The sequence below is a fragment of the Sprattus sprattus genome (genome assembly GCF_963457725.1).
Source record: "Sprattus sprattus genome assembly, chromosome: 5".
Classification (NCBI taxonomy): Eukaryota; Metazoa; Chordata; class Actinopteri; order Clupeiformes; family Clupeidae; genus Sprattus; species Sprattus sprattus.
Genome location: NC_137924.1, coordinates 30,288,367 through 30,345,572, shown reverse-complemented (window position 1 = coordinate 30,345,572; position 57,206 = coordinate 30,288,367). Strand labels below are relative to the sequence as shown.

The 57,206-nt window shown below is 43.2% G+C and overlaps 2 protein-coding genes across 2 annotated transcripts; one reads left to right on the top strand and one right to left on the bottom strand.

Annotated features, from left to right (window-relative positions):
* Window positions 1-522: 522 nt before the first annotated feature.
* Window positions 523-27,539, top strand: LOC308366120 (SWI/SNF-related matrix-associated actin-dependent regulator of chromatin subfamily A-like protein 1; the record flags this gene model as incomplete). The annotated part of the gene is made up of 18 exons (XM_080839756.1): window positions 523-655; window positions 1,031-1,344; window positions 1,466-1,634; window positions 2,006-2,056; window positions 2,530-2,790; window positions 3,247-3,297; window positions 4,021-4,213; window positions 8,829-8,979; window positions 14,347-14,508; window positions 16,156-16,221; window positions 18,656-18,796; window positions 19,246-19,464; window positions 19,926-19,996; window positions 20,740-20,842; window positions 21,448-21,630; window positions 24,460-24,560; window positions 26,798-26,894; window positions 27,406-27,539. 18 exons carry the CDS (start codon window positions 523-525, stop codon window positions 27,502-27,504), a joined length of 2,565 nt encoding a protein of 854 aa, XP_080695882.1. The 3' UTR covers window positions 27,505-27,539.
* A 931-nt stretch (window positions 27,540-28,470) lies between these two features.
* nme9 (NME/NM23 family member 9) lies at window positions 28,471-45,765 on the bottom strand (the record flags this gene model as incomplete). Its single annotated transcript, XM_080839755.1, has 18 exons — window positions 28,471-28,526; window positions 28,925-29,059; window positions 29,440-29,538; window positions 30,553-30,821; window positions 32,887-33,031; window positions 33,398-33,552; window positions 35,084-35,191; window positions 35,673-35,817; window positions 36,410-36,630; window positions 40,121-40,275; window positions 41,114-41,206; window positions 41,437-41,519; window positions 41,823-41,898; window positions 44,066-44,185; window positions 44,865-44,936; window positions 45,271-45,374; window positions 45,580-45,637; window positions 45,733-45,765. 18 exons carry the CDS (start codon window positions 45,763-45,765, stop codon window positions 28,471-28,473), a joined length of 2,127 nt encoding a protein of 708 aa, XP_080695881.1.
* Window positions 45,766-57,206: the final 11,441 nt, after the last annotated feature.

Here is a 57,206-nt window from a genome sequence, read left to right as displayed (position 1 = left end):
TAACTAAACCCGCGATAGTTCAACTACGGAGGTAAAAGTTGCCAAGAGTTAACGTTTGTTTAGTGCTTACCAGTGGACTGTATTTTTAAATGTAACGTTTCTTTCGCGAAACTGTTTTACATTCGTTTAAGAGCAGATGGGTAGTATAACGTCAGTCTGTAGCTATACGTTATCATGATAACTGGCTGATCTAATAAGCTTTTCTAGCTAGTGCTAGTCAGCTAAAATAAAAAATTACAATGTGTAGCTAACTAGATAGCTGGCTTACTACTAACTTTTGTGTACTGAAGCTGTTCACTAACGTACTGATTAATGTTGTCAAGGATATTGGCGTTGAAAATCTTCCTATCCGTCCGATCGGTTCTTGTTTACGTTGCACCACTGTAACATTAGCTAACGTTAGAAGTAATGCTTATCGTGCATGTCAGTTGATGGGAACACCATTGATATACGATACAGATACACCCATCTAAAGGGTTGAAAAAGACTTGGAACTTGGCGGCTCATAACTATTCTGTAACTATGTCTACTTTAACGCCTGAGCAACAGAGAAAAATAGAGGAAAACAGAAAGCGTGCCCTGGCACGGAGAGCCGAGAGACTAGCTCAAGGAAGTTGTCAACAGGATACTGGACCGAGCAACGTGAACGCTTACAGTAAACCAAATGCTGCACACTTTGGCCCTCGCCCCCCTCCTTCGGGCAGCAGTGTCTCAGTATCCACAACGGGACCGTCAATCTCTCTGTATAAAAGGCCAATAGAGAAGTGTCAACCCAGTGCGACTACTGCGAACAAACAGGTGGGGAATGCATTAAAGTGCCCTGCATAGAAACTGTTTCGACATGCTTTAATACTATACATTAGGGCCATCGTTTTGGTTGTTTACATTATTAGACTGATTATTGAAATCCGAGAATAAATGCATGAGGGTGTTTATTACCAGAACTCCACCTCTTGGAGTACTTGTCTTAAATTTGTGAAATAGTTTTTTCCCCCCTCAGGCTAAACTGATCGAGCCTCTTCCCCTTCAGACAAGCAGTTTAGGCTTCAAACCACCGGCACATTCAGTGAACACTGCGAGCTTCAATCCCCCACAGTCAACAAACACTTCGAGCTTCAAACCGCTGCATTCATTGAACACTCCAAGCTTCAATCCCCCTCAGTCGATGAATACTTCAAGCTTCAAAGCGCAACCACAGTCAACAAACACTTCAAGCTTCAAACTGCAACCACAGTCAACAAACACTTCGAGCTTCAAACCACCACAGTCAACGAACACTTCAAGCTTCAAACCGCAACCACAGTCAACGAACACACTGAGCTTCAAACCTTCACAGCCAGCCAAGTCAGGTGATGGCTCCTCAGGTGTACCTGTAGCTGGCTGCAAGACTGGTAGCTTTTACGGTTCAGGGCCTTGTCAGGTACCCCCTGCTGCGACTGCGACCATTACTTCTGCTGTTGCACAGAGACAGCCACCCAGACCCCCAGAGCCAGCCAGTGGACCGCCTGTGAAGAAGCCTGCTGTGTCAATGAGGGGGAGATGTGTGTCCCACACCGCAGAGCGCTTCAGGGTGGAGGTCGGATACCAGGCACAACTCATTGCTGTCTTCAAGAACATTCCCTCAAAAAACTATGGTAAATACACTTGCGTGTGTGATCATAGTCTTGTGGTAGTCAAAGTGAATACTATTCATTGTAAGAATTGTATGATAGTGTCGGAACATGACTGAATAACACTCTTTTCCTTTTTCTTTGCCACAGTCATGAAGCAATATTATCACAATATATACAATATGAATATTTAGCATGTACTGGCCTGAACCATACAGTGAACTTCAGCATCAGAGCAGTTGATCATTCTTGTAGCCTTCCAACAGGTTCAGAAAGCACATTGAAAACATTTGGTTGAATATTTGGTTGGTTGGTTGGTATTTTGGCAGAAAAGGTCAGTACCTCACACTTGATTTGATACCGTATAATCCTACTGTATCATTTCTTTTCCGCAGATCCCGCAACGAAGATGTGGAACTTCGGTCTGGAGGACTACGGCCAACTTAGTAAGGCCAGGTGTTCACTACAGTATCATATTCGTAAAAAGTAGTAGTTTGCACTCTTACTGGTTAGCCTCCATGACAGGCCAGTGATCTGGACCTGGACTCCTGTACCCCATTGGCTCTTATATGAAGCCTTTAGCACAGGAAAGCAAAAGGGTTACTTGGATCGGAGAGAGGTTTTCCATATCAGAAATATGCTGGATAATTTTTCTATGAAAAACATGAAAACATTCCTCCAAAAGTGATTTTTTTTGTTTTCTCTAAGATCGCAGGCCTGTTGTTGTTATGCTGTTATGTTAAGTAACATCAGAGTTTGAATGTTAAGCAAAGATACGACCCCTTTTTCACAATTTTATCCTTCACACAATCACTACAAAGTTGTGTGTTGTGTGTCACAAAGTTGAAGACTGAGTGAGCCAACCGTTTTAAAACAGCCTCATAGACTCTGACCAGTCCTTTCAATTCTCACGTCACAGTGGCGGAAGCTTCTGGCATCCCGTCTGTGGCCCTGAAACCGCTGGAGGGGATGGTGGGGCTGGATGTTACCGTGGCGACCAGCCGTGCCCGGGACTCAGCGGCGCTGTCCGCACTGATGAAGCTGTGCCAGGGCTGGCAGAAGCCCGGCGCCAGCGTGAACGCCCAGTGTGTGCTCACGAGCCGCTCCCGCTTCGAGGTGGACTCGCCCTACAACGCCAACGTCATCGCTGCCTTCAAACAGATGCCTTCCAAAAACTACGGTGAGAAGGGTTTGTGTGAAATGCAGTAAGTATTAGGGCATATGGTGGGATCAAAGGGCACTGGGACAAATACTAGTAAAGTTAATTAAAGTGTAACCAGTGGTATAAAGGTAAATTAATCATTCATTCGTAATAATTGGTAATTAATTACTACAATTAGCGCAAGTGCATTTGCTCGGTGTTATCTTGTTTTAAGTGATAAAGACATAAGTTATGATCGTGGCATTATCTTCTATATGTTCAAATGTAGTCTGCCTTTTGTTTGTTGAAATGTGGTTTGCTAATTTGGTTTCAAGTGGTTAATGTACTTCATAAAAGTTATATCTATCTTTCTCTCTCTTTCTCTCTATCTCTCTCTCTCTCTGTCATTTATATGTATACTATATTCAAGTCATTAAAATACTCAATCTGTCATTAGTCATTATTCTCACTGTGACACCTAATACTTTCTTTCAGACATGAAGACCAGGAAATGGAGTTTCCTGTTGGAGGATTATGGGAAACTCAGTGAGTAAGGCTGCTGGTCTCGCCTCATGCTTTGAGCCTCATGTTGTTATGTGTTTTATAAAAATGACTCTGGCATCTTTGGCTTTCAAGACCATTATCCTCCTTTCTTGCTCCCCGCTGCTGCGACTCCACAGTGAGCCTATACTGCTTAAATTAGCTTAGCAGACTCTATTATCCGCCGACTGTCACAGCGACTGAAGGCAGAGTAAAGACATTTCTTTAATCAGGACAATAAACAGCAGGTTTGTTTGGTGAAACAAAGACCTCACAACCACACGTTCTTTGAAACAGCTCAAAATATATGAAGCAAATTATCAACTCGGCGTGGAGCCATTTCTGCCAGCAAAGCACCTGTTTGTTCTCAGCCGTAAATATTGTGTTTCATTTATCAACTAGGTAGAATTGTTTTCACTCAGTAGATTTGTAAACTGTGAGGCAAACAAACTTCTCAACATGGGGCCATTTCTGTCAGGAGTGCACTTGTTCTTTCCCAACCAGTAACATTAATCTTTTTTTAATCTATTTATTTATGTACCCTCTGTGGTTATTTACTCTATATTCATTTGTTCATTTATTTATTGATTTGTTTTTTCATTCACCCAACTTCTATTGTTTATTTACCTTCTATTATTGTATTTATTTATGATTTACTTATTTACTTGTTTATTTATTTCATTATTGAATTACCCACTCACCCCCACTCTATTGTCTATGCTGTGGCAGTGGAGGTGCTGAATGCCATCTCCTCGGTGGAGGTGGAGCCCTTGCCCAGGGCAGTGGTGCAGGCCTTCTCCTCCCAGTTCGAGAAGAGCATGTCCCAGGGATCAGGGGTCGACGAGCTTCCGGATGCCGACCTGTCGGAGGTGGACGCCACCCTTGCCAGCAGCCTCATGCAGTTCCAGAGAGTGGGTGTCAAGTAAGTTCTGATCTGTGTTTTGATTGGCTGGCCTAGATGATAATAGGTTTTGGTCTGAGTTTTGTCTAGCCTAGAGGTCATGTTAAATGGACATGCTTGGATGAGTGGAGACAGTTAGTCATATGTTACTATAATGTCGATCATGATGGAATATCCATTGATAATGCGTAATGTAAATGGATAATGGGCCACGTTGGTTGCTTGTTACGTATTTCAATTTTTGTGTTTTATGTTCATAATATTTGAAGGGTGTTCAGGGTTTTCTCTATAAATATTATGTGAGTTATTATATCCCCAAAGTTTTTCTACACTAATGGGTTAATTGTGCAGCACGGTTTGCTTCTTTGCCTACATCTGGCATCATTTGGTTTTCCTGTGACTGGATAATCAGGAAGTGAGTGATAAACAAGTTTGCCGTGTGTGTGGAGCCACTGACAATCTCCCTCCAGCAGTGCCGCTGGTAAACACATTTATGTGCAGACTTAAGGGCTGTCCACACTGCCAACTTTAACTATTACAACAACAACTTTTACTATTACGATATGAGCGTCCACGCTGCCAACAAAAACTGTTACAACAACTAACTTTAATAATATGACTTCCCAGACTGATCAGCATCTCAGAAATATAATTCATGTTTTCATGTGATGCTTTTAAAATTCAATGGATTACGATTGGCTGTTAGTTTTTTATCCTTCACACAATTGCTCCAAGTGATAGCCAACGAGACTGCTCAATCATATCGCCGTAATAATCGTTTTTATTGTTGTTGTGTGTGGTGTGGATGTTGCCATTGTTATGAGCTAGAGCGATAGTTAAAACTATAGTGTTTACAGTTATTGTGTCTGGTATATCTGGTTTGAAGCAACAACAAAAAAGACCCATTTGTATACAAGAAGTATTCTACTGCTTTCACACAAAGACTTGCTTGTCACAGCAATAGGCTACAGATTCGTATTTTCAGGTTAGCTGACTTGTTGATAACCTACCTCATGGACATGAACTTGCCAACATCCCTTATACAGTGGGGAAAATAAGTATTTGAACCCCTTGAGATTTCACAAGTTTGGCCACTTGCAAAGAAATGTGTGATCTATAATTGTAATGGTAGGTGGATATTAACAGTGAGAAACAGAATATCAACAAAAAAATCCAGAAAAATGCATTTTATAACATTTATGACTTTATTTGCATTTGATGCAAAAAATAAGTATTTGAACCCCCAAAACTGACTGACAAAAATGACTTAGTACTTGGTGGAATAACCCTTATTGGCAAGCACAGACATCAGACGTTTCTTGTAGTTGGTCACCAGGTTTACAAACATCTCAGGAGGGATTTTGGTCCACTCCTCTTTCCAGATCCTCTCCAAATCTTTAAGGTTGTGCTTTCAATGGGAGGGAATGAGGGAATGAAGTTCAAGCCCAATATTCCACGTTACATGGCCCCATCCATAGTCCCCTTGATGCGGTGGAGTCGTCCTGTACCCTTGGCAGAGAAACAGCCCCAAAGTATAATGTTTCCACCTCCATGCTTGATTGTGGGTATGATGTACTCTTGGGGTCATATTCAGCATTCCCCCCCTGTCAAACACGGCAAGTCGAGTTGATGCCAAAGAGCTTGATTTTGGTATCATCTGACCACATTCTGTCTCCCAATCCTCCCTAGAATCATTCAAGTGTGCAATGGTAAACTTTAGATGGCCCTGTACATGCTCTTCCTTGAGCAGGGGGACCTTGCGAGTGCTGCAGTGCTTCAAAATTACGGCGTGGTGTGTTGCCAATGGTTTTCTTGGTGAGTCTGGTCCCACCTGTCTTGAGATCATTCACAAGCTCCCCCTGTGTAGTTCTGGGGTTATTCTGCACCTTTTGAATGATCACTGATTCCGCACGAGGGGATATCTTGCATGGAGCCCCAGACCTAGAGCGGGTGACAGTTGTTTGGTGTTGCTTCCATTTATGAATAATCGCACCAATAGTTATCTGCTTCTCACCAAGCTGCTTGCCGGTGGTTTTGTAGCCCATTCCAGCCTTGTGCAGGTCTACAATCTTATCTCTGACGTCCTTGGACAGCTCTTTGGTCTTGCCCATGGTGGTGAGGTTGAAGGTGTGAAGTATGATTCTTTGGACAGGTTTCTTTTATACAGGTCACCAGTTGAGATCAGGTATACCTTGTTAGACCTAATGAGGACTAATCTGTGTGCTTTTTGGGCACATAACTGGCCATTGGGAGCCAGAATTCTTGCTGTTTGCTTGGGGGTTCAAATACTTATTTTTTGCATCAAATGCAAATAAAGTCATAAATCTTATAAAATGCAGTTTTCTGGATTTTTTTGTTGATATTCTGTTACTCACTGTTAAAATACACCTACCATTAAAATTCTAGATCACACATTTCTTTGCAAGTGGCCAAACTTGCGAAGTCGGCAGGGGTTCAAATACTTATTTTCCCCACTGTAACGGACAGGCCGACTCTGAACCAGGTCGAAGCTTCTCTCCTTCTCTGTATCGCCTCCCTTTCTTCCTGTCCACTATGGAATCAGATCAATGCCATAAATATTTTGTAATCTGTAATATAGATTTTGTATCTGTGAAACCATCTACACTTTCAAAACCTATCTACAGATACGGATTTCAAATACGAAATGTATCTACACTTTCAAAAACTATCTACACTTACAAAAACTATCTTCACTTTCAAAATCTATCTGCAGATATGGATTTCAGTTACGGATTTCAGTTACGCATTACGGAGACGGATACGGATTTCAAGTACGAGTTACGGATTTCTGTTACGAATTACAGAATCTTTTTGGCACTGTCTTTACTTCCTTTCTAAAGAGCCAATCAGCGCTTTTGGCAGATTTTCTAAAGCGCCAATCAACACATTGTATCCTGTACTGACTAGCCAATCAGCGGCGCTAGCTTGCTGGTAACTGGGAAAGTTGAGTGAAACGGTGTATGCAGCAGTCATGGATCAGAGACCGAGAAATGGCACAAGTAAGAAGTCCTATATTTGGAGTTGTTAATAAAGTCATTGTAAAACGCACAATCATAGTCAGTGGTTTTCACTCCATACTTCGTTACACCTGTTTCAAAGATCCTTGTCGTTGTATGGAAGATATTAGGATCTGCTTTGGTAGCTAACGAAAGCCAACGTTAGCATTTTCGTGACCGATCTCCTATTCACATTTAATTAAGTTAACAATGAACAGTATTCATATGACCCATTATCACGATGAGAACATTTAGCAGACAGACTGCTATTGTCTTGTTCTCCAGACACATGCAAAGTGATGGTGGGGGTATACCGTTAAGTGCATATGCATCCTCAACAGCTGGATAATGACCAGCCTGATTTCAAAACCACCTTGTAATGTCATTTTCGTTTCTTTTCATGGCACTTTGGGGTAGGCTATTTGTAACCCTTTTCTGAAGTCCTTGAAAACGTTTTATTGTGTATTTTGTGTGGAAGCGAGTTTTCTAGCGTCTCAGTGGAGATATATGAGACCAATTTCTTAGTTACAATGCGTTCTGCAGCCAAGCGATCTCTGAATCGCCAGAGCCTAAGATTAACTAAATAGTACAGGTGTTCATCAGCCCTTTGGGCCAGACATAAGGCATGCTTGTTTAACTTCCCCCACGGTGTTCGTACACCGAATTGTATTCAAACCGTGCGGGGGAGACCCCAGATCTCTCCCTAGGCAGAGCGGTGGCAGATTTAGGTTATAACTATTGAATAATGAGCGGGCCAGCAGCAGTTGCCAGCAAGCTAGCGCTGATTGGCTAGTCAGTAGAGGATACAATGTGTTGATTGGCGCTTTAGAAAATCTGCCAAAAGCGCTGATTGGCTCTTTAGAAAGGCAGTAAAGACAGTGCCAAAAAGATTCTGTAATTCGTAACAGAAATCCGTATCCCTATCCGTAATGCGTAACTGAAATCCGTATATGCAAATAGATTTTGAAAGTGAAGATAGTTTTTGAAAGTGTAAATAGTTTTTGAAAGTGTAGATAGTTTTTGAAAGTGTAGATACATTTCGTATTTGAAATCTGTATCTGTAAATACATTTTGAAAGTGAAGATAGGTTTTGAAAGTGTAGATGGTTTCACAGATACTAAATCTATGTTACATATACAAAATCTATATTACAGATTACAAAATATTTATGGCATTGATCTGATTCCATAGTATGCATAGTCCTCACCATCCCTTTCCATCTCTCTATTGGGCTGGCATCAGATGAGCTCCCCCTCACATTTTGAGTTGCGTTCTGCTAAGGTTTTTTTCTGTTAACGGAGGAGTTTTCCTGCTTGCTTCGGGTGTTTCAAGACTTGGGCTCTGTAAAGAGACAGTGTCAATTGTTAATGGCGCTATATAAATTAATAAAATAGAATAGAATAGAAAATAATATAATTCAATTAAATTGAACCCCCAGGGGTTGAATCAAATTGAATAGAATACAATTGTGTGGAATTGAATAGAATGTAGCCAGGTCTGGGCTGGTTCCTATGCTGAGTTTTCTGTTGTGTATGTGCCCATGCACTCTGATTGGTGCCATGTAATTCTTTGAGCTGTTTGCTTTCTATGTCCGTGTGCCATATGGTGTTGCTTTGCAGTTATGCGGTGGCCAAAGATGGACGCCTGCTGCTGGCCGATGACATGGGCCTAGGGAAGACAGTGCAGGCCATCTGCATCGCTGCCTACTACAGGAAGGAGTGGCCGCTGCTGGTGGTGTCCCCATCCTCCGTGCGCTTCACATGGGCCGAGGTACAAAACCATCTCTGCATTTCTACTCTCAAGTCATATCTGTGTTTCTGCACTCAAATTATCTATGTGTTTCTGCACTCAAATCATCTCTGTGTGTCTTCTCTTAGACCGCTCACTAAGTGTGCTTCACATGGAGGTACCAGAGCCCGTCCGCGTTAGTATCAGGCATGAGAATCACTCACCTTTCAGCGAAATTCGCCGTTTTGAAAACAAAATAGGTGACCTACGTGAATCGTGTAGATTCGATGAGTTTTGTTTTTGTGGGGGGGGGGGGGGGGGTTGGACATATTTTTCATATTCAGATGACATGTACATTTGTACTGAACTAGTGCTGGCGGCGGCAAGGTCCTCAGTGTTGCCAGATTGTAAATTGCGTATCATGTCAAAGGCTCAAAATGATCGTATTTGGAGGATAATGAATTATATCTGTCAACACTGGGAAAGTTTGACCAATGACAGAGCTCGCGCAAGAAGGTGGAACGTAAGTGATACCCTTTCCAAAACGTGTAAAGACGTAATAACTCATTTGTGAAAGACCCAGAGAAACAATAATATCCGACAAGGCAAAATCCCGGACAATTTTGGAATCCCTGCTGGACGCATTTTTTTTTGTGTGACCGTAATGTTACCATATAAAACGTTAAAACATGTGTTCGGTAACTTAACGGGATGATTCATTTCAAGGGGCATAACCTTCAGATACAAGTATGAAAAAGTTAGCAATGATGTGATTAGCCTGGTTACGAGACGGCTACGGTGTGAATAACTGATGGAGTAAGATAATTTAGCTACATTAACTCAAACGCCACGGAGACTCCCTGTTCTAACTTTGAATCGCTCTGTTGGGGCAAAGTGACCATTGCAAAGGTGTTTGACTACAGACTGTTAACGTAGCAAATAATTCCTACTATTTCAGCCAGTCAACTTACAAGCCTTGCAGGTATAAAACAAATCATGACGTCAGATGACCATTTTCAGTCTCGTTACCATAAACAAGACCCAATACAGTGCAACCCTGAGCACTGACATGATAAGCACTTTGGTGACAAGAAAGGTGAGCATGGCTGAAAAGGGGACTCTTGTCACATGGAAGGCTTCAGTGATGCTCTGCTCAAAAAGGCCAAGTCGCCAAGCTATGAGGCAAAGCAGTCAAGAGCAAGTGCCACTGGAAGTAGATAGATGGATACTTTAATAGGAGCTTAACATATTTTTAAATATATATATCCAGTTATTCAACATAGTAAAAAACAATAGAATCATATTTTCTTGACAAGAATTCCATAAATGAAAAGAGATCCTTACATTTTGCATCATTTAGTACTTCTAAAGAATATATGATTGTATTGTTTTTTTCGCCGCTGATTTATTATGTTGAATAACTGGATGATGCGAGTGCATGGAAATATTAACGCGAAGGGCCTCGCCAATAAAATGTATTGAAATCTGAATTACATAACATTGTATTGGCTGTCAATCATGATGGAAGAGTAGACAAGTTAAGTTACGGCATCTCTCGTGGGGGCTATGCATTAAGCCATTTGTGGTGCCCTTACCACATTGTGCCTCATATACTGTAAATGATAGACCCAGTGACAGGCTGGCATGAAATGGCTTGCATAATACTAAGTAAGGAGGCCAAAATATTTTTTGACTCATGGCTGAAGCTAAGTTTCTCCAGCTCTCCCCAGGTTGGAAAAAAAGCATCTCAAACTTCATCAGATTGACGCTTTAAAATATGGAATATTTAAATTTTACTTACAGGGGGGGCACGCCCCCGGACCCCCCCAGAGGGGTAATATCCTCCTCACCTTTTTCACCCCTTACCCGTTTTCATGCCTGTAGTATACTTAGTACACTCAGAACACTAGAGCTATGTTCAGAACGTCCACTCACTCATTCTATAGTCCACTATATAGTGAACCAGCCATTTTGTAGTGCTGTTTGAATTCTCAACTGTAAATGTTATTCACTATATGATCCCCATGTACCCTGCAGACTGTAGTGTAGAAATGGTGTACTGTACCATTTTTCCAGTATACCACAATTAATTACAGGAGGGAGACGTCAAACACTTAGATTCAAACGGAGATGATCGTACGGGTGTGCATGGGCATGTGCATTTGTTGTGAGGTAAATAATAGAATAAAAAATGAAACGTTGAAAACCCAAGTGCCACTAAGTAGCAGGCGCTCAAAGCCGTGGCAGTTGATCAGCTTTCAGTTTGGGCAAAGTCTTGGTTTTCAAAGTGTTTTTTGTTAATTGAACCCAGATGATGTGTTTCTTCATCTCCCACTGATATTGATGACAGTATCTATTATATCAGTGTTCGTGCGAGCAGGACTCCGAGCGTTTGACCTTGGTGGTGACCTCACCAGCAGCATGGCTTTGTCTGCAGCATTGTATCAGCATTTCACACAAGCAGGGAAGAAGCCATTTAGCAAGGCCTGGTGTTCTTTGTGCGGGCGTTGTCACTGTCCCTAAATGCTGGTGTTTTGAATTTCTAGACTCTTTACTGTGTGTGTGTGTGACCCTCTCAGTTGCGTGTGTGAATGTGCCCTGGTATGCTGTTGCTGTAGGGGGACTAGATAAACAGCCATCATTCCAGCCGCACTAACGGCCCTTCAAATGTTTTATTCAGAAATGCTGAAGCAAACTCTCTGAGTACCGTTCCCCAGATTCTCTCTTTTCACCCCCTCCCAAAACTCCCGAATGCTGCCTAGCGTCACTCATTGTATATATGTGTGTGTGTGTGTGTGTGCGCGTGTGTGTGCGCGCATGTGTGTGTGTGTTTGAGTATGTGTGTGTGTGTGTTTGTGTGCGCGTCACTCATTGTAATGGGCTGAAATTGAATTGGCTAGACAGGATTAGATCTCGAGAGACCACTGTGAATTATTATATCTGCGAGGAACATGGCTTGCTTTCGGTAAATAATAGGCGCCCCCTAACAGCCCTCGCCTGTAGCCATGGAATAGATAGTGATGAAAGGCGTTGTTTGATGTGTGCTTGATGTCTTAAGTATTAGTCTGCGTTTGACATGGAACTGTGGCCCAGTTTGGTCTCCCAGGGATGGCAGTTGTTTCAGTTCTCTCTTTGTGTTCTTCTTTTTCTCCTTCTCCTCTCCTTCTGTATCTTGCTTTATTAGTCTGCATTCTGGCCGGGTCTAACAAGCTTCCTCAGCAAAGCCCTTATGGTCACACACACACACACACACACACACACACACACACACACACACACACAGAGGTACATGTAGACGCTCACATACACACACACACACACACACACACACACACACATACACACACACACAGAGGTACATGTAGACACTCACATACATACACACACACACACACACACACACACACACAGAGGTACATGTACACGCTCGCATACACACATACTCAGGCACACACCCACACACACACACACACACACACACACACACACACACACACACACACACATACACACACACACAGGCCCTTGCTCGGGCCACATTTACAAAGGGCTCAGTGAAAGGGATGATTTAGTCTGCTGTCACAGTGGGGCACACAACAGAAGTTTGACCAAATGAGTTAGTGAGGCTCTGCCCCAGAAAGGCGAACACGAACACACACACACACACAGACACACACACACACACACACACACACACACACACCAGACACACACACACACACACCAGACACACACACACACACACACACACACACACACACACGCGCAACATATGCCCAGAAACGTATTCTCACATACACACAAAGACACACACGTACATTTGGACATAGACATGCAAAGACGTACACACACACACACACACACACAGACATACAAACAAACTTACTTGCACACACACACACACACACACACACATCTTGGGGCCTTATTATGTGAAGCACTGCCCTCTTTCTCTGTGTGCTCTGTCAGGTTTACTTTAAAGGTTGGGATCACAAGGCCCTGAGCTGTGTTTGTCGGGTGCTTTGTAGGTCTTCATGTTGTTGTGTGTGTGGCTACAAGTTCCCACGTGTTTACAATTCCACGCTAGGTTTTCTCTTTAAAGCAACAGCATGCAGAAATCAACCCCTTTTTGAGGAATGTTTTGATAACCAACTAGTTTTGGGATCACCTTCAAATTAATTGTAATGGTATACAGTGTCACTTGAAAGTATGTGAACCCCTCGAGCACTAAGAGTTTTCTGTTGTTTTACCATGATTATTCATTTTTTTTCGTCACCAATTTTCCATAGATGAAATGTCAGGTGTATGATCATGTGAATGTGATTCCTATCATTCCCACTAGCCTCCCAGGCCAAGAGCTGTGAGGTTCTATGGTCCTATAGTTCCCACTAGCCTCCCAGGCCATAAGCTGTGTAGTTCTATGGTCATATCGTTCCCACTAGCCTCCCAGGCACAGAGCTGTGTAATTCTATGGTCCTATCGTTCCCACTAGCCTCCCAGGCAAAGTGTTAGCAAGCTTCTATCAGTGTCTACTCTTCTGCTTTCTGTGTTTTCATACTTCTTACTGCTACTTTAAAATTCAGTTTCTTTTGTTTTGTTTTGTGTTTTTGAAACTGCATTGTGTGGATCTAAAGAGTTCTTCGCCACTCTCTTTTTTTCCTGTTCTAGGCTGTGACTTGAGTGTTGCTCTTATCTTCCTCCTCTTGTTCTGAGTCACATTATTATCTGAGTTATTTATGGTGACGGTTTGCTGTGGAGGCAGCCTGTGTTGGCCAGGGCTGTTTTCACTGTTTAAATAAAATTTTGAGGGCTAGCCGTTCATTCAGACGGCTTATTCAAACAGTTTTTCCAGGGAGTCCAAATACATTTCATGTCTAATTAACTATATTAAGGTGTGACACAGCTGTGTTATGTCTGAATCTGTGTGTATAAGTGTGTATTTTATATCCACCTGTGTTTCATCAGTCTTTTGGTCTTGTCTCTCTCTCTCTCTCTCTCTCTCTCTCTCTCTCTCTCTCTCTCTCTCTCTCTGTCTCTCTGTCTCTGTCTGTCTGCTTGTCTACTTGTCTGTCTGTGTTCATGTCCCTTTCCCTGATATCCCTGTCCTGTTTCCTCCTCTGTCTTCTATCACTCTCTCCTGTATTTGTTTTGGTTTATTTTGCTCTTTTTCCTTTCCCTCTCTCCGTCCCCCTCATTCTCTTCCAACACCTTTCCTCTGTACTCATTTCTGTCTTTCTCTCTCATTCCCTTTCTATCCTCCATCCTTCCTCTCTCTCTCTCCCTCTCATCCTCTCTCTCTTTTTCTCTCTTCCTCCCTTCCTCTCCCTCCCTCCCTCCCTCCCTCTCTCCCTTTCTCCCCCCCTCCCTCCTTTCTTCTCTCTCTCCCTCTCTCTCTCTCCCTCCCTGCAGGCCTTCCGGCGTTGGCTGCCGTCTGTGGGGGCTGACAGTGTGAATGTGGTGGTGACGGGCAGGGACAATCTGCGTGGGGGCCTGGTCAACATCGTCAGCTATGACCTCCTGAGCAGAGTGGACAAGCAGAAGCCCGCAGAACCCTTCAACGTGCTCATCATGGTCAGAGGCAGGGCACCGCACTGACACACACACACACACACACACACACACACACGCACTCACACACACACAAACTCACCCCACTTACACACAAACACACACACACACGCACACGCACACATACATATGCACACACACACATACGCACACACATATACGCACTAACACACACGCACAGACTTATTTACTCATACCGTACTGTATACGGCTCATGCTCGTATACAGACACACACACACACACGTGCACGCATGCACGCACGCACACACACACACACACGTGCACACATACATACGCACACACATACATACTCACACATACATACACACACATACATACCCACACACATACATACGCACACACATATACGCACAAACACACTCACACAAACTTATTTACTCAGGCTTATGCTTGTATACAGACACACACACTCACATACCCCACTTACATACATACATCCACACACACACACACATACCCCACTTACATACATACATACATACATACCTACACACATATATGCACAAACACAAACACCCACACACACACACATTTACTCCGCCTCAGGCTCATGCTCATACACACACTTACTCATACACACAGTCCCACATGCACAGTATACAGTATGTGTGAGCCTTGCTTAGTTTGGTCAGGGGCAAAATATGTTGTTGGTGTGTCTGTCCTTCAGTGCCTCTGTGTGGGTTTTGCGTTTGTGTGTGTGTGTGTGTGTGTGTGTGTGTGTGTGTGTGTGTGTGTGTGTGTGTGTGTGTGTGTGTGTGTGTGTGTGTGTGTGTGTGTGTGTGTGTGTGTGTGTGTGTGTGTGGTGCCCTGGCCTGTCCATGTGCTTATCGATGTTGAGAGGCTAGAATTAACCCATCTGCCAAGATGGCGCATGTGTAGGTCTGTGTGTGGCCCAAAACATGACAGTGTGTGTTAAGGGGGTGTGTTCATGCCCTTTTCAAAGTGCTTATCATGTTGTGAGGCAGGTCACTGACCCAGCCTGTCATCAGTCTGTGCCTTTTGTGTGTGTGTGTGTATGTGTGTGTGTTTGCGTGCCTGTGTGTGTGTGTGTTCAACATGGTGAGTCACACCACAACCTGTCAAGTGCGTCTGTGTGTGTGTGTGTGTGTGTGTGTGTGTGTGTGTGTGTGTGTTTGTCTGTGTGTGTGTGTGTAAGACTGTGTGTTTCTACTGCATGGCTAGGCTGTCAGCATAGAGCATCTCTCTGCAGGCTGATACAGCAAATAAACAGAGTGTGAGCTGCTCTCCGCGGCTGCATGTTGGAAGTGCTCTCTCTGCCTACAGTGTCTCATTGTTCTAAACTCCGCTTCAAGAGCCGCTCATTCGGGAGTATGGAACTCGAACATTGGGTAGAGCCATCTTAGGGCTCTCCCTGTAAATTGCCCTATTGCCCTTCAAGAAATACGGTCATTTATTATGAAGCTCTCTCAGAATTAGAGGTGAAGTGTGCTGTTGATGTGTAGGAGGAGTTATTGCAAATATTTCCATACAACAATTTGGACACTTTTCAACATAAAGATATGGGCATATGAAGCATGTCAATAAGTATGAATATAAATATATAAGTATAATTATAAATGTATAAGGATAAATGTATAAGTATAAATGTCTATTTCGTCCTTCCTCAGGACGAGTCCCACTTCCTGAAGAACATGAAGACCGCCCGCTGCAGAGCGGCCCTTCCCTTATTAAAGGTACCGCAGCAGCTCTCTCTCACTAGTACCACACGATCAACACACTTTCAAAGGTACGGCAGCAGCTCTCTCACACTAGTACCACACGATCAACACACTTTCAAAGGTACGGCAGCAGCTCTCACACTAGTACCACACGATCAACACACTTTCAAAGGTACGGCAGCAGCTCTCTCACACTAGTACCACACGATCAACACACTTTCTAACGTACCGCAGCAGCTCTCTCACACTAGTACCACACGATCAACACACTTTCAAAGGTACGGCAGCAGCTCTCTCACACTAGTACCACACGATCAACACACTTTCAAAGGTACGGCAGCAGCTCTCTCTCACTAGTACCACACGATCAACACACTTTCAAAGGTACGGCAGCAGCTCTCTCTCACTAGTACCACACGATCAACACACTTTCAAAGGTACCGCAGCAGCTCTCTCTCACTAGTACCACACGATCAACACACTTTCAAAGGTACGGCAGCAGCTCTCTCACACTAGTACCACACGATCAACACACTTTCAAAGGTACGGCAGCAGCTCTCTCACACTAGTACCACACGATCAACACACTTTCAAAGGTACTGCAGCAGCTCTCTCACACTAGTACCACACGATCAACACACTTTCAAAGGTACGGCAGCAGCTCTCTCTCACTAGTACTACACGATCAACACACTTTCAAAGGTACGGCAGCAGCTCTCTCACACTAGTACCACACGATCAACACACTTTCAAAGGTACGGCAGCGGCTCTCACACTAGTACCACACGATCAACACACTTTCTAACGTACCGCAGCAGCTCTCTCACACTAGTACCACACGATCAACACACTTTCAAAGGTACGGCAGCAGCTCTCTCTCACTAGTACCACACGATCAACACACTTTCTAACGTACCGCAGCAGCTCTCTCTCACTAGTACCACACGATCAACACACTTTCAAAGGTACGGCAGCAGCCCTCTCACACTAGTACCACACGAACGAAACACTTTAAAAAACCTTCAGTTGATCTGAGAGTCATAAAGTGGTAGTGGTTTGACCCCCAGGGCGCTGTAGGCTAGTTTGTGTGTCGGAGCGGCCGGATGTTTGCTGCATGCAGAGCCAGCCCGGCTCACAGTCACATGAACTCACACAGTCACATGAAGGGCTAAACCCTCAACTTCCTTCAAAACAAGCAGCTCTGCCCGTGGAGCCCCCGCAGCAAGGTCCTTACACACCTCCGGGGCGGTCGCTCCTGATCTGTCCATCTCCTTCTCCTCTTCCATCTGTCTATCTGTCGCTCTCTCCCTCTCCCTCTCTCTATCGCCCCATCATGGCTTACAGTGTGTCAGAGTGAGCTGTTTATCTCGGAGGCTAGAGATAAAATAGGTCTTAGTCCACACTGAGGGACTTCATGTTGTCCCTGTCAGTGTTATTGTTTTGACCCTTACTGACCTGCGTTCCCTCACATCACTCATAACATGTGTAGAACTGGTCTGATATTTTCTTTATGAGTCTTTAGTCTAGAGATAGTCTAGACTTGACTGAATCTAGTCTTGACTTGACTGAATCTGGTAGAGACTAGTGTAGTCTACATAGTGAGATTTATGATCTTTATAGTCTCTCACAGCTCTTATAACATGTGTAGAACTGGTCTGATGACTTGTGGTTTGTAATTCTTTACAGTCTCTCACCGCTCCTGAAGCTGTCAGTCCTGAATGCTGAGTCATTATGAATATGTTATAAATAGGCTCCAGGGCTAAACTGATCCAGCACACAGTCTGTCACAGAGCCTCGCGGAAGAATTGATATTGAAATACCCCTTATTATGGCTGAAAAACTAATCGAAGCACAATTTAGTTTGACGGCAAAAATACTATGGCCCTGTTGATGCAATATGAATATTAATTATTGACCTCTTCATCGAGACCTCATCAGCCTCTAATGAATAGAAACCAATGACTGTAGAAAAGATGGACAGCATGGCGTCATTTGCGCACCTTCTGAAGAAATTAAGCCAAAATTGTTTCGGCCATATTGGCATAATTGGAGCCAGAGGCAGCGCAGGAAATGCTTTTTGGAGCCAGAGCGTGCCTAGTCAACAGAAAATGGTCCAGGTCCTCCCAGAATAAAGCATATTTGGTTAACTCTGCTATTTTTAAATGCCCTCTGGTGGGTTCACGTTTGACGTTTTAGCATATCCTGTTCATTATTTTGATAGACATCAAGTAGAAGCACTGGGGAAAAAACATATGCCATGTTTGCCATCAAAGCCTCAAAGAGCAGCATTTTATATCTTCTGCAGCCCTACAATTTTTAAATGTGATTACATTTATAGTTTCCTAACTTAATATGAATGTGATGCACATGTCTGTATGTGGTAATTATTTATATTTCAGTTGTAATTATTTCTTCCTCCTTCTCTGATTGGCTGCTCCTGCTCTGACAGGCAGCTAAGCGGGTGATTCTCTTGTCGGGGACCCCTGCCATGTCCCGCCCCTCGGAACTCTACACCCAGATTCTGGCGGTTAGCCCCACGCTTTTCCCACGCTTCCATGATTTTGGGGTGCGCTACTGTGATGCCAAGCAGGTGAGTCCTAGCTCCATCAACCAGAGAGTATAGAAACACCACTCTGAGCCTCTGGGCTTCTACTTTCCTGTTACCCTGGAGGGAAGGGGTGGAGGAGACCTAGAACAGAAGATGAGATTAATCACTTTGATTATTGGTTATTATCAGCTCAGCTCTAGCCGGATGTTAGTGATTTTTAGAAATCATTGAATTGTCAAAAGGTGCTTTACAGAGCCAAGTGCCTGAACCCCCATTAGAGCAAGCCCAATGGCGACAGGGGCAAGGAAAAACATCCTGTTTATCAGGAAGAATTCAGAAGAAATCAGAACAGCAGCACATAAGGGGGGGGCCCATCGTCTTGAGGCCGGCTGGGTAGAGCTAGATGATAAATCATGGTCTGTCCATTTCTCTCCTCTCCTCTCCTCTCCTCTCCTCTCCTCTCCTCTCCTCCCCCCCCCCCCCCCGGACAGCATGCGTGGGGTTGGGACTACTCGGGCTCGTCTAACCTGATGGAGCTGCGCCTGCTGCTGGAAGAGACCCTGATGCTGCGGCGGCTCAAGAGGGAAGTGCTCTCCCAGCTACCCGCCAAGCAACGCAAGGTTGTCATAGTCACCACAGACGGCATCAACTCCCGCACCAAAGCAGCACTCTCCTCCGCTGCCAAGAACCTCACCAGCCTAAGCAATAACGTGAGTGATGCCGGAGACGGACTGGGTAATTATGAGTCTGGAGAGAGCACTGTATTTTGTATTTTTGTTTTGAAAATAGTTGGAACAAATACTTATTCCCTGAACAACTTTCAGAAGTTACTGAAATGTATTATCTGTATTTTCCTCAAGAAAATGTAGCTCTTAACTTTTCATTGCCATTGCAAAGCAGATATATAAGTGCTTAACAAGTGTATAAGCAAGACTATACAATGTATGATTCTTCATAAACGTGCTTAATGTTGTGTGGGAGGATGTCTGTAAACTTTTGCATAAAGCATTATTCATATTTAGTGTGCAGTATTCAGCATTAAGCATTCGTACCACATAGCTTCCTTCTTGGTAAAATAATAAAGTGTCTGAGTGTTGTATTTATAGTTTGTGAGAACACATAATAATAATGATAATAATATTATACTTTTGATTTCCTTTTCAACCCACAGAAGATGAAAGAGAAAGAAGCTCTTTTGGTTTACTATAACCACACGGCAGAGGCCAAGATTCGGCCCATTATGTGAGTTTCTTTCAGAGAACACCAAACACACTGGCTCTATAGAAGGCAAGAAATGGGCCATTATGTGAGTTTATTGAAGAGAACACATACACGCTGCCTCTGACGAGATTTATCACAAAACATGTTTTTAAAATCCAAATGTAAAATGATCATTTTAAGAGAGTGGCACCGTAGACATAGAACAAAATTCGCAACAGGTTATGTGCTTCTCATTCACAAGTAGTCCGTTCTCTTCTCATAATCGAAATTCATTGTAACTGAAAACCAGAAAGTAATACGTTGCTATGCAACACCTGAAAATAAAGTTCTTTTCGGATGAGGCCCGAAACGGCAACAAAATAATAATATAAAAGAGATATTTTGGAAGAATGTCAACCGCATAATAAGCCTTGAACGGTAGGGTCCTATTGGTCCAGTCTGGATTTATTTTCCAATACTGACTGGTGGACTATACATAATCCCTTGCTGATAGAGGTTGGTTTAACTTCAGAAAGGATGCATTGTATTAGTTGTAGCCTCTTAGGTAATTAAACAGGATGTTGATGTGACGAGAGACATAAACTTTGTTTATCTACAAGACGCCTGTAGCTACAAACTTGAGCTTGTATTACAACATTCCCGCTCCATTCCCTCGCCTCTTCCCCAAAACATCCCAGCACAAATAATCCGCCTTCCACATCTGATCTCCCACTCATTCCCTCTCGTATCTCCCCTGCTCCCTGTGTGCGGTTCGCTCTGCTCAGGGAGTACATCATGGACATGCTGGAGTGTGGTCGGGAGAAGTTTCTGGTCTTCGCCCATCACAAGGTGGTGCTGGACAGCGTGACCAAAGAGCTCCAGGAGAAGGTGAGCAGACGCTGCACCGCGGACCCCGCAGAGAAGGGATTAGATTAGTTTTACTTGTGCAATTTAGTTTTCAAAATAACATTTTCGATTTTTTTATGATTTTCTTTTGTTTAAAATTTAAAATATTGATGCTTTTCAATTTATTTCTTATGACTTCGAAGTCATTGGGGCTGTCTGTGGTTTGGGCTCTGCTACAGATTTGGTGGCAGCAAGACTTTTCTCATGTTATTTGTAGTTCTTTTGGTCAAGGGGATGCTCATTAAAGTGCAAAGTACAATGTGTATTATAATAATGTTTTGATAATGCATTTACAGTGTATTATAATAATGTTATTGTTAGTTCTTCTGGTCATTTAAAGTGCAATGTACTAGAGTGTATAATAAAAATGTTTTGATAATGCACTACAGTGTATTATAATAATATACTACAGTGTTTTATAACAATTTTTTAATAATATACCACAGTGTATTATAATAATGTTTGATAATGTAGAATGATGTTGCATTTACCATTTCATTTCAAAATATAATTCAAGCAAAATTTAGTAGAACTTCTTGCAAGTGTTTGGTTCCTCACATGTTCTTCTACTGTTCTACCCCCTGAAGGGTGTGAACTACATCCGCATAGACGGTTCTACTCCATCGGTGGAGCGTCAGCAGCTGTGCGAGCGGTTTCAGTTCTCCGAGAAGAGCTGTGTGGCGGTGCTCTCCATCACCGCTGCCAACATGGGCATCACCCTCCACGCCGCAGACTTGGTGGTGTTCGCCGAACTCTTCTGGAACCCGGGGGTGAGTGTGTGTGTTTTAGTGTGTGTGTGTGTGCGTGCGCGCACATGGGCCTCATGCTCCACGCCGCAGACATGGTGGTGTTTGGGGAACTCTTCTAGAACCCAGGTTTGAGTGTGTGGGTGTGTGTGTGTATGTGGGGGCCCACATGGGCCCACATGGCCCTCATGCTCCATGCTGCAGAAATGGCATTCTGCGTGACAATAGCGTGTGACAATAAGGAAATCTTAAATATGGCATACAGCGTGATAAGGCCTAGGAAAAAAAATGTTGTGTTTCCTGTTTCAGCCCTGAAAAAATTAGGGTAGGTAGGTAGGGATTATCTTTTTTTTTTTTACAATTGTGATGGACCGAGCCCCCGGTAACCGTCTATCCGTGGGTATGGCCACAAGCTCAGAGTCAGTATCCAAAGTAATTCACCAACTCATTAATTTCATTCCATCAGGCATTCACAAATCTCACAAAGAACATAATTCTGTTAAGCCTCTAAAGCAGTGGTCCCCAAACTTTTTAGGCCCAAGATCACCTACTTTTGACTTGGTGAAGGCAAGATCTATCTATTGAGGCGTTGAGAGAAAAAGACTGTCAAGACTCCAAACTGCACTTACAGCTTATCTTTGTATTGGGCCTAGTTGTAATTGAATTAAATCAAACACTTTGGTCCAGCTTTCAAATTGATGTGACCAAGAACACATTTAACCAGGGGTTCTCAATTTTATCAATTATCAATCCATCTCATACTTTAATTTTTCTAAATTATTTCCACAGCCCATATAGAACCACAGACAGCAATTATTTTATTAGTTTAACGCTGAAACTATGTGTCGGATTTCATTTTCATATCCAATTTGAAATTTCTATCTGTCTGCAATACCGCTCGCGGCCATTACGCAACTTCGGCGCTCTCACACTTGCCATGCGTACATAGTAATAGAAAGCACACGCAGCATCTACTGTTTGGGCAAACCTGGATACAGGGCTGTTAACAAGGTGTTTTTCGCCTGGAAGTCTCTAGAAATCTGGCACCTTATTCAATTTCAAGTTAAATTTACGAATCCTCCTGAGAACACTTCAGCTGTGTTCAGAGATATTTTCTGACTATGGTCTTCCGAAGTCCGTAAGAAAACGAAAATGAAAATGTTTTTTTTTTTTTTTTAGATCGACAGGGAAACGCGGCCCACCCCCAAAAAAAGGCTAGAGTCGGCAGTTTATTCTAGGGTCGTTCGGGAAACACAACATTTTTTTTCCTAGGCCTAACATGTGACCGTAAGGACCTCTGAAATACAGCATACTGCGTTATAATAGTGTGTAACAATAAGGACATCTAAAATATGGCATCCTGGGAAATGAATTAGGCTGGACAGGTAGCTCCCCTCTGGGACACTCTGGGATCTCCTACCTGACAGTGTTCACAGGATTTCATTCAAACCCCCAGGGGTGCACATCATTTATCCATTTCATCCGTTTCTTTGTTATTTCTCTGCAACCCCTAGAGTGTATGCTGTTTATCCAGTCGTACGTCGTCTTCTCTCAGTGTCTTTGACAAACAGCTGGCAGCACTGTGAGATGAAACCTGAGGAAACCCAAGGCTGGCAGGTCTCTGGCCTCATTACCCTGGCGGGGTTCACAGGGGTCAAGTGGGGTTCACAGGGGTCAAGTGGACCACGCTGCAGTGGAGCGCCATCCTTCGCTTTATCTTGTAGTGATCAGCTTCCTTTATCCAGAGTGCTTGATAGTTCAGGAAAAGGCCTCGCTTCAACACTTCTGCTCTCTAAGCACTCGTTGAACCTATGAACCCCACAGGCTTTGGTGTTCATAGTGCTTAGTGTTCATAATGCTTAGTGTTCATAGTGCCTAGTGTTCATAGTGCCTAGTGTTCATAGTGCTTAATGTTCATAGTGCCTAGTGTTTATAGTGCTAAGTGTTCATAATGCTTAGTGTTCTTAGTGCTTAGTGTTCTTAGTTTGAATAGTGTTCTTAGTGTTCATAGTGCTTAGTGTTCATAGTGTTCATAGTGTTCCTGCTTAGGATTAGGATCTCAGTGTTTGTGTGAGGAGGTGCAGAAAGGACTGATGTTGCCCAGAGGTTTCCTTTATGTAATGGTTTGGCTTGTCTGGTGAGAGCTCTTTATTTCTCCCTATAAGCAAAGGTTATTTCAAGGTCACACCTTGTAGTGTTTTGATTTTTCTCTCCTGTCTTTGTACCATTGCGGCTTACAGGTCAGAGTTGAGTGTCGTTTGGGTTTATTGGAGCCGTCTTCCTTCTATAGTGAAAGGGGAAACAAACACAGGTTGAGGCCAAATGTAATTTCACTGAGCTGTAACGTGTGATGTAATCTCATTTCTTCTGCTGCCTTGAGGTCAAATCGTTCTCACATGCCTTAAGGCCTCGGCCCTCTGTAAAGCAGCTTGGTCTCAATGCCTTTAGTAAACAGAGCCCCGCACCAATTGGCTGAAGTTGTGTGTGTGTGTGTGTGTGTGTGTGTGTGTGTGTGTGTGTGTGTGTGTGTGTGTGTGTGTGTGCATGTGTGTTTGTACATGTTAGTGTGTGTGCTGTGCATCAGTTAGCTGAAATACATTTGTATGTGTTTGTGTACGTGTGTGTCTGTGCTTGTGTCCGTGCATGTATGGTGCACCAGTCGTCTGAAATGCATTTGTGTGTGTGTTGTGCCTCAGTCTGAGGTCCGTGTGTGTGCGTGTGTGTGTGTGCGTGTGTGTGTGAGTGTGTGTGTGTGCGCGTGTGTGTGTGTGTGTGTACACGTGCGCGTGCATGTGTGTGTGTGCCGCACCAGTCGTCTAAGATCCATTTGTGTTGCCACGTCTCTCTCCCCAGGTGCTGATCCAGGCAGAGGACCGAGTGCACCGCATCGGGCAGACCAGTAATGTGGACATCCATTACCTGGTGGCCAAAGGCACGGCCGACGACCATCTCTGGTGAGGCACACTGTTAATGCTCACTGAGCTTCAGGAAACCCCCTGTGGGCTGTATGATGTCCTGTATGTGATCAGTGCCTTACACCAAGACATTTAGATTCATAGATTATATTACACACACACACACACACACACACACACTTTGTATAAAGATTAGGGCTGCAACTAACGATTATTTTGGTAATCGATTAATCTATCGACTTTTTTTTCGATTAATCGACTAATCTAACGATTATTTCCATACATTTAAAAAATGATTCAAAATGTTGGAATTTGAATTTCAAATGTATTTGAGTAACAAGTTAATACAAATGTAATCATCATAATAAAAACATTAAATAGTAATACAAATTAAGAGTGCAAATATGCTTATAAAAGTAAAGAGGAAGTGCAAATAAAGTTTTAAAAGTAAAGAGAAAGTTTTAAAAGGAACTCAAAATAGCAATCAAGCCTCTGCAAGTGCAACATAACTGAGCTGCAGGTGACATTCAAATTTAACATATGAAAAAAAAAAAACCCACAGTCTTTTGTTTGAAGATTGCTAAGTGGAGGAGGTTATCTATTCAGAACAAACGAAAATACAGGCTACTCTGATAATTCACTGATTTACCACATTGCACTTAACATAACTGAAATAGCCTTAGCAAGCATCCTCCATGAGACGGTCTGTTTTCAAACATTTAAGAGTAAACCTTACAATAAGTTATAGATATATGTCTATGATAATTGCTGCTAGACACTTACTGTTCTTATGCTCCCACAGCCCATTCTCTTTGAGACTGTAGTAGTACTTCTTAAACTACTAATTATTGACCATCATTGAGAAAATAACAACTTTTCTGTTAGCCATATCTGATATGCAGCAGCTGCTAAACCAAGCTTGGTTTATTGTTTCCATGGTAACATGAGCCATCTCAGAATAATTCGCTTTTCGCAGCTAATTCGCACTTCCTATATGAATGAAAAGTACCGGTAGCTCTGTTAGCGTCTGCAAAAAAAAAAAAAAAAAAAATATTTAAAAAAAAATATTATATGACGCGTCGACGATACAAATACGCGTCGACCATTTTTCACAATCGACTTAGTCGATTTCGTCGACTAATCGTTGCAGCTCTAATAAAGATACTGCAAATACAACAACCACAATACCACAAGCATTTTTTTTCTGTAAAATTATCATGCAGCATTAGGAAGTAGGGCTTTAAATATTCTGTCTGTAAACTCTCCTTGCGCTAGATGAGTATGTATTTTAGATACATAAGTTTGAAAATAAAATTACACAATATGTTAAATTACACGATATATGTGAAATACCTATTGTATATAACATACTTCTATAGTGTCTCACTTCTTCCTGGATATTTGTGATTTTAAGAACTTCAGAATTCAAGTAATTCTGTAACAAGTTTGTCTTTGGAGGGTGAACTCAAATCCTGAATTGCAGTATTCTTACCCATAATTCTTTAAAAAAAGACTGAGCACAAGCATATTTCATTTGTACCTTCCAGTATTTGTGTCCCTAGTATCCCTATTCCTTCAGGATGGCACTGTGGAAACGCACTCACTGTATGTTTTTGGTTGGCCGCACTGATGCGCTAAGATAACAGCGCTCTGGGCCAAGTGTTGAGTGGGGCGCTCACTCTAAAACATCTCCATATCTGCCAGCGAGTGCCCCTTCAGTGTATGGTGCCCTAATGCACCTATTGTTGCTCCTTCCATCTGTGTATGTGTGCGCGCATGTGTCTGTATACGTCACTGTGTGTATGTGTGTGTGTGCGCATGTGTGTGTTAGTGTGTATACGTCACTGTGTGTATGTGTGTGTTTGCGAGAGAGAGTGTGTTTAGATAGCTGGCTCAATTTTAAATGATGACCCCCACCCATTTCAGCTTCTTCCCTCTGGACGAAGGTTTGCATCCCAAAGTGCAGAACAAAGCGGTATAAAAAAAAAACATTGTTCCAGCAGCCATTAAAAGTCGTAGCAACATTTATTTATTTCTCTCTCTAGTTATTAAGTGGTTGAGGGAGGACTGCAACCCTGAACACTTTTATTATGTGTGTCAGCTTTCTGTTGTTTGTAGAATGTGTGTCAAGATTGACGATGACTCATCTGCTGCAAACCAAAGCTACCTGTGGATACAAAGACAAAATAACCTGTGAACCTGTGTGTGTGTGTGTGCGTGCGTGACTGTGTATATACTGTATGTGTATGCGTGTGTGTGTGTGTGTGTGGCCTCAGGCCGATGATTCAGGAGAAGATGAAAATATTGGAGCAGGTGGGACTCTCTGAGGCCAATCTCTCCGACAGAGCTGAGCAGGCCAGCTTTCACAGCAAGGTTGTACACACACACATACACACAATGGACATAGCACACACACAAAAGCATGTATTCACACACACACACACACACCGACTCATGGTTTTCACAAATGCACATAGCACACACACAAAAGCATGTATCCACACACACATGTATATATACTCTTGTGTACACACACACACTAACTGAACCTTTTTCTGTCAGACTATTTAAGTGCATATGATGAGAAAAATTAAATTCTGTAAAATTGCTTTTGAATGGATATTTTAGTAAATACATTTTAAAAAGCTTATCAGAAATCCCTCCTGTCTGAGGATGTGTGATCCAAACAAGATCAGCAGAGTGCAATAATAAAGCTCGACATGACATCTGTCATCTTGAAACACGTTTATTGATTCATAACTAACAATATTTTTAGGTATAAAAATGTTAAGGGAAAAGTTCTCTAATGTTTCTACAGGAAATATACAAACTGTAGTGCTATATACAGTATGATTAAAATGGTGTGTGTGTGTGTGTCTCCTAGGATCCTCAGCAGAAGACCATCACAGAGATGTTCCAGCGCTCGTTTACGGAGGATGACGTAGACGAGGCTGCGCTGCTAGAGGCCGTGACGGACTGGTAGGACGGAGATGCGGGGACCACGGGTCTCGAAGCCAGCGCCTTCTCCGAAAGAAGACGCATACTTGACTTCTTTGGGCGTCGATCAGACTGCATTCAGACCGTATACACAACTACATCAGCCAATGATCTAACTTCAGCTAACCAATCACAACGCTCTTATGATTTTCCTTAAAAAAAAAAAAAAGCATTTACTTTGTTTGATTATGTTAAGGAAAGCTTTTTGTTCTGTTAAAAATATGATAATAATTCATGTTCAGCCTTACATCATGTAAGATGGCTTAAGGCTCGTCCATTCTTTTGTGTGCTCTGTGAGAACATGCTTGCACAGCTTATGACTCCTTGATGAATGAATATAATAAAGAGTTTATTTTCTTTTCATGATCGTTTGCAACTCCACATGAGTTTTTAATTGTATCGCAGTGAATTACAGTGGAAATGCACTCACAGGTGACTCATAGCTCCAAGAAGACCAATATATAGCTTTTATTTTCAAACTGGACATGCTATTATTATTGTAATTCTTTATTCTTACTCAAACAGAAGGCAAGAGAGAAATAACATACAGGCTCCCTTACACCAGGCTAGACAGGTTTATCCCCAATGATGAGATCCAGCAAACACTTAGTCCAGCTTTGCCCAAAGAAGACATAATTCAATATTTAACATCTAACACCATCTCTATTTTGCCAGATAAAGCGATGACATCGCAGACAAAGCAAAGCAAAGCGAAGCATGATTTTAATCTTATCAGACTCTAAACCCATCACCACGGTAACTCATTGTGCTACAGTAGACTCCACCGTATCGTATGACCTACAGATTACAAGGGTTTATGGGACAAATCATTTGTCATCAGCCTGTTGTCTCTCCAGTGGCAAAGGTCACGCATCAGAAATAATGGGGTCACGTCAGTCACCATGTGGATGGAGATGTCCTACTCCTGTTTCCCCCGTCCTGACCGGCAGCTTCAATCCTTGGAGCTGTCGCCTGAACGTCTCAGCTCCTCAGAGGCTGTCAGCTCATCTGCCATTCACAGATACATTTCAGTCAGAGAACTCTGTGTAATGGTATTTTTCTTTTTTTCAAACAAACCCATCAGATTTTGAACGTATTCTCAGTGAGTGGTTGTTTTATGTGGTATTCAACCGATCACAGTTGCTTTAAAGAAGTGATCGTGCATGTGCATCATAACTATAACGTGCACAGGACTAAATGAACTGCTTATTTCACATCTATTGCTTATGAAAGAAAAAAGATACGGATTACCTCCTAATGCTGAGCCAGACAGTTCTATTCTTGTATCCGTGGCAATACGCCTATATAATTATATGCTATCATTCTATTCCTGTATTCTATCAGGGTGTATTGCTCATCAGATGACATTAGTTGGCTGCAGTGCTGTACTCAGAGTCCTCACTAACCAGACTGCGGATGGTTGCTGGCAACACAGTGTGCTTCCACTTCCCCCATCAGCTCTGATGTTGGTATGGCAACGTCAGGAGACAGGGGATCATGGTCTGAGAGTCTCTTATTCAACTCCGTTGGAGAATCTTCCTCTGCAAAACAGATTTAAACTGGAGCTAGTAATGTGATAAACATTAGTACTGATCGTACCAACTAGTAATAGTTATAAACCAGTAAACTAGACCATGTAAAGTATAAGTATTAGAAGTAAAGATGTTACTTAAAAGTTAGGTAAAAGCACTTTTGAAAACTGAATAAAATGAGAACTAACAGTTTTGACCAGTGTTTTCAGCTGTGTGTGTTAATATGTAACATGTTAAATGCAGAAAGTATACATTGCCCAACAGACTTGTACTAATGAAAAGGATTGGTAGAAAGCTGGGTACACTGAAGGTGTTTTGGCAGATCGGTGGAATGTATAAAAGTGTGGCGCTGTTCTGCTGACGGATGGGCTTCATTATGTTTCTGTCACCTGGACTCATGAGGGCCATGAGCTGCTCATTTGCATCGGTCGAGGGAGATATCGATTCCTCCAGCTGCCTGAAGTCTTCAGGAGACTCAAGGCCTTGTTCTGCAACAAAACAGTGAACAAGAAGAAAATTATAGATTTAATACTATTCTATTATATCTTTAGAGTGCCTTTGTCTCCGACTCAAAATTCCCCCTGAACTTTTATGGCACTGATGGACCATAACATGGACTACAATTTCTGTAGACAAAGACCCCTGCTAAATAGCCAAAACGTAAGCATAAAATAAACACATAAATAAACCGCGAAACAACCACCCTGACGTTAATAGTTTGCATTCTGTTCCCTGATCTAAGTTTGCATGAATGTAGGTTAAGATCCTTTGCGCGCTGCTGTGCCAGAGAGAGCTGTGTGATCCAGGGTGGGCTTCGCTTTCCGCTCGGCTGGCCTTCGCTGTTTGAATAGAGAGGCTCTGTCAGGCTCCGTCACGCTCACTAGAGGCATGGAGATCCCACCGCTGACACACTTAACCACTCAATGGACAAAGGGTAAAACGGTAAAAGAAAGTGGAGGGCAGATTTTTGAATAGATGTAGAGAGAGCGCGAGAGAGATGGGATGAGAGAGAGAGAGAGAGATGGGATGAGAGAGAGAGAGATGGGATGAGAGAGATGAAGAGAGAAAGAGAGAGAGATGGGATGGGAGAGAGATAAAGAGAGAGAGAGAGATCGCGCGAGAAAGAGATGGGATGAGAGAGAGATGGGATGTCATGTCCTCTACATGCTCACTGCATTACAACTCTATCTTTCTATGGTGACAGGACGTGACGAGTGGTGACAAAACGTGAGCCCTTGTACAGATTAACATTCTGCTGAATAATAGAATGTACTTCTTGGTTCCACTTTGTGAGTGTTCTTCATCAGTAATTTCTGACAGCATGCATCATACAAATAAAGGTGACTAGTGTCAATAGCACATAATCATCTGTATTTTCATTGGAGTTACATACTGTAGCATTATTTATTATTAAGCAAGTATAGTATATTAATGAACCAATATGTAATATTAACATTAAGAAGTAGTATGCAATTATGAGCCTAAGGGTGTAGTTTGGTTACCTTCACCATGGTGAAGGGATCCCATCTCCCTCTCATCACCGCCCTCATTATCTGCAGCAATCTCGCCAAAGATGAAGTCAATCTTCTGTTGAGCGTGCTGCAGGTTGGAGGAGCCGTGGACAGAGTTTTCCAGAATGTCCCTGGCAAAGCGGGCCCTCAGGGACTCTGGGGCCATCTGGCGGGCCTCTACGGGGTCCGTGGGGCCCATCATGGCCCTCCACTCCTCCACAGCGCTCTCTTTGGTCAGCACCAGCATCAGACAGGGGCCCCTGAGGGACACACAAGGGAAAAGGAGTCTGGAGAGTCTCCCTGAATATTTACCACAAAGTGTGGAAAGATATTGCAAGTCTGGAAGTACGATGTAAATATATATACACACACACACACACACACACACATACATTGTAGTCCCCCTACAAAGCAGATTTGTGTTGCATAGCTCATAGCTCTTCATCTATTCTTTGTCAGTGCTTGTGAGGTGTTTAGCTGTTGTAGGAAGTAAGGATGCATCCCGTTTATGTGGCCAAAAGATTTCAGTGGTTACAAACACGGGAGTGTAACAGCGTCAGCATCAGGAAAGTGAGGGCGTGAATGCTGTGGCTGGTGCCACAGGAAGAAGTTTTAATGTTAACATTGGCTAATACACGTGAAGGTATTCTGCATTCCATATCCAGCGCCCAAGACTACAATTATCTCCATCTCTCTCATAGCCAGGAGCGAGCTCGGAGTATGAATCCCACACTAATCTGAAGGGAGCGCTCGCAGTCTCATCTCCGCAGATAGCCTGCAGCGAGCTTGACTGTGCCCATTAACATGGGGGAGGCTCGGGGCGGGGGGTGGGGAAGGGGATGATGAGGGAGGAATGGGACAAGTGCGGTGGCGTCTGTGCTGCCTGTCCAGTCACTCCAGTTCTGAGAACGGGGCCAAGGTGCTTACATAACAGCAGTTGGCGACGCGGGGCCAATGGAAGAGGACGGCCACATCTGAGAGAGGATCTGCACTGTGATGATGAGGAGGAATCTGCAGATGGAGCGGATAGATACAAATACACCCCTTTCAGGCCCTGGAGTCTGGAAAGCGCCTTGAGACAATTTGATTGTTTTTTGGTGCTACATAAATAAAATTGAATTGAATTGAGCAGCCGACTGCAGGAGAGGGAGCTGAGGCAGATCTGCCCCTTCTCTGGCGTCTGTCCCCAATGTCGTCCTATGGGCATGCAGTACACTCTCTGGCCTGTAGGGTGTCCAACACTAGGGGAGATCTGGCACTAGTGTCCAACACTAGGGGAGATCTAGCCTGGTGACACCAGCCTACGTATTTCCGCCTGAATTGATTTCAAGCTCATACTCAGTCTGGCCCAACCCCATTGACAATCGTCTCCAGAACTCAAAATTTTGCAGGACCAATCAGCGAACAGTTCAGAGCTGTGACGCAAAACTCGCCTTGGAGGAAAAGACACGAAAAGCTATCGGAAAAGTTGTCTCAACTCTCGTGAACATCAGAAAATTAAAAGGAGAACAAGAGTATTTTCTTGTAAGTTTTATGATTGGAAAGGACGTCGTAGCTCTTCTCCCAACTGGCTTTGGGAAGAGTTTAATCTACCGAATGCTTATTAAACGTTGCTGATTGGTTAGGGAACTCCAATGATTTTAAACCTCAAGATAAGCACCCGCCCATCTCGGAAACCAAAATGCATTGGGTTGGCCCAGACTGAAAGACGGAATGAAATGGAGTCACAGGCTGGTAACGGCCAGGCTAGGGGAGATCTGGCACAGGTCAACTTTGGATTGGTGGATAGAACTTGTTTGGAATTATCTGACCATTTCACATGACTCAAAGGTGCAGTCCTTGATTATAATACAATATCATTGTCCCCTGTCCACTGCCCATTGTCCAATGTCCCCTGTCCAATGTCCCCTGTCCAATGTGTGCAGTCAAAATCAAAAACCTCTGGTGTTCATGCACAGTCCTGGCTCTGTGAATGGGAAACAAACAGAGTGGCTGGGGCCGAGCCATACAGTATTCCAGCCAATCAACAACAAGGGGCGCTCATGCTTGTTGCTTCAGGAGCACGCAAAAGGGAGGGGTGCATTTGATTGGCTGTTGAAACCAAATATATACAACCTTTCACCTGGATCGATGACCTCACCTTCAACAGACCTTCATCTACAACGAGCCCTTCATCACCATTCTGATTGACACCTGTAATAACTCCTCTATGACTGTAAGCCCACAATAAGCCTCCTGCTTTCTCTCCCTCTCAGTGTAGACTCTTGTAACCCAACACACCACAGAGATCCTGATCACCCCTCGGGTTCTGGCTCTGCCACTCACTGACACATGAAGTCCACCAGCTGGCTGAAGAAGGGCTTGTCCCGGTGCTCCCTGTAGAACTCCTCTGCCATCTCCCTGGACAGAACAGCCTCCTTCTGTTGCATGATGGAGAACCCTCCCGCCTGGATCTCCTGCAGAATCTCCTCTGGGAGGAGGAAAGGAGGTGGAGGGAGGAAAAGAGGAAAGGAGGTGGAAAGAGAAATGTAATAAGTTACCCAGGGAATCTGTCATAATAAACTCAAGAGTTGAAGATTTGGATTCGTAAAAAAACACAAGGGTACTTTGTTGCACGGGCTGGGCTGTCATTCCCTGGAAAAAAATGCACCTTATCTAGAGAGGTTTGTTTGTTTGTTTTCAAAATAAATGTTTCTGCTTTTCTACTACACAGAGATAATCTTGCTTTTCAGGCATTTATCTTGCATTGAGAGTGAAAGTGGACTATAGGAAATCAATGCTGAGTAGTGGCGCCTTAAGGGAGCTTCTTCTGTGTTTAATAAAACACGGTGAACACCTCGGTGCTGTTCCATGCCGTCGGGCTTGATAACGGCCAGCGTGTCCTCCATCTTGGGGAAGAAGAAGTGGATCTCCTGCTCAGCCGTCTCCGAGCTCCCGCTGCCGTGGATCTGGTTAATGACTCCCCCGTCCGCCGAGAACCGGGCCCTCAGGCTGAGCAGAACAAACCGAACAACAGAACAGAGAACAGTTAGAGACAAAACTATAGAAACAGGATCAGGAAACTCAGAACAAGAGAACAGCTAGAGACAAAACTATAGAAACAGGATCAGGAAACTCAGTACAAGAGAACAGAGAACAGCTAGAGACAAAACTATAGAAACAGGATCAGGAAACTCAGTACAAGAGAACAGAGAACAGATAGAGACAAAACTATAGAAACAGGATCAGGAAACTCAGAACAAGAGAACAGCTAGAGACAAAACTATAGAAACAGGATCAGGAAAGTCAGTACAAGAGAACAGAGAACAGCTAGAGAAAAAAATATAGAAACAGGATCAGGAAACTCAGAACAAGAGAACAGAGAACAGCTAGAGACAAAACTATAGAAACAGGATCAGGAAACTCAGTACAAGAGAACAGAGAACAGCTAGAGACAAAACTATAGAAACAGGATCAGGAAACTCGGTACAAGAGAACAGAGAACAGCTAGAGACAAAACTATAGTAACAGGATCAGGAAACTCAGAACAAGAGAACAGAGAACAGCTAGAGACAAAACTATAGTAACAGGATCAGGAAACTCAGTACAAGAGAACAGAGAACAGCTAGAGACAAAACTATAGTAACAGGATCAGGAAACTCAGTACAAGAGAACAGAGAACAGCTAGAGACAAAACTATAGAAACAGGATCAGGAAACTCAGTACAAGAGAACAGAGAACAGCTAGAGACAAAACTATAGTAACAGGATCAGGAAACTCAGTACAAGAGAATGAGTAGTAACGGTGAAATAACGATAGATGTATGAGTAACTTGAGGAAAGTTATGATCAGATCAGTAACATGAGAGCATAATCAGGTTAGAGATTCAGTGTAAGGACACAGTGCCAGCATATTACTGGATAATTCAGAACCAATCTCTTACTTCACTGCAAGCACTCTCCACCATCAAAAGTAGGCTTGAAAAACTTACACACATAATATATAAAATATATACAGTATATATAAATTATATATATATACATTTGATGAACTGAACATTTTTTTTTTTGATAAACTGAATATTACACAATTCAAATATATGCATTTTTGGAGATAAGTTAAACACCTATAATAAATATGATTATATTGATATGTTTCTCTATGCTCTTGTTCTGAGCTGCACATATAAGCAGACCGCATGAGACACTGCATTTGATTTGGCCTGATCGACCCCACTGAAATATCTAGGCTGCCCCTTTAGATGACTAACAGAAGACCAGATACACACTGACAGGATGGAAAGGCAAGTCATTACTGAAATACCCATACACTGTCATTTCATTTAGCAACAAAACAGCCTTGACGCTTAGGGTATTAGTGAAAGGACACCCCTGCCAAAAATCTAAGTTCCAACTGTTAAAGTGCTGCTGGGGAAATAATGTTGGAGCCACTGCTGGGTTGTGTGTGTCTATATCCGTGTTGGGGTTAGGTTCTGGGTTGTGTGTGTCTATATCCGTGTTAGGGTTAGGTTCTGGGTCGGTACCAGTCTGGTTCCTCCTCCTGGGCCTGGCTGACATCCGTGGGACCCAGCATGCTCCTCCAGTGCTGCACAGCATCTCTCCTGACCAAGGCCAGAGCCAGCACTGGTCCACTGAGGAGACACAAGCACAACGGTAACGCTGTGTTCAATCTATAACAGCACTGGAGCTCACTGACTCTTAACGTCCCACGTTATAATAATAATAATGCATTTAATTTGTCGCGCACTCTTCATTCAGTTGAATCTCAGAGTGCCACATAGTACATAGTAAAAACATAGTTAAATCAAACTATAATAATAATATTGAACTAAGCCTAACATGAAACATTAGAAATACGATCAAAATAATCACTGATTGAATCACTGATTAATTCTTTGTTTATGCAACATGGAAAACTGCCTTTGTTTGTTGTGTTCGGAGTCCTTAATTGCATTAAACACAAAATCACTTTTCAAATGTTAGAAGAAAAGGATACAAAAACTCAACAATGCCAGTTCTCTAGAATGTTGTTGTCTTGGCAGGTTCCATGTGCGTGTTCTTTAGAACTCATTTCTCCGCGTGTTCTTTAGAACTAAGTTTTTTGTGCAGTACCTGGTCATATTCTGAAGGAGCGCTGGGAAGTAGTCCTGCTCCAGATGCTGGCTGTAGAACTGCCTGACCTGCTCCTCGGTCAGAGTCAGCTCCTTCTGCAGGGCCACCGTGAAGCCGGCGTCTCGGATGAGGGACAGCAGCTCGTCTGCAGAGACAATCCAGTCTGTTTTTACCATTCACATATGCAATCACTGCTCCATGTCTCATGACCTGCAGGACATCTAACATCCTCTGTCTGACTACAGGAAGCTCTCATTTGCCTGGCAATAAACCCCATCAACTTGTTAAAGATATTCCACATTCCATTGAGACACAACACTGCATTGTGTCTTTGTGGATAAGGACACAAGGTACCTGAGGAGGGCCTGTGTGATTCAAATGTTATAACTGTACGTGAAATGAGTTTAGCAGCATTTACAGTTTGCAGAAATGCTTCTCTTTTTGGCGGTGAACCTCATTACCATATAATATGTTATTGTTTGTGTAAAAATGCATGGTAAAAATTATAATAAATAAAAAGTAAATGGTGAATATGAACCGTGAGATCGTCACGACGACCTCAACTGTGCAACACTGCTGTTGGTGTTCGTGTTTCTATTTAGGCGCTAGCTGCTGTCCTCGAGGGCTTAACAAAACAGGAACCATATTAAGGGTAGTGTGAGGGTGTGGGTCGAGGTGAGGACTGCTTGGGTAAACAGATTTTTGAAACGCTACACGCGTGTTTCTTGGCAGCGCACCTCTGTGTTCCCTGGCAAGCTGTGGCCGGATCAGCGCCAACGTCCTCTCTGCGGGTCGCCCTTCCGCTGCGGCCCGTGTGGGCTCCTGCTCCGGGGCGGCTGCCGATGATGCCGTTCGGAAGGTGGGGAAGAAGAAGGCCAGCTCCCTGCTGGCGCACTCGGAATCATCGCTGCCGTGGAGACCGTTGAACAGAGACTCCGTCCCGTACTGGGCACGCAGGCTGCAGGGGAGAGGGAGGAGGGGAAGAGAGAGAGAAGAGAGGAGCGGGGGATCGAGAGAGAGATAAAGAGAAGGAACCGGGTGAGAGAGAGAGAGAGAGAGAGAGAGAGAGAAAGATAGAGACAGTTAGAGACACATATAAATATATATAGACAGAAGGGACAGAGAGAGAGGGACAAAGTGAAAGAGAGTGATAGATAGGGAGAGGTGGAAAGAATGAGAGAAGGACACAGAGGAGAAGGAGAGAACGAGAGAGGTATGGAGAGAGAATGAGGAGGAGGGAGAAAGAAGGAAGGAAGTGAGAGGCAAAGAAAGACAGAGAGTTTGAGGTTAAGTTGAGGGTTAGAGTTTTTATTAAAGAGAGAGAGTGATCACATCAGGAGAAGAGAAGAGACGCGGAGCAGGAAATAGCAGGATATCTCAGGAGGGAGGGAGGGAGGGAGGGAGAGAGAGAGAGGGAGGGAAGGAGGGAGGGAGAGAGTGAATATAAGACAAACACACACAGGAAAAACACAGGTGAAACAACATTCAGCCAACAAAATAGGACCAGTATAGATATATGAATGGATGCTTAATACATTTAACTAAAGAATGTGATATTCCTAATTTAGCCTTTTACAATCCGATGGGAATTCACATTGCATGAGACATATCCCAACTTACTGTCCTCTAATACAAATAATAGCCGGATAAGGGAAAGAGAGGGAGGGGGAAAGAGATAGATAGATAGAGAGAGAGAGAGAGAGAGAGAGAGAGAGAGAGAGAGAGAGAGAGAGAGAGAGAGAGAGAGAGAGAGAGAGAGAGCGTGGGGTGCAGGGTGAGGCACAGATGGCTGCGCTGCCGGAACCTTGCAAGGGCAGAGGGAAGGGGAGAACAGCGAGAGAGAAGTGAGGAACGCGTGTCCCTCCCCGTGCCAAGATGTGCCGCATCACAGAACGCACATTCCAGCAGGAGCGCAAATAAAACACACACACAAACACACACACACACACACACACACACACACAAACACACACACACACACACACACACACACACACACACACACACACACACACAAAAACACAAACACACACACACACACACACACACACACACACACACACACACAAACACAAACACAAACACACACACACACACACACACAAACACACAAACACACAAACACACACACAAACACAAACACAAGCACACACTTCCAGAGCAGGAAAGGCGTATCATTATCTGTATGTGGCTCCCTGGGACCAGAGCCTGGGATCCTGGCATTGCTAGTATCTCATTCTAGCAGCTAGGCCACAGTCTGTAGGCCACCGGAACCTGTTACATCTCTAGTGAACAGGAACCAGTAACATCTATAGGCCACAGGAACCTTTAACATCTCTAGGCCACAGGAACCTGTAACATCTCTAGGCCACAGGAACCTGTAACGTCTCTAGGCCACTGGAACCTGTAACGTCTCTAGGCCACTGGAACCTGTAACGTCTCTAGTGGACAGAAGAAGAGTCTGAAACCCTATTTGGTTCAGGATGCCACTCTGATCAGTAAGGGGTGTGCAAAATCCATATTGAAACAAATTATGACCCATGATGAGGTCTGAACCTCGGCCAAACCCTGTGCAGAGAGTTTGCTCTTTTACAGGAATTACGCTGCAAATATACACAAAGTGGCACATTATATATTCTCTACATCACTTCTTTTCAGAACATTGATGTGAGATGGGCAGGGCCTGTGGTGTTCACTGTGTTAGGCTGTACTGGAGCAGGGGACCGTGTGTATCGACAGGACCACAAATGGTCACATGCATCCATGTTAGCCACTGGACCATGTTGCCATCATCCCCTGACCAACACCCCTGGCATCAGATACTGGAGCTGGGTACTGTGGTACTGTTGGTACTGCCCTGTGGGTACTGTGGGTACTGTGGTACTGTTGGTACTGCCCTGTGGGTACTGGAGCTGAGCCCTGGGTACTGTGGGTACTGTGGGTACTGGAGCTGGGCCCTGGGTACTGTGTGCAGGGGCGATCCCATTTCATTGTAGGGGGGGACAATACATGGTAACATTTCAGAGAGCAATTCCTACTGATTATTGTACGACCTCTCTACCTCCTGTACCACTGTCGCCCTGTGTCGTCAACACCAGCATTGTTCATGGAGCGCAGGAAAAAATGACATTCATTTACCTTCAACAAATCTGGAGAGGCACTAAGATGTAGACCTACATTTATTTAGTAGCATTAACCTGCCCCTGACAGGACAGTGTCCTAACTGTCTAGCTAGCTATTGTAACGGTGTTAATTACCGGCATGCGTGTGTTATCGGCAAACATTCACGTTGTCAGGTCAATCCATTATTAAACTTGTGTATACTTGTGCATATCGATTGGAATTCGTAAATGGAGTTTAGAAAAACGTCTTCTTTACATGTTCTTACTGCGTTCAAGAATGAGGGTAATCTCTTTACATATCGTGTATCATAGCGTGAGTGAGAGGAGAAAACAATCTCACAACCTGACCGTGTCCTGGGCAAATTGACTGAAACACGGAGCTGTTGGTAGCCCCGCCCGTTGGAAACAGCATGTGAACCAAACCATTCTATTGAGGAATAGGGGGATCATTATTTTTCAACACCTAAAAAGCACATTGTTTTACGTTTATAATAAGCACCGGTGGTGTCGTCGTGTGTTTATTTCAAATAACTATATAAAAAAAAAAAAAAGAATTTGTCGGGGGGAACAACTTTATGGTAGGGAGGGACACGTCCCCCCCGGGATCTCCGCCTATGACTGTGGGAGCTGGGCCCTGGGTACTTTGGGTACTGGTGGTACTGTGGGTACTGAAGCTGGGCCCTGGGTAGTGTGGGTACTGCCCTGTGACTGTCTGCTACTCCTAACTAGATAACCAACTAGGCAGGATGAATCAAATGTGTGGGAATATACATCTCTGCTGATATCGATAAAGAGCAAAATAATACAATAAGAGAAGGAACACACACTGGGGTACACTACAAAAACAGCACACAAACACACACATGCATGCAGAGAGATAGATAGAGAAAGAGAAAGACAGACAAAGACAATATTTCTACAGACCATCAATTTGGAGGTATAAGAATATTAACGTTGAATGCAGCGTCTCCATGTAAAAGCACCTCCAGACAGTGAAGGTGTGTATTGTGTCTGTGTATCTCTGCTCTGAGGGAACTGAACCAGTGCCAGTCCCCGAGCCATATGCTAAAGAGTGCATCATGACCTGAGAGGGTGCCAGCATGTTGTGATGTAACACTGGCCATTGTGATGTAACACTGGCCATTGTGATGTAACACTGGCCATTGTGATGTAACACTGACCATTGTGTTGTCACACTGGCCATCAGCCTACGCATGGCTGTACTGCACCGCAAGTGAAGGTGTGCATTTAAATATGTCAGCCTTTCCAACACATTACCGCCTGAAATATTAGTCGGAGGGAACTGTAAGCTGAGACCCGCTGTACCTGTCAGGTTTGTCCCTCCTGGCCTCCTCTATGTCCGCAGGGCCGATGAACTCTCTCCAGGCGGGGACGGCGTCTGCGGAGGCCTCAGTTTGTGAGATCACCAGCACGTGAGACGGCCCGCTGGCCATGAACTCCACCAGCTCCTGGAAATAGGGCTGCACAAAGACCACAGGAGAGAATTGTGGGTAATGCTTCATGTTGCCGTGACAGGGTGTGACGGGGTGTGACATTACATGGCGTGAGACAACAGTATCCATGACATGACAGTGGAAGATGATGGGATGTTGTACATTTATACTAAGAAACCCTGCAATCTTCGCCTTTTAGTTGTCAGAATGACTCAGTAACGTGGCAGTGAGGGTAAATAAGACATGACATTTTTCTTGGGACATTTTCTGTTCTAGGTCTCGTCGTGAGCTTGTCACTGGCATGCCATAAGGGTAATGGCTGAATAAATTCAAGGTTCTTCAAGGTTTGTCACACAGATGTCAGCATTTGCCATCACAGGGAAAGTACTACTATGTCCAGGAGGTTCAGTTACATACACACTGGAAATGGAAGGTCATAGGCTTGTAATTGTATGTAAATGTCATGTATGCTAAATTTCCTATTTTCACTCAGAAATGTATATATTTATACACTCAGAAATGTAAATATTTATACACTCAGAAATGTATACATTTACACACAAACAAAACGCTTTCTCCATTCTTTTGTCCTTTGATCATATTGTTTCACACAAACCATTGTTCACTTCTAAGTGCTCTCTCTCTCTTTTACATGCGCGCACCACTGCACACATACACAAACACACAAACACACATACACACACATATACACACACACATATACTACTTACACACATAAATACACAAACACACACACACAGACATATACTTCTTACACACACAGACACACACACACACACACACACACACACACACACACACACACACACACACACACACACACACACACACATCCCCTCTGTACCTGGTCCTCCTTGTGCTGGTAGAAGACACGTGCCTCATTCTCCGTCAGGGTCCTCTCCTCATGGGCCAGGATCTCAAAGCCTGCATCCTGGATCTGAGAGACGTAATTGAGTCGGCTATCTCCTGCGCTCTTATCTCTCTTCGCTGGGCAGCAGGGGCTCTTTCAACCGCCATAATTTACTTACAGCAGGAGCCGTGCAGCTCGTTACTATCACACACAGACATCTGGCCGTTCTGGTGCGCTTTGATGGCGCACGGTTTCTGTGTGTGTGTGCCGTGTGTCTGTTATTTTGCTGTTGTTTTAAAGACGCTTCGCTCTCTTACCTTCATGATGATCTCGCTGGCTTTGCCGTGTGCGACAACATCTGGTTTAATGATCGCAACCGTGTAGGATTTGTGCGCTGGGACTGAAAGGAGAGAGTGATTAAGATGACCGTACAGGAGGAAGAAAAGAAAGAATCACAGGTTCCCTTTTATACTGAGTGTCATTAGGCTATACACACATAATAATTAATTAATGATCATGCTGTCTCAAGATGTACTTGGGGTCAAGGTTAGTTTTACAGTCAGTAGCATGTAATAATATTACATATTACTTGCATAAGAGTTGAATAGTATTATCTATTAGTAATGCGAGCACCCTGTTATGGGGACACTTACAATGAGACCTAATTGTGTTCTCAGGCAGAAAAATAACCATCAGTACCCACCCAGTACGTCTTCATCGCTTTGGTCAATCTCAATGGCCTCCTCCTCCTCTTCATCGATCAGACCTTCATCTTTCACCTGGCCCACAATGCATGGGGCGGATCACACAATAGGAATGAAAGGAAAAGACAGCAGACTTGATGTACAGTCACACATGGCTTAATGCAGATAATATGAGGAAAATGAGTGTCCCACTGAATCTCTCCGTTTCCCTTTCTGTACTGTACCTATGAGGACACACACACACACACACACACACACACACACACACACACACACACACACACACACACAACTGCACAAGGTGACTGCTGGATTCACATTCCATGAAATGAGTCATTAGTTAATAACAATTTAAGGTTTTTATGGTCCAAGGGGCTTGTGGTTTCTGTAACGTGCCTTGACACTTTGTTCTTTGTTAAAAGCGCTGGAAAAAAATAAAAGGGAATTTAATTGAACTTATTTGCCTTTGTGTTCATATCTGAAGGAACAGGTTTGTTCGCTGAACACAAAATAGCTGAAGCAAGGCCAAATCTAATGAACTTTGGGGGGGGGGGAGTTTTTTACAGAACCCTTATGCTGGCACAAAGAACCCCTTAATCAGCTATTTTCTCAGTCTGGCCTAACCCCATGCATTTTCATTTCCGAGATGGGCGGGTGCTTAGCTTGAGGTTTAAAATCATTGGAGTTCCCTTAACCAATCAGCAACGTTTGGTAAGCATTCGGTAGATTAAACTCCAAGCCAGTTGGGAGAAGAGCTACGACATCCTTTCCAATCATAAAACTTACAAGACAATACTCTTGTTCTCCTTTTAATTTTCTGATGTTCTCGAGAGTTGAGACAACTTTTCCAATAGCTTTTCGTGTCTTCCTCCAAGGCGAGTTGTGCGTCACAGCTGTGAACTGTTCGCTGATTGGTGCGGTTAGATTTTGAAGCCTGGAAACGATTGTCAACGGGGTTGGGCCAGACTGAGTATGAGCTTGAAATCAATTCAGGCGGAAATACGTAGGCTGGTGTCACCAGGCTACTCCAAAGGTACCTGGACGTTTAAATGTTCTTCAAAGAACTTTCATGGGTTCTTATATTAGGACATGACAGATCTCTAAGGTTCTGGATAGCACCTTTTTTCCTAGCATGTAGAGGGCGCAAGTCTATCTTGGATGCTATATAATTTATTTTTGAGAAAAAAACATTTACAAACTTAGGCAACAAGGGCCAAGTAGGTGGTCTTTCTCTAATCAAAGACCAACTAGGTCCTTTCGCTGAGAATAAATCTCTGTGCTTTGAAACAGAGACTCTTATTCAGACTCAAAAGGGCCAGATCATGGATAGATACAGAGACTCTTATTCAGACTCGAAAGGGCCATATCATGGATAGATACAGAGACTATTATTCAGACTCGAAAGGGCCAGATCATGGATAGATGTGCCAGATCATGGTTAGATGTGCCAGATCATGGTTAGATGTGCCAGATCATGGATAAATGTGCCAGATCATGGTAAGATGTGCCAGATAATGGATAGATGTGCCAGATCATGGTTAGATGTGCCAGATCATGGATAGATGTGCCAGATCATGGTTAGATGTGCCAGATCATGGATAAATGTGCCAGATCATGGTTAGATGTGCCAGAGCATGGTTAGATGTGCCAGATCATGGATAGATGTGCCAGATCATGGTTAGATGTGCCAGATCATGGATAGATGTGCCAGATCATGGTAAGATGGGGCAAGATGTATCCCTGGTGGACGACCAAAATAGAAGCAAACCAAGCCTGGACCATTTATGGATAAACAAATGACACAGATAAACAAATATAAGGAGGTACAATATAAGGATAAAGAGGAGGTAGAAGAAACTCCAAAGGTTATTATTTGGCTGTATAGCTACATTTACAGATATCTATATACTATATATATGGATATGCAGACATATGGTGTAATATATGTATAAATGTAGGTACATTCATAGATATCTATAGGGGTGTATATGGAAATGAAGCTATATGGTAATACATATATAAATGGAGGTACATTTATAGACATCTATAGATTATATATGTGGATATGTAGCTACATTTAGTGCAGGTAAAGCACTAGTCGAAGTGCCAATTAGGAAGGGTGGTTTTCTCTGAAGAGGTGGGTTTTCAAAAGCTTCTTAAAGGTAGAGCTATATTGTAATATCTTTATAAATGGAGGTAATGTAAATGTAGGTGTGAGCGTATCTGAGTGTCTAACTCTCACCACTCTGCGCTCGGCCCCCCCCTCCTCCAGCACCCTCTTCTCCTTGGCCAGCTCCTCCACCACCAGCTTCTGCAGGAGGGGCGCGTTGGCACCCCTCAGGACCCCCACCAGCTCCCCTCCCTGGTAGCAACACAACACCGACGTTAAGGGGAAGGAGCAGCAGCAGCTCTCAGTCTTGGCCAGATCTGGGCCTCATCTGGGCCAAATCACAGGCACAGTATGGGGCAGACGCGTTTCAGAGTCTCAGTGAATGTCACTGGGAGCATGAGAGATGAGAGTGGATGGAGCAGGTGTGAAATAGACTTGGGTAGCGGAGAGGATACCAACCAGGAGATGGAAAGGGGAAAGAAGTGTGTATGTGTGTGTGTATGTGTGTGTGTGTGTGTGTGTGTGTGTGTGTGTGTGTGTGTGTGTGTGTGTGTGTGTGATTGTGAGTGTGTGTTTGTGTGTTCTGGCCCAAGGTTTTCAGCAAAGATGCACACACACACAGAGACACACAAACAAACACAAACACACACACAGAGATAACCATCCCCACAAGGTGGAATTTATGCTGCTCAGGTTTTCACACATTTGTTCACTCACACACACACACACAGATACACACACACACACACACACACACACACACAGATACACACACACACACACACACACATACACACACAGATACACGTACACACAAGTGTGGAATTTATGCTGCGCAGGTGTTGTCACACACCCAAACTCCTGTATACACACACACGGGGGAGTAGAAAGAGACACAGCAGAATGTGTAATGCTAAAGTGTATCCCATACCCCGTAGAAGAGGAACGTGGGCTCACACTTGCCCCTGTATCTCTCCAGAGCCTCGATGCTGTCCGTCTCTGCCTATAGGGCGCATTAAGGTCACATTAAGGTCATCTAACACATCTCACAGTCACCCTCCCAAGGCTCCGAGGCACCTGGTACCTACACACAGACGACTCTGTCCCCCATCTTCATAGAAGAGGAAATAATGGGATCCGTGCCAATAAAAAATGTCTTCGGCTACTGTCTACCATAATAGTGTTTTATTTTTTTTTGCCAGGAAAAATGGTGCATGGTTGGATTTTCTACCAAATTGGTTCTCTACAAAGCTACATATTATATTACAGTATGTTGTTGGCTTTTCACAGGATTTAAATATTATTACAGCATTTTCGTCTCTCAGTCGGGGACTTACTGTTGCAAAATGTAAGAGGTCATCACCGAGTTCGTTCTTTATTTTTCTAAAAAGGCTGACGACGGCACGACAAGGGCCACACCACTGCTGATAGATATCAACAACTGCAAGGTAATCGCACACATTTTAGGCAAACACACACGCGGAGGTACCTCCTATGAACACTAGATGGCGTAAGTGCTGCATGCATGTACTGTAAAGGTATCTGAGGCGACAAAAACAACGAAAATATATCAATGAGAGTTTACGGCTAAATCAATTCACTTTCATAAAATTTGCAGAAGTCACGTGGTCACTTTTAAACCTTACCTGTTAGGCCCTTTGTACCGAGCATTTCACCCCATTGTTCCTCGTTTGTGATTGACACCTGTTCATAACAGGCAATTAATAAGTCGATAGTGCAACTTTAAATGTAGTGGTAGCATGCTACTCTACATACTGTCCGGGAAGATGTTCACTAACCTGCAGGCTGACTTCCTTCTTTTTGCCAGCCATTTAACATAATCCTCCAGGGATTTCAGGAAATCCTCCAGATAACGACATGCAGTGAGGAAAATTGGGTAGGTCAAATGCGTTTACAGGGCGAGGCGTCCCAATGCTATATTTTCTATTTTCTATCTTATATATATATATATATTTATATATAAGTCTTGAACATATATTAACACAAAGTCTCTCCCTAAGCCCCTGAGGCACACGGTCAATTTGTTTGGCTTTTGCCGTTGCCTAGCATCTCCAGTGCATGTGACCGGTGGGCGGGGAAGTCATTCACCGTTAAACTCATCTGGATTTCCTCTGCGACCACTGGCCGCAGGCCTGCACGTCCTGCAGGCCTTTGACCATTTTTCAACCAGCATTTTTTTTTTTTTAAATATTACTTTTTCAGAGAACCACTTTTGTGTAATGACTCTGTCATTTTTGTCCCCAATGACACATATGGAAGGAAAGTCATACACAATATCTCAATATCATTGCATTTGAACAGAGAATTCCAGAGAGAGAGAGAAAGAGATAGAGAGAGCACAATGGATGCCAGATTCTCATGGGAATAACCTGATATAATGTCTCGCTTAGTCTAGAAGATGCAAAGAAAATGTCATAAAGACTTCCATGGCAACAGATTTACATAGGCATTCATTTTTCCGTCCAAAGTTACCTACAGAACCAATATGGCCGGCTACAGACCCAGAATAAACTGACTGGAATAAAATATGATATCCATCATAATTAACCCTAGGTTACACATTTAAACTAAAAGTAGCAAGACTAAGCAAGGTTACCTGTTGTTTTTCACCTTCCTTCATCTTACAGTAATTGCCGTTGTCCGTGGCTACGTTAGGTGCAGTCAGAGTGGGAGGTGAGTGTGATGACTCATTTAATATCCCCTGCCTGTGCAGCCCTGTGCAGAGTGCTTGTGTGAACACAAGTGTTTATTACTGTGTGAGGGTCACCCCTCCCTCTCGGGGTGCCGGTGCTTCTGCTGAGAGAGGGGTGACTCCCTTAATGGCTTTCCACACAGCGGCAGTGGAGATGAGGAGCGATTCTCTGTGCCTCTCACTCGGAATAGTGCATCTAGGTAGAACATGCTTTATTAAATGAAAATGATGGCATTTATCAAAAAAAACAAAACATGAATAATAAAGCTCATCTCCACTGAATGGAAGGGTTATCTGAAGGGGTGGTGTCTCTATCTTCACCTTGGTATGAGTTCGGACTGCAGACTTCACAGATTAGGAAATCAAAATGAAGCCTGTCACATGCCTCAGCACCCCTCTCTGCCCCACCTCAAAATGAATGGCCTCGGACCAACTGTAAACTGTTAATAAATGGGGCCTCGCCTATGAAGAAACCTCCCGAAGAGGATAAGGGCCTTAGATTCCCTCACTGACTTTAAGTCTAACCTAAAAACTCACCTCTTCATCTCTGCCTTCACTTAAGGTCTTGGTTATTGTTTTTTTTTAATTGCGTTCTTTTTCCTTTAAACTGTCTTTGATTTATTATGATTTGTGACACTGATTGATTGCTTTGTAAAGCACCTTGAGACTTCTTTGTTTGTTAAAGTGTGCTTTATAAATACAATTCATTATTATTATTATACCAGAAGTGCCTATCTGAAGGCCTGTGACCCTTTTAATGGAGGCCTCTCAGAAGCGTCATGGCTTGTCTGCCTTGTGGTTTATCAGAAAAGGCATGTCTACCACGTGGTTTATCAGAAAAGGCCCTTCTGCTGTGTGGCAGCCTTCTCGTCTTACTGCTACCTCTATCTGTTGCGATGTCCGTGTTCCAGTACCAGCAATACACACATTATTCAACAATACAGAGTCATAACTAGGTAAAAATACGACATATGATAGGACAATTCGGTTAGTTGTAGTTGTGTTTTCGCTGCTACCTTACCCCCTGGTGATGTCCTTTTTTGTGGGGACATGGAGGGCCCTCTCAAAGACATCAGTACCACGTAATGACCAGAGGCAGATTATGGCAACACTGGCTCTTGTTCTTTGTATTTACACCATCTTATTCCTACCTCATATAATAATAATGATTATAGCTGAATTTACAGATGCATATATTGATCCACATTCTCAAAATAAGTGGTTATTTTCTTCTGAAATTCTCATTGCATTGAACCCCCTATTTGATTTTCTACTTTATGTGTTCATGAGGAAGGATGCTAAAGATATCTTTAGTGCTCTTCTTTCCTGTTATGAGAGACATGAAGAAGAAAACACACTTCAAACAAATGTGACAGAAGCCCAAGTCTAAGCTAAAGGAGCTATGTGTAGCCCAGACATAAAGCATTTAAAGTTGTCACCGCATTCAAAATTCTATTTCTATAAATATTATTTTGAGGTCGCGCTTGTGGCCTCTCCAGGAAATCAGTACCTCATAATGACCAGAGACAGATTATGGCAACTCTGGTTCTTGATCTTTGTATTTACATTAACTTTTTGCCACCTTATTTAGTGATGGAGACTGACTCAATCATTAACAAAAAAGGAACCTCTTGGATTTACTTTTCATGTTCTGCTGATGTTCTCATGCGTGGAACACCCTATCACATAGTAGTTTTTTTGCGAGGTGGGCTCAGTGAACAACTTTTTTTTAAATCTTTTACAGGCTAAACATGGTTATTTTTACATAGCCTAACTAGATGTGGTAAACTGTGAAGGAGTCAGAAACTTAGAGTAACGGCAATAAAAAAAAAGTTCAAAACTATTGTGGTGTTATGTACCTGTGATTGCCTGTACTTCCATGTTGTGTTTGTTAAGTGACATACTTCCTGTACTCTGTGCAGAAATAAAAGATGCAGCAATGATAAAGGTAAAGGTGAAAAAACACAAAAATATTTTTTGCCCAGAGGCAAATGACCCTCTCCTCATCCTTTCAAATTAGCACCAAAGGCTTCAATGGAAAATGTGTGTCCACGAGGTGGAGAGAGCAGGTCACACTGAGGACACAAAAACTCAAACTTTTATTACTGACCACAAACACTCCCTAAAAGTGCCAGTATTTGCAGCTCTTCACTCTTAGGGCCTGATTTACTAACAGGATTGCGCCCATTTCAGGCGTAAAATAGCGGTCGTAAACATAAAACGGTATTTACTAAGGGGGCGCAGCGCATATTAACGCTTTGTGGGTGTGGACGGGGAGGACACGAAAAGGTGGGTGGAAACATGCGCAAATATTTGGGAGGAGAGAAGATAAGTGCGCCTAATGATGTATTGCGTGATATTTACTAAACTGCCTGACCAGCGCACGTCTCTAATTTGCGGGATAGTTCTCCGCCTCATAAAAGCACGTCTTAACCAGGAAGCGCATTTCCATTGAGTCTGAAAACGTTGATATGGCGAAAGTTATAAGAGCAAGGCGAAGATTTAGACAGAGACAGCGCACAGAAATATTTTTTTCAACTCGTACAACACTTTTTCAGTTAAGCGATCCACAAATCATTAGACGGTACAGGTTAACCAACCACGCAATACTTCAATTACTGAACCAGATCAGAGACGACATCGAACCCTCCAACCGGAGATCACATTCATGTTAAACTCCGGACAACATTGCAAATATTGGCATCGGATCATTTTAAACAGTTATAGCATCAGCAGTTGGTAGATCTCAGCCTTCACTCAGCCAAATATTCACACAGGTACTTGACGCATTGCTACGGCGCACTGGTCAATACTAGGGCTGGGACGACGAAAATATTTCGCGCCGATGCATCATTTGAAAAAAAAAAAAAACATTTTTTTTTTTGTTTTTTCATCCTTATTCAATTTTCAATTTTATTTTGGAATTAAAGGGCAAGCCTGACTCCTGAGCATGTTGGAATGCTTACGTTCCTCCACACAAAAATAAGCTGGTTCTTTGTCTTTAAACATGTATTCTGTTTTTGAGTGTTACAGGCAACATTTTTATGACCTGGTTAGGTGATTTTCTTCAATTTTCTTTTTTCTTTTGGAATTTTGAAGGGCAATAAACAAACACATATTGCAATGTCAAGGGATTCATGTTTTTTTCCCCAGATGTAGAAATCAACATGTATAGTAAATTGCTATTAGTGAATTAATGGGGAGATAATCGATAATCCAATCGAATCCAATCCAATCGAACTGAAAAAATTAATCGTTAGATTAAACGATGCATCGTAAAAATAATCGCTAGATTAATCGTTTAAAAAATAATCGTTTATCCCAGCCCTAGTCAATACATTTCCCCACTGCCACAGCTGAAATTAGAGACATCAAACAGGACTTTTTTTGAAATCGCAATCTTTCCGAACGTAATATGAACCATTGATTGCACCCACGTCCATATATATTGTAGTGAACCCATGTCCCTTGTAGAAATTATTAATCTCGCCATGTACACATCTATATTGTTATAATAGACAGTTTATGCATTAATGCCACCAATAGCATATTCTTTATAATCGTGTTCTTTTAAACATGTCGCTGTAGGTGATGGCGGGCAGAACAACAATATAGCAGCGCACACATTGAATCAGGTTCAGTGATTGAGCGAACGTGAACCAATATAGGCCTATCTATCTCCGCTGAACCTTCATTTTCTCTTCCTAAATAAATACCACGGAAAATGCGCAAAAACACCGTGCGTTAATGTGCGACAGCAGTTTAAGCAGCGGTCGCAATGATAGTAAATCAGGCCCTATATAGGGCGGAGTAAACACAGTTTGCCCAGCGCAGATCTGGTTTGATAAATACCATGGAAAATGCACAAAAACACAGTGCGTTAATGTGCGACCACAGATTAAGCAGCGGTCGCATGTTAGTAAATCAGGCCCTTAGTCTATTTCTTCAGCTAGGGATTATATGGTGACAGAGCCACTGCCTATACATTTTGTCTTTATACAGGTTCACCACATAAGCCCATGTTGTCTTACTCATCTGGGGCCGTATTCACAAAGCCTTTTATCTTACCACTAGGAGTGCTCCTAACTCGCGCTAAAACATTTTACGTAGGAGTAAATTCTTAAAAGTGATTCATAACGCCTCTGAGACCTACTCATACTAAGGATAATACAAACTCCTAAGCTTAAGATAAAAGCACCGTTGCTATGGATGACGTCGATTCTCATGCACGAGTTTAGAAGGGGTGAGGACGGTGATTGGTTGTTGACAGGCTCTCTCATTAAAAACTCATTCGTGACGTCCCTCTAACAATCCCACTATATCAACTGAAAATAAGAGAATAACCTAGGCTTCAAATTAAGTCATATTAAATAGTTATGGACAGTGCAGTTAGAATGCACACGCATGATGACAAGTTTGTGCATCCAACGGGAATGACACTTTGCACGTTAAGCGATCAATATAAAATATGGCAATTGCATGTAATCAAGGCAGTAATAATTAAAGCACCCAGCAAACTGTTAGGCTATTATATTTCCAGCCTTTGACGACTTCAAATATCAGCACATACGGCCCTTCAAGCCCTCCAATCTTAATTGATCAAAGCGAAACGAACGTGAAACGTAGCCTAAGCGAAAGCCTACTGGTCCCAGGACCAATAATAGCCACTGTCACCCCAGCGGCATCCAGCTGGTAAGTTCTCAAAAACCTGCTGCAGACCGCTCTCCGTTGAAATGCACAAGTCATCGGTACATCCAGGCCACGGTAGACGAAATCGTCCTCATCTTTTGATGGGGCAATTATTGTAATGTGTGTCCCGTCACTGGACATTCCTGCGATCGCCATGGAATTTACTCTGATCTTGTGTAAGCGATTGTCCAAAGGCAACTGGATAAACTGTTGGATGATGTGGGGTCTACAGTGCGTTGATAGTTTGATGAATTAAACGGCTGACTGATGATTCCCAGTGTCGTCATTTGCGTTTTCCGCGAAGCCAAATAGGCTATCTTTATGTTTCCAAACATTTCACTTCGGGACACATCGTTGTTTAATTCTACGACAATATTAATACCTTTACGGTTTAAGCAATGTATTGATGAGGAGTTTTAAGCTGTCTTAGACTTAGGTGCTACTTTTAGGGATAAAATACTTTGTGAATTGCTCTTAGTAAAAAAAAATAGGAGTCCTAAATTTAAGACTGACACGCCCATTATTTTTAGGAGTTTCTCCTAAATTCGCCACTTATGAGCTACTTTTAGCCCTAAGATTCTTTGTGAATACGGCCCCTGAGCTTGTTGTCACCATGTTTCTGCTGACTAACTTCTCACTGGTGCATTCTGGGTAAGCCCTAGTGTATTTGGGGGTGTCCTCCGTCTCGCTAATGCCTGCTAATGCCAGTCTGTGGGCTAAACTGTAGACTCAAGATGACAAATGCCATCACTTTCCCTTCAATTGCTCCACTCTGTGCTTGATTGAGTTGGCCTGGTGAAATGCAGCCAATGGGAATTGTCCCAAATGTGCACAGTTTGTCCATCTGGCTCTCCAGGCTTGCTCAATTGAAAGGGTTTTAAAATGGTCTGAGTTTTGCAAACAGTGAGTGACCTCAGGTGACTTTATTTTCCTGTCAGTGGAGTCCCCATGAGCAGAGTATACCCAACTAACACGTGAGCAGAAGACTATACCCTAAACTAACAGGTGAGCAGAAAACTATACTGAACTAACACGTCAACAGAGGACGATGCCCAACTAACACATGAGCAGAGGACTATACCCAACTAACACATGAGCAGAAGACTCTATACCTAACCAGCCCCGCCGACAGGGGGGGGACAAACGGGTACGTTGTCCCGGGCCCTGGACTGGCCCTGGAACGGGGGGGGGGGGGGCCCATAACTGGACCCCCATGAAGTTGGGATTAATTATTGTATGTATACTTCAAAATGTGGTGATTTAGAGAAGAAAAGTGCTTTATTTGCATTCAATTAATGACTCCTAGATTGTTTGCCTTCATTGCCCTTGAAAAATCGGCCAATCACCCCTATGCCAAAATGGTTTTGTCTTTGGAGAAGAAAAAAGACAACATCATTCCATTAGTGGTCAGTGCGCTATGATTCTGAAAGCCATAACTTCACTCAGTCCATATCCATAGCCTATCCAATTAAAGTTGTAATTTTTTGAATTTCCGTCATTTAAGGGTAGGGTAGGGACTGAGAAAGTAGAGGTGTGCCCATTGAGAGAATTTTGTCCCGGGCCCAGCCAAACCTGTCAGCGGCCCTGTACCCAACTAACACATGAGCAGAAGACTATACTAAACTAACACATGAGCAGAAGACTCTATACCCAACTAACGCACGAGCAGAAGACTATACTAAACTAACACGTGAGTAGAGGACTATATACTAAACTAACGCATGAGCAGAGGACTCTATACTAAACTAACGCACGAGCAGAAGACTATACTAAACTAACACGTGAGTAGAGGACTATATACTAAACTAACGCATGAGCAGAGGACTCTATACTAAACTAACGCACGAGCAGAAGACTATACTAAACTAACACGTGAGTAGAGGACTATATACTAAACTAACGCACGAGCAGAAGACTATATACTAAACTAACACGTGAGTAGAGGACTATACTAAACTGACACGTGAGCATGAGACTTTTATTTTTGCAAGCTTACTTTATGTACTTCCCTGTGTGTTGTGAACACAAGCACACATTCCGTAGTCTAAACTGCTTTTCTGCATACCTACACCACATAGGGGTGGCCTACCTACCTGCCTAACTAGCTGATCCTTGTTTGGCTACAAAATAAGACTGCATGCTTTGCAACCCAGCTGTTGTTTTTCACCTATTTCTTAGTACATATAAGGACACGATCATGTTGAACTAAGCATTGTGAGGACTGGGTTTCTCTGCTATATTACCAGCATCTGTAATCATCTGCAATCATCATTGCAAATCTGAATATGACGAAAATACCAAAGAAAATAAGGACATATTAATTTCATTGATAGTGATATAGTGTATATAAGACAAGCATATAATTTTGTTATAGATTGCTACTATTTCTCCAACAAAAAATACCTACCATGATAGAGATAAGTTTGCCTTTTCAGGTGCATAGATATCATTAGAAAAGCACTCATGTGTATTGGTATCATGTCTCTTAGACCCATGTGACTACACCAGCTGCACTTGGCCAAAAATACAAGACTGGTGTGAGATAAACAACTGACAAAAATCATGGAGTAGCTTGTCTTCGACAAAAAAAAAAACGCTGCTCCACCTACTGCTCTGGCAGTGAATTGTTTTCAGTTTGAGCACCATAAAGGCAACAAAAATGCAAATTAGTCAGTCCAATCCAGCCGCCCGCCCATCCATTACGGAGTCTGAGTAGCATACCGGAACCGTAAGCCTCCTCTTAGGAGAGCGATGCATACAACCTGTCTGCATTTCTGGAAACCCCTTCCACAATGTTCACCATTATTAAATACACAAAAACTCCAACTTGTGGCTAATGTCTGATGCTCTTCAAGAGTAAATTGCCTCACACGAACACATGAACAGCAGACTCTATCCTCAGATCTGCAGCCTGACATGTCCACCAGCAGACAGATTTAGCCTTAGCAACGTAAGGGCCAAATCAGAGCCAAATCAGGGCCAAATCAGAGCCAGATCAGAGTCAGACCACGGCCAGATCAGGGCCAGATCAAGGTCAGTGTCTCCTGCTGTCTAGGCAGAGGGGGCTGTCAGTATGTGTCTGCACGGCAGCTCTGCTGTCTGTGAGCAGCGAGTCCCTGTTCTAGCACCTCTATGCTGGATTAGGGTGGAACTTCCAGATAAAGGAAAATGGAGAGGAAATGTTGCTGTAGAACATCCAGAATGTCTGTCATCTCATCTTGAACCTAATGCCATTTATATCAACCAATGTCATGCCTGCACCAATCATCCAAGCACATCGGATACAATTATACTAGTCTTATAGGGGCCCTGCAGCTAAACTGGTGGAGTATGCTATGCTAAGATAAATGTTACTCAAAGAGTATAGATAGCTACTGTTAAAACCTATATACCTTACATTTACTGTTATTTACCATGAGAACGTCTGCCATAAATGTTTCTCCATAAATCTATTGTTTCTTCACTTAAGGGAAATATGACCAGATGTTCTAATGTTCTTTTATTTGTCAAAGTCATTAGTCACCTTGTTGCACTCAGAAACGTTGCTAAGGCTAAATCTGCTGTTGGACATGTCAGGCTGCAGATCTGAGGATAGAGTCTGCTGTTCATGTGTTCGTGTGAAGCAATTTACTCTTTGAAGGGAAGAGCATCAGACATTAGCCACGGGTTGGAGTTTTGGTGAATTTGATGGTGAAAATCCAAGGAGAGATTTACAGAAATGCAGTCAGGCCTTATGCATCGCTTTTCTAAAGAGGAGGCTTACAGATGTTGGACATGATCGTGTCCTTTTATGTACTACAAAATAAGAGAAAAAACAACAGCTTGGTTGCAAAGTATGCAGTCTTATATTGTAGGCCAACAACAGCTGGTTACTCAACTCACACGTGAGCAGAGGACTCTATACACAACTAACACATATAGTCATTTGTCATGTGATAGTTCAGTATAGTTTTCTGCTCACATGTTAGTTGGCTATCATCCTCTGCTCATGGGGTCTTCACTGACAGGAAAATAAAGTCACCTGAGGTCACTCACTGTTTGCAAAACAGTTTGGGACAATTCCCATTGGCTGCATTACACCAGGCCAACTCAATCAAGCACAGAGTGGAGCAATTGAAGGGAAAGTGATGGCATTTGTCACCCTGAGTCGACAGTTTAGCCCACAGACTGGCATTAGCAGGCATTAGCGAGACGGAGGACACCCCCAAATACACTAGGGCTTACCCAGAATGCACCAGTGAGAAGTGAGTCAGCAGAAACATGGTGACAACAAGCTCCGATGAGTAAGACAACATGGGCTCATGTTGTGAACCCGTATAAAGACTACATTTATAGGCAGTGGCTCTGTCACCATATAATCCCTATCTGAGGAGATAGACTTAGAGTGAAGAGCTGCAAATACTGGCACTTTTAGGGAGTTTTTGTGGTCAGTAATAAAAGTTTGAGTTTTTGTGTCCTCAGTGTGACCTGCTCTCTCTGCTTCGTGATCACACATTTTCCATTGAAGCCTTTGGTGCTAATTTGAAAGGACGATGAGAGGGTCATTTGCCTCTGGGCAAAAAATATGGCTGTTTTTTGTGTTTTTTTCATCTTCATTTGTGTGTGTGTGTTTTGTGTGTGTGGTTGGGTGGGTAACAGTGGGTGTATGTGTGTGTTAAGTGTATCTCCAGGCTTTCATCGATGTCCTTAAATATGTGCATGCATGTATGTATGTATGTGTGTGTGTGTGTGTGTATTTGTTGGAGTGTTTATGCATGAGTGTGTGTGTGTTTGTGTGTGTGTGTGTGTGTTTGTGTTGGCGCGTTTATGCTAGTCTTTGTGTGTGTGTGTGTGTGTCTTTGTTGGAGCGTTTATGCGTGTGTCTGTGTGTGCGTGTGTGTGTGTGTGTGTGTGTGTGTGTGTGTGTGTGCGTGTGTGTGTGTGTGTGTGTTTGTGTGTGTGTGTGTATGTTACAGAGAGTGAGTTAGACAGAGGCAGAGTAATTGAGCTCATATTCCCCAACAGTGAGAGAATAATGTGAAGAAGTCATCTGCATCCAAATCAAGGCAGACTCCAGCTTTGTCAGAATAGATTAGGGAAATTGCAATGTCTGATATAGATGCTTCCCTCCCTCTGTCCCCCTGGCCTGCTCACATTCATTTTCACAAACACAAACCCAGGGGTACGTTTCAATGCTATAACATAGCAGTTAAGGAGACTGGATTATACACAAGGGATATCATATATCACTCTGAAATGTCCAATATCGCGTCAGTATCGCCGTTGGAAATCATGAGAGCATGGCTAAGCCTGTAGAAGTTGAAGCAGCGATGGAGGCATTGTTTGTGGGTGTAGCTTAAGGTGGCCCTAAAACTGCCCCTTGTCTGTTCTTCTGTTTGTAGCTTCGGCTGAAAATGTATGAAATGTCCACAGCAAGTATGGATTGGGGACGAGGCGTCCAAAAGGCTGAAGGATTACACAAAGCCGTTTAATTGGTCAATTTGGGCGGCTTGAATTTAATCAGGCAATTTTCACCACCAAACAAAATTAGGCTTTGGCTGCAGAATGGCTCTCCATAATTCCTCGCTGTGAAAGAGAAAAGCCAAATGGTTACACCAGCTGCCTGGGTATTGTTTTAAAAAAAAAAGAAGAGAAATCGACCGCTTGAGCTTGTTTCCATGGAAGAACTCTGAAGGAGCGCTTGAAGAAGTAGAATACTCTCTTGTCTGGGAACATATGATGGTCTGTTTTTATGAAACTATTCAATGAAGGTATTTGGGTTCACTGAAGACTAGCATATCAGTACAGTGCAGACATCATGTAAGGCCAGATATGGTAGTTCACAGTCTAGAGACAGGTTGTTCAAAATGAAACCAGAGAAGATGAACTTTA